Raw genomic sequence first — 63,106 nt, forward strand, 5'->3', positions numbered from 1 at the left:
CAGAGGGCGACAATGCAATATAACGATAGTACGATGGCGACAATGCGATAGTACGATGGCGACAATGTGACAACGCGAAAGTGCGAAGGCGACAATGCGATAGTACGATGACGACAATGCGACAATGCGATAGTGCGATAATACGATGACGACAGTGCGACAATACGATGGCGACAGTGCGATTGTACGATGGCGACAATGCGACAATTCGATCGTGCGAAAGTACGATGGCGACAATGCGATAATACGATGACGACAGTGCGACAATACGATGGCGACAGTGCGATAGTACGATGGCGACAATACGATAATACGATTACGACAGTACGATGGCGCGATAGTTCTCTGGCGACAATGCGATGATACGATGGCGACAGTACGATATGACTATCGCATTGTCGCCATCGAACTATCGCGTTGTCGCATTATCGCCATCGTACTATCGCATTGTCGCCATCATACTATCGTTGTCGCATTGTCGCCATCGTACTATCGAAGTGTCGCCATTGTACTATCGCATTGTTGAAATCGTACTATCACATTGTCGCTCTCTGGATTTTAATGTGTAACCACGATGGCCCTAAAGGTACTCCGTACGATACACTAGTTAAGTGTGACTGCTATGCACGAATTGCATAATATGAAAATCTTATTAATTCGTACGGTTCAGTGACAATCATCAAATGTGAAATAGATTTGTCCGATCCCCACAGTTTCGAGAAGTATTTGAACCGATATTTAATTAAACGCAAATGCTTGTTTGAAGTAGTTTTTGTATACTTATATATGTGGAATGTCGCCCAAACATATTTTTTTTTAAAGAAAGACAGGTTACCTGATGTTCCTTTGCTTTTGTACCTTCAGAATTATCTAATAATGCAAATGTTTGTGAAACGTGTATGCAAATATCGCTCTTTAAATTGGCATCCCGTACAATAATGAAAGGGCGACAATGCTGAATCAAAATAAAAAAAGTTTAATTTTCACACTTTGGTAAGTAACACCTTTGATTTTGACCAATTTCATCCAATATCTTAATGTATGCAAGCTCAGGTTGAATTCCCTAAACTTGGAAAAAGAGTCTTGTGTGTCGAACAAAATGTGATATGTCCACCATGATGGCGAGTAAATTGTTGGAAGGTCAACAGAAATGTGAAAGACCTCAATGTTAAATCAGTTGCACGGGTCCGCAATCATTATGGCTCACTAAGTGCTGGTTAAAACTATGTAGGAATCACATGGTAACATATTAGCCGCGCTCTGTGAAAAGAGGGTTTAATGCAATTGCACAGGCCGCACAGGCTAATCAGGGACGACACTTTCCGCCTTCACTTGAATTTGCTCAAACGAGACTTTCTGTAAACAAAAAAAAACATACAAGCAGAAAGTGTCGTCCGTGATTAGCCTGTGCGAACTGCACAAGCTAATCTCGGACGACACTTTACGCACATGAATTAAACCCCTTTTTCACCGTGTACGGCACATATGCTGCTATGGCCGAAGCAGTTCAGTTATGTCAAAGGGATATCACGTGTTCGAACCGAACAGGATTTATTTGATATTAAGGTTAACTTAGTTTTATATACTGGTTAATTACGATTCAAATATTTGGGACATCCTGCTGACGAACATACATTCCACGAACAGTGAAATCAACTTTATCCGACCATTACGTATTTTAAGGAATAATAAAGCGAAACTGATTCCATACATTATTAAGTCGCTTTTCGTAGAAAGAGGATATACAAAGAAACATATTTTTTCACGATGTGATGAAACGTATTGCGCAGGTAAATTTTTTTATCGTTCTACCGTAGATGGAATGTGTTTTGCACAATATCATATTTACAATTAATGACGTTTTAATTTTCCTATCGTGGATGGGAATGGAGTGGGTTTGTTGAATAGTGATGGGCAGATCATTTTGTTACTTTTGACGTGCACAATCCGTTCATCTTTCTTATGTGTATTCGAAGTTTCATGATCATTCCTATCTTTTTTTAAATTGCGAGTTAATGTTTTGCAATGGGCAGACAAACAGAGAATTAGATTGACAGACAAACACAAAGCCCCATGCTTAATAGGGAATGCATGGTCATATCCCGTATGTACTTTTTAGTGTAGTTATATTAATTTTGTAATATGCTAAGTAATTGTTACATGACCTTTGGCATCTGGTAGAGTTGAAAGGTCGAGCTTAATACCCATGATGTCGTGTATAAGTTTTAACCATTCAGGCAAGTGTTTAAGTGCCTTTTGAATTATCACGAGATCCAGGTTTGCAAACGGACGGATTGACGAGTATGTAGGACGGACAAACATATATTCCCCTCTGTTAAACACGAAAGGAAGATTAATAAAGGAAGACTTTTTTAAAATTCTATGAGAACGAAATATATTAAATTGGATTTATGGTTAGTCAGAATATCAACATCCAGGGGTGTTTCTACCATCTCACTCTAGCAACGTGGCGGCGGATACGGTCGGAAGGTCTCCCGATGCAATGCGGTGGAGAAGGGGACATTCGACAGCTCAATTGAAGATGTGTGTGCCATTAAAGGGGCCTTTTCACACATTTTGGCACGTACTAAAGTTTGTCATTAAATGCTTTATATTGCTAAATGTAGGCATTGCATATTAAAGGCTTCAGTACAAAAACAATAATAACATTAAAGAAAGAAAAAAGTAACCCTCAACTTGGCTTAATCCACTGAACCCTCGAGTAAAGGTATATCGCTTAGACCACTCGGCCATTCGTGAGTGCAATGAGTAATGAATGTTATAAGTTATATCTTAAATATAAGTTATTTCTTATATATATGTTATAAGTATCACAAAATGAAACCAAATTTAAGCAATCTTCGTAGTTTCACAAATTTAAACGACAACAACAGAACTATCCAAATTATTCAATCGTTTCGCGTTGCAACGCTTTATAATTTTCAGGTTTTTAAATCGTCATAAGATGCATATAATGGATATTTAAGAGCACGGTTAATGTTCAAAATTACTGTTTCCACACAAATATCATCACTACAACAATCTTTTCAATTTACCAAAACGTGAAAATGCCCCTTTAAAACTGTACGGCAACCCTGATGATCGTGTCATCACACCTTCACTGTTAACCTTGAAATCCAGTTTGTTTTACAACCAGCTTATCAGCTTATGAACAACGTTATTACGTCTATGTACGTTGTTCGCATCCACTAGTATTTATGAATTATTGTTTTGTTAAACTATTGAAATCACAGATATTCAAAACATAAACCAAACATACTATTGTAATTTTTAAACTGTTTTTTTTATATTATATTAGTCATTTATTTGTATTTAAGTATCAAATCATTGTTTTGTACATAAAAACATTTTATCCCCATTTAAGATCCCGATTCTTTTTTTATTTTAATAATAATGTACAGTTTACTTATTAAAAATGAATTGAAAATTGTATTGGTCTTGCCATTCTCAAGACTCGCCATAGTCAGATAGTGTCCACTCGTAACCTCATGATTCTTAAAGACTTCCACACTATCTGGCTAGTTTCTACTCGTCGATTAATTAGTCATACAGACTATATGGCTAGTTTCTACTTGTAGATTAATGAGTCGTAAAGACTATCTAGCTTGTTTCTACTCGTAGATTAATGGGTCGTACAGACCCCCGACGGTCTGATTCTTGTGTGCTCGTAACCTAATAACTAATAACTTATTACTTTTAAAGAATCACAAATAGTTTGGTTAGTGTGAAAAATGAAATAAAGTTTAATCTGATTCATGAGAAGGACTGCTTAATATTAAACATGTATCAACAACACTTAAAAATATTAACCACGATAAAAGTCCATGTTCCGATGGATTTATAGCAGAATATTTTAAAGGTATTTTGGATAAAGTTAGGTCATTTCATGCTTGTATAAGGAACTCCTTGTTCAAAACACAAAACATGGAATTATAGCCTTCAATCCAAAAGACAACAAAAAAAGGGGTTATTTAAATATATATATATATATATATATATATATATATATATATATATATATATATATATATATATATATATATATATATATATATATGACCATTAACAGTATTTAATGGCGTGTTCACATTGGCATTAAGTTCGATTGTTAATAGATTAAAACAATACTTGATACTTTAATCTCCAAAGATCCAACAGCTTATATTAAAGGCCGATTTATTCGTGAAACACTAGAAAACTTTAAGATAAATTGAAATATGATGAAGACAATAATCTTCCTGGATAACGAATACCAATCAATTTAGAAAAACAGATACTTCATCTTTCCTCCTGTTTATAGAAGCAGCTATGAAGGTGTTTTTTTATTTGCGACCAATTATTGAAAGAAAGAGAAAAATATGTTAATACTATCGCCTCTATACAAATAGATTGCTTATTGTCAAACACTGTCTGTATAGAGAGGCGTTTTCGACAAGGAGACCCAATTAGTTGTTACATTTTTATTACATGTGCATACATTCTTGCTAATACAGTAAGGGAAATCAAAGATATAAAATATATAACAATAAAGTACAAAGAACATATAATATCTCAATTTGCTGATGATACATATTCACTAATTGAAGAATCATAATTAACCCTAAATTGTACCCTTCGCGTGCTTCGTAAATTTTCAAGATACGCCTACCCCAACCCTGGATCGGCCCCATGTAAATAATCAATAAAAACTAAATAAGAATACTGAAGAATATTGAAACAAAATCGAACGTATTAAAAGATTAATAATTAATTGAAATATTATCAATATTACACCGATAAGAAAAAATAACTATTATTAAATCACTTCTTCTACCTCTATTACTTATATTACACCTCAGAGATATTGGTCCTTCAATATCTATATGACCGGTTTCAGTCTGTAAAATGCCATAGATGAACCTAATAGTATATGGACCGGTCACTATTTTTTGTATATGGACCGTTCGGGGTTTCACACCACTAAATTTGCAATGTTTTACTGTAAAATGACGACATTTATTTAACGAAATGACGTCATTATTCCTGCGAAATTTTTAAACCATAAACAATCGTACAACACTGTACAATAGTAAATAGTGTAGCAAACAGGCCCAGATTACTAGCTTATTTTAGGGGGTAACTGGTCTACGATTTTCAACAGCAAGTGTTATATGTCAAAATATTCGTATAGGTTTGTAGTTTTTGAAAACGACTTTCGTTTTCTCCAAATAGGTCGGAGATGGTAAAAAAACAAGATGGCGTACAACATGGCCGACACTAATATGTAAAGGCGAAATTAAATCAACCATATTAGTTTAAATAAAATTTATTTTGAATAACAACACCATAATGTATTAAAAATACATATTTAATATTGTATATTTATACAATACATTATTAACAACTCAGTTCATAAATAAAAAATGTCAAGGTCAAAACGAAGGTCAAAGGTCAAAATAGTGTCTATTATAACACTTGTTTTACACTTAAATGCAAGAAAATAATAAATAATACAAAAAGAGTGTCATTTATATTACCATAATCATTTACTGAGTATTATCATAGATTTTACATTACATAACAATCATGAAATATATCAGTTATGCAGTTTAGAACAAGCTAACATGTGTTTTGTGACACATATATAAAACATACTGTTAGATACAATATTATATTTAAGATGCACATGTCATGGTTATGGTTATGGTGAAATGACACACACAATCAATTGCTTCAAATAATATAAACAATCATTTAAACCAATAATAAACTTTTTATCAACTAGATGTTTAATTTAAAACAGGTGACACACTATTACAATGTTAAAGGTTACACACCACTTATATCTTGTACATGTTCTTAGGTCATTATTATTCTATCAATTTGTAGATAAGTATTTAAGAAAATAATGATTAATACAAAAAAACTGTCACTTAGATTGACAAATCCATTCACTGACTATAATAAAGGGATGTAACATCACAAAACATTCATTTATTTATTTCAGAAATGCCTTTTCGAACCACCTAACATGTGTTTTGTGACACATACATGTATATAAATCATACTGTTTTATACATTATTTTCAAATAAGATGAACATGTCAAAATTATTGTGCAATGACATACAATCACAGTTATGAACAATATAACAATCTTTGAACATACTTCTTAACAATGTTTTACCAACTGGATGAAAATAAAAAACCGAAAGATTGCATTCTACTAAAATGTTTAAGGTTACAAACCACTTGTGTCATTCGATTTTTTTTCTTCATTTTTAAAACTCGAATAAATCAATATTAACATAAATACTATTGTTTAGTATGTAATACAGAAATACAAGCAAATCTCAATAGATACTCAATATTGCATCTCTGAAGATAATACATTATATTTCATAATCGAGTAGTGTGAAGTCAACAAGTAACATATACTAGAGCAGTACATCGGTTAACTTTAAGTTCAGTCTTTCTATGGAAAAAACAATATCATGTCACAACAATACAGACAATGAACAAATGGCATTGAGAAGTGTACCTAGTACTTACAATACCGACTTTTCTAACGTGTTGACAATAATAACAAGATTTAGTGAACTGTGTTTGACCTATAAAATGACAAAAAATTTGGAAAACACTTGACCATATGTTATTATTTTATTAATTGTTTGGGTTATATCAAGGTAATACATGGAAAATATGTTTTCTGATTTATGTGAAATAAGTTATTCTTATCAATTATGCTATTTTATAATTTATTTTAAATCCTAATGCAACTGTCAAACCGTCTTTTTACTGCTGTTTGAACACACATCAAGCTTAAGTATCAGAAATGTCACTATCTTGATCAAACACTAATGTCAAGGTATGCAAATTGGCACAAAGCATATCTTGTGTGTGCATATTTGCAGTACGCTTGCAGGCTGCTGTGCATGGCTGTTTGTCTATAAAACAGCGACATGTAAAGTCCTCACATATTTCACAGTCTCACGTCAGATCATTGAGAAGCTCTGGAGCAGCAATTGGTTGATTCATCATTGTTGGAACTAAATTGTTGCTGCTATCAAAATGATAACCAAACAATGTTGGTGATGGCAAGTCATGTTTTGCAACCAGGGAATGGTGCCATATCCAGAGCTGTAGAAGACATCTGAGACAGTGTAGATAAAAACTGTCTCTGGTTGGAGGCAAGGCTTTGTGATGTGCTGATGTTGCAGCTCGAATGCGTCTGATTTCATTCAATGTAAGGTTTTCATTTCCATATAGGAGAGCAACAAACTTTTCACAGGCATCCTTTTGTAACTTCTGAAGGTTCAATTGTTCACCTATATCATGCAAATTCTGGAAAGTCTTGGCATATTTCATGAACAAATTGAATACTTTTTTCTTCCCTTTCCCATTAAACCCACTGGTTGTATCACATCTTGTGATACAATAAACTGTCAGCAGGATTTTCATATGATCTTCAGTCAGCTTGTGAACAACATCATGGATTGGAATGAAACGTTTTGACGATGCTGCGAAGCATCGTCTAAGTTATCATATCATAAAAAAAATTCTTCACAATGGCAACCTATGTAAAAGACCGAGCCAGTCCAAGAACATCTGTGTCAGGTGAATGTACAACAATGCAGGTTCCTCCTATATCTGCTGCATATCTGGCATGTAGCATCATAAGCGTGTCAGCTTCTTCTTGATTTGATTGAAGAACCTTTATTTTTCGGCAACCATCTGTTGTAATTTCAAGGCACTGTGTCTGCTCCGACATTAATGAAGATCGTTTCATGAGTTTTCAGATTTGAGTTTTCCTTAAGAAAACCGGTGTAATATTGTGTTAAACTTACTTTGTTTGCTGATGAACTTAAAAATTTCTTCCAGGTTGTGGGAATTTTCAAAATGCTGTGAACATGCACCTTGCTAGATGACTCATAGTCTCCTCTACGTCGTCTTGTTTCTTCTTTCAGGCTATTTTCACTATATGTGTCAAAAATGATATGGATTTGTTGTACAGATTTGTATTTGCGGGATGTTGACACAATGTATTTTTCAAACAATGTTGTCATATCTTTGAATGTGCTTTGTTCAGACTGTATAACAATTGACTGTATAATTGCCGTTCCGTCAAAAATAATGGTGTCTGGTTTTTCTATATCATGCAGGACATCAGTCAAAAGACCTTCAATCTTATGCATGAATGCTGATTTTTTGGCTATTATCATTTTTCCTTCCTCGGAAAACATGCTGACTGGTACAGTTGCATTTTCATAGGAAAATAATCTCTCTGCCAGAACTTTCTTGTTTGCATTTATGGCTAAACGTCTTTGAAACATGTTTTCTCCACACACTTGTGATTTCTGTGTCTTCTGCTTCTTTAATGCGCTTTGTGACATAGTTTTAACACAACTTCTTGCCATAGGTGTATAAAAGTCTTTTTCTGTGGTATCATTTATCAATATAAGCCTATCTTTAACAAATTTTGTGAACATTTTTTTGGCCGGTTTCAATACAATCTGTAAAAGATGTTTCCACATCATCCTCTGCATGTGCTCCTGCAGCAAAATTTATGAGACAGTCAGGCGTTGTTTTGTGTCGAAAGGATCTAACAAAGTCCCTTCAAACATTTTAGACAGTAAGCAAATCATTTTTTCATGGCTATTCATCCCATGCTCAGCAGCAGATGTAAGGAACTTACGTAGCTCTGGATAGGAGATGGAATATCCTAAGTTAAACATGTCTTCAATGAGATGTCTACTTCCGAAATCATTATAAAGATGAACGGCAAGTCCGAGGTGTTTTGGTGAAGGAACTGATGTAACAAGGGTTGAAATGTCACTTGCAATAGCAAGACATTTTGCATTTAGTATGTGCTCTGTATCACCAGCTTCTTGAAATGCATTTTCATTTGTCAACCAATACACAGCTTGAAGAAGAAGTGGGTCAAGAAAGTCTTTCTGAGCATTTAGTGTCATTTCATCAGGAGAATAATATTGATGTTCAAGCTTCTTAACAGATGAAGATATGTTTTCTCAATATTCCTATAGCTCTATGTACAATTAAGCTGTCGGTTTTATCTTCGATATCATATGATACCTCATTGTCAGCCTGGGCTAGTTCTTCAAAGTGGTTTGCTTCCCTAATTGCATCCTGGAATGTTTTTGTCGAATCACGCACAAGATCTGTTTTTCCCCTCTTATGAATAAACGATATTTCGGGCCAAATTTCACTCAAAAGTTTTTTAAGGTAAGATGTTTTGCAATTTTCAGCTTCATAGCATCCCTGATCAATACAGAGCTGTATAAATCTTTGTCGTAATGTGGTAAATTTAACAACTTTTTTTTAAACAATGACTGTGTGTTCAAATTCTACTTTCAAAGTTTTGGCAACTTTCTTGTAAGTGATGTGTAGAATACAGATACTACTGCACAAACCACTGACTCATCAGCTGGGAACTGCCTATCATCAAGTGTTTCTATCCTTTAATCCCAGGACACTCTCCGGGCAGTGGATCCGTAGTGTTGGCCAAACACTACGGGTCAGTGGTTTAGCGTCCAGCTCTTCTCCTCTCGCATCATCCACAGCCAGTTAGATGCTTTTTCTGCAGCTTGTCCAAGTCTGCCTACAGCCCTCTTCTTGTCACCTCCCTTGATCCCAATGTTGCTGAGCATTCTCCATACTGATTGGGCTGGAAATCCTCTGCACCCTATTTCAACGGGGAACAGCCAGGCACTCCAACCGCGACTTTTACACTGTTCTTGTAGCTCAGTGTACTTTCCCATTTTCCGCTCGTAGGCCTCATCACACCTAGTCTCCCAGGGTACAGTGAGTTCTATCATCACCAGTTTCTTGTCCTTGGGAGACCATATAACTATGTCTGGTCTCTGTGTGGTATGGACTATGTCTGGGAATACCAGCTGTTTTCCTAGGTCGACCTTCATCTCCCAACGCTCTGATTCATCAAGGATAGATGTTGCTGCGGTTCTTGCCTTCTTGGCAGTTTGTCCTTCCTTGACGAATTTGATTGTTGGTACTGCCTTCTTGTTGGTAGGTCTTGTCTTCCTTCTCTCCCGCTCTAGTATGTCTGCTAGCTCCTTGAGGACTGTGTTGTGCCTCCATCTGTAGCGGCCTTGTGTTAGCGCTGTCTGGCAAGATGAGAGGGTGTGCTGCATGGCTCCTGGTTTGTCGCACAGCTGACACTTTGGGTCTTCCACTAACCCCCATCTGTGTAGATTGACTGGAGATGGCAGCAGATCATATACGGATCTCAGTAGGAATTTGAGTCGTAGTGGTTCGTAGTGCCAAATGTCTACCCATGTAAGGTGTCTTTCTGTGGTCTGCCATTGTGTCCATGCGCACTGCCCTCCCATCCCGACTGCTCTGGCGCGCCTGTCTTCCTCTTCTGAAAGCCTGATCTCATACTGGACCATTTGGCTTCTTTCTTTCTTACCGGCAGTGCTCCAGCGTTGTGGTTTTGAACTGCCCAGGCCTTGTCTTCCTATAGCTGTGGTGCCTACCATGTCTTTGTGTCGTAGCCTGCTTTCTGCCTGGGCAACTGCTGGATGGAATGTCTTCCCCTTGCACCTGTAGAGTGAATCTTTTGGTGACCTTTCCCTTCTTGATAATCAGGCTCCTTGACTTCTTGGGTTTGAACTTCATTCGTGACCATGTGACCGTGTCCTGTAGGGCTGTTAGTACCCAGCGGGCCTGTACATGGGTGGTGGTAGTGATGGTCAGGTCATCCATGAACCCCCTGCTGGATGGGAGGTGTATACCTGACGCTGTTTTTAAGTGATATTGTATATGTCACCCTTTTCAATGTTTAAATCAGCAGTATTGTAATAGCTTGCAAGTCAACCCTTTTTTCGGTGGTATTTAGCCTTAACAGCAACAAGATCACCATTTGGAAGACGATTAATAACACGCTCATCATGACGTTTATATGCAAAATCTAAGACCTTTGAGTATATTGTTTTAGGATCTATTGAATCAGATTGTTCAACAAATGACCAACTTCTAGAATAACCTTTTGAATTACTGTCCCTTTTTGGATCACATTTTTCTCCACAAATGAAACATTGCAGTTCCCAGTTGAAATTTTCTAAAGAAGACCTTGTTCTTAAAGGAGTTGTTTGATTATTGGGATCCTCCATTCTGCCATCAGTGATTTACCCGGACTGGTCTGCTGTTGCACCCGTCACAGCTGGAAGATTAAGGTTTAACCCATTTATGCCTAGTGGACTCTCCCATCCTTCTAAATTGGATCAATTTATTTCAAAAATAAGGGATGTCTTGTATATTTATTTCTATATTTAGAATATTTGTTGCAGAAATTCCTTTAAACAAACAGCGTAGATCCTGATGAGACGCCGCATTATGCGGCGTCTCATCAGGGTCTACGCTGTTTGTCAAGGCCTTTTTTCTAGACGCTAGGCATAAATGGGTTAAGAATGTTTTCTCTAGGAAAGTGTCTTGCATTGGTTTGGTTCATGATCATCATAATCATCATCATTATCATCACCACCACCACCATCATCATCACCACCACCACCATCATAATCATCATCATCATCATCATCATCATCATCAAATTGTATCACCATCATATGCATCATCATCATCCATCAACTTCCTCCATTATCACCATCCATCCTCCTCCATCTCTTTCCATTATCATCAATAGTTTGTGTAGTGTGATCACCAAAAGATATTGTTATACATTGTACTTAACAGTGAACTATGTTGAGCTTAATCAGTATTATTTTATTACTGCAGGGATTGGTCCTTCTTCCCATGGTAAGCAGTAATCAAATACAACTTATGCATGCACACAAATATAAGATGTAATTATTTAAGTCTTAATCTTGTTAAGTTGGTAAATTTGCCCTTAACTGGTATACCTCTACACAAGTTCCACTGCCTGCATACAGTTCTCTATTTGCATCACTTCGAAGTATGATTAAACGCTTTGTGTTGAGGTGATCCTTAAACAAATTTTCACACTTTAAACATGCAGCAAACAAAATGTTAAATCATAAGGTTAAATTTTAACAAATTATGTTAATTTCATTTTTTACACATCTTATGCTTGTAAAAAGTGTATTATTATAAAAGTCAATTTTGAGTAAATGTGCATGCATTGTAAACAATTATTTGTTATTAACTAATGTCAAACATTTACATTATGTGGAATGATATCTTAGAGCCAATAACTATACTTTTAAATAGCCCAAACATACCTTTTGTCAACATCTAAAAAGCTATAGATCCATCTTTAGATGTGTTTCTCTAAATGTTAACTGAAAAACAGAAAAAATATAATATATCAAAATTAAACTTTAATAACGTTTTATTTACTAAAATCCGCTTATGTGTATCAATTCGGATACTACTAAAGTTTAAAAAAAAAACAGAGATAGGGTGTACTATAAGCTAATTATTTGATAATTTCCCATTCATACACATTGAAAAACACAATTACTTTTATATTTAATTACTTTTATAAACAAAAAGATAACATTAATAGCCTGTTTATGCCTTGAAATAGATTGGGGGCTCTGACCCTCAAACATTAAACCTAGGTTTTTATTCTTAATTCCAAGTAGACTCTAAATTTCTTTCTTTAAAAGTGTTGCATATACTGTATATGTATTAGGCTTAGCACTATACAAATAAACAAATATATACATACCTTTTGTATGACATGTTTGCCAAAATTTGTTTTTGTTTCATCTTCTGCAGACAGAATATCAAGGTCATGTCTTAATAATAACAAAGGGAAGCAATCACACACTTACTGTCTGAGGTGAAAACCAGCTATGTTTGAACTTAGTCCACGAAAACAAAATAGTTTTCAATTGTGTTTTTTTTTAATTTAAAGACTTCTCATCATTTAATAAGATTTCACCATTAATGACATAAAATTTAAACAAAGCAAAGCAAAAAACATGCCTGTGTTAACTAGTCTTGTAGACTTATTCAATAGAATCTACATGTTAATCTTTTGACTAACAGAGCTTCCTGGTAAAAGCTACTATTTAAAAGTAAATTTTAGAAACTGAAATCTAATTATATTTACAATTTTAATATTATAACATTATTTTCTCAATACCGTAATCATATATCAAAGTAATTTATTCCATTTTCTCGCTTGCGTGACCTTATTCAATTATTTGACAAATTAGGGGCGGAACATGGGGTTGAACAAGATCCTGATGTAAATGCATACTTTACATTTTTAAAGGATTATTTGAAAATAAAGTTAAATAATTGAACCAATCATAATTTAAACTGTGTTTTTCTCAATATATTTTATTATATATTAAGATATTATTAAAAACATCCGCATCCGCATGATTGTTTATTATTCATTTTATTTCAAATAAATGGTTTACAAATATGTATTACAAGAATTTTACTGCTATTTTCACTGAAAACATCTATTTGAATGTATAATGTTATGTATTATAGAATAAAATATAGAAATCGTCATGAAAGAATGCTTAATATGGACAACTTTTCAACTTAAGGTGTGTTTTTGTTTTTGGCGGCCATCTTTGACGCCATTTTGTTTCCATGGAAACTCCAACACTTACGGAAAAAATAATAACCATTACAATAAAATTCAGACTTAGACCTACATTTTGATATATAAAACTTGCTGTTGGCTTTCATAGACTACTCTTGTCCCATATTTAGGGTCTCATTTGCTACACTAAAAGGGGAAACTCTTCGGTGTAATAAAAGAAATAGTAAACTCCGCTTCGGTCCCAATGGCATTATAGTGACCAGCCAGGCAGCCACAAACTGTATATGGACCGAAGCCGGGCATTATAGTGCTACTTGTTAAATAGTTAATAGACTTAATATACGTTTATCACTGTTAAAATGCATGCCTAGATAATAATATGCTTGCAATTAAACAATTTTATTTTGACTCGATGTCTTGAAAAACTATATATTGTCTATTAAATAGCTGACAATAATAAATAGCGATGATAATTTAATGATAATCTGGATAATTTAGTCAGCATTTGTTTCTTATCATAAGTTTAAAATTTACAATAATCATATTTACAAGTCTCTATTAAAGATATATTCATTTTGTGAGATATTATGGTAGGAAGATTTTGTTTTTTCCCCAATAATCCTTGGATTTACATGTCGGAACAAACGTATATTTCCTATTGTATCAGGGATTAATTAACATAATAAGTAAATATATTGAAAATTTACAAGAAATGTTAAAATTTAACAATATAACGAGTAAACCTATACTTCCAACTTGCATAAGGAAAGTAGTAAAAAACTCTTAGGAGGAAAACATATGTATACATTATTAAACTAAAACATATATATTCTTACGAGTAAAACTAATGGAATTCATAATTTTTTAATATTTACTGGAAAAAAACTTACATGCACTTCATTATTACAATAATGCATAATAATAATGCAGGAGCGGAAATTATGACGTAGGTCTTACAATATGCATCGTTTAACTCAAGTTAAAAAAAAATCCCCGCTGGTCTAATTTCTGATAAGAACTCCTTCATTTATTATCTGTAGAATAGCCTTGAAAAATGTCCACCAACACTGAATTGTCTATTGCTGTTCCAAATTGATCCAGGACTCGCCATATCTTTTGCCAACTTTACACGTTCGATAGTTTCGCTGTTTAAAGCACGCGAAACTGACAACAAGCAACATAATGGTTTGCATCACAAGAATGGCGATATGTAGGCCAGGATGGTCCTGATGGTTTTCTGTGGTCACTGCACCGTCTATCAGTGCATCTTCATTGTTTGCTGGAAGGCAAATAATCCGATGTACTGGCTTGGTACAGGTTGATGTTTCAGCTAATACAGATCGATTTTAATAATGTGGTTTTTAACTTTTTTTGTCACGTGTTTTAATTTTATTTGCTTTAAGTGTACTGGCTTATTTGTTGATTTGCTCATTTGCTATTTAATTTCGTTGTGCAGATCGTTTTCTGCAATATATTTTTCAGCAACAACTTTGCTCAAAATACTGCGTTTTGTCTCGAGCACATTTTTAAGCATTTCAACACATCTTTTTTAAAGGAAACATTTTGAAGCTGCAAGTAAACCGGATTAAGTCGCATTGGGCTGTTCTACTGGCGTTGCCGGCTGTGTCGTGATGTTCGATGTTGCTACCTGAAAAGCAAGAGACGACGCCGTTGAAGTCATCGGTGCAGCATCAGGATAAAATGGAAGGACACCGAATCGTCGGAAACAGACCTGTAAATTGGCTGGTGTTCGGTGGAAAACATACGCTTCACAAGCCAGTCTATATACATCAAAACGTGACACATTTACCCCTGACTCACGAATGAAATGGTGACAAGCAGACGTGTATGCCATTTCAAAGGGACCGTAGCAGCTAACGTCCGTCGGTTGTGGAATGTGACTGCAGTGTTGTGTACGAATAAAAACTTGATTTTTCTTATGCCCTCTCTAGAAGACCCTAAAATACATAACTAGACTAAAACCTAATTACCGTGCGACTGTGAAGATAAGTTATGTGCAAGATGTTCTTTCATATACTGCGTAAAATGGCTGTGTTTGACTTATTCGAGTCGGGAACTGTTTCATTAGTACCAGGACTAGCACCCTTAAGCAACGTTTGGAGCGTTCGTTTTCCCGGAAAAACAAAAAATGGCAGTGTTCGTTGATTTTTATAATCAGTGCTTGAAAATAGATACTGATGCCAGAGCGTTTAGCTGATCGAACCATTGCTTTTTCTAGAGCGAGAGGCTTTTTTAGCTTAAGCTCAGGCCAACTCTCTAAGAGGTTGTAAAACCCTGTTTGCTGAGAGGTTTGTGTAAGTCTCTGAGACCAACATGATGGTCATATTCATTGACTAAATTTATAGTCTCTTGACGGGAATAGCCAAATCCTATCGCTGCCATCGTGTGTAAAGGGCTCGACAAACAGCTTCATACTCCACACTAAAAAGAGGAGATGTGCCGGATTTCAAAACAGCTGTGTCAACTTTTACGCGACTCTTAAATGCAGTTGTGGGAATGTTCAACGTTAAACGTTGTTGTGGTAAAAAAAGTTCATTTACAAGTCTGTAGGCATCTGCTATATCCAGTGGTTGGCTTGCTATTCTGCATTTCTTTATATCAGGGACGTGACGCTGTAAAAACAATTGTTGATCTATAACGCATATAAAGGAAAAAAACGAGAAGGAACTTGTTTTAACCATGTACCGAACAGCTTACATTACACCACGCGTAATTAAAAGTGAATGACATTGATAAGTGGACTGAACTGAAAAGCACACAAGAAATACGAAACAATTTACATAAGAAAATGTACATATAAAAATAGTTTTTTTGTGAGTTTCTATTGTTGGTATATTTTGCCTTTTTGATCTCCATAATATGGAGAAAATGCAACAGACGCTGTAACTCACCCCTGAAACCGATATAGTTATGTCAGATATAATACTCGTTCTGAACAGAGACGTCCATATTTAAAATACCTATGACTTTTTCAGTTTGTAAACTGAAACAGCAGAACACTAACATAACGCATCGTGTGTTTAAGACAAGTCAAACCGCTTTTATTTAGCGACAAATGTGTCTACAGGAGAGTCAAGGTTCCCTTAGGCGCAAAAGAAGCGTTGGGTTTGTAGGCCAATCTCTTTCTGGCTATTTGGGAAGGAAAATTTCAAATTCGGACGTTGACAAGAGAGGTGTAAGAATGACTGCTTATTTCCAGATATGCAGGGATGCATGCATTCAAGAGCATAGTAGGTGCAGCGCTACGTTATCGAAAACTCGTTACAAAGAATGCACCGATATAACCAATAGCGGCATGTAACACTGTATATGCCACGGATCGAATATGTTACTCTTGTGAAATATTCGACCGACTGTTTCACACATATGCTATATTCGTTTAAACAAAGCGCGTCAAACGAATATGGTAGGAATCGCGTGGTTTAAGATGTGATACATGCACACGGAATCGTTTGCTTATAACACTAAGCAGAATGTTATTTTATTTCCCGGGAAAAGTCTGGTAATCCTTTTTCAATGTTAATAAAACCATTTCGGCAAACTGCAAATGCAGGTCATAACAGATGAAAATGAAAACTTATGAAGTTTTCTCTTCTGAAGCAGCGCTGCTCGAAGGTTTAATTTTAGATATGCAATATTCAGAAGTGCTCAAAACTGACTCCCGTATCCAAAAGCAAACTCGTGCGTTAACCTTAAAGCTTAATTTGTTTTGTCAAGAGAGATAAAAAATAATCGGGATACAAACAAACTAAAAAAACATATAAACATATGTCCTGAAATAATGATTCTAACACATCTATATTTTTCATTATTACAAGTAGGATAACAGGCATTAATATGTAGTTGTAGGTCATATGGTTTCCTAAATAAAATTATCTAAAACAAAACTTTACTGAATAAAATACATTCTTACCGGTAATGATGTGGCTTTTCAAATAAACGCATTATCCATTGAGAACGCAACACAAAAAATGTAGGGTTAGTGCGTGTATAGAGATTGTTGCTTGAATGAAATACTTGTACGCACACAATGGCGCGTTTCTAAGGAGTGCGAAATATAATGTATTTTAACAATCTATATATAAGGTGTTAAATATTAAACGCTATAGAAAGAAAATAGATATAAAAGTTATGTTATGGCTTAAAATATAAATATCGTGTGTTAAAATGAAATATATATGGAAATACCATACATTATAGAACGGCCAGTGTGTTTAACAACAAGCGAGACAACTGCAGTTAAGTAATGAAGATAGGATTTTATTCTAGATTTGTAGTAGCTTCCCTTTAATTTATCTTTCTTCAACATTTATATAATCAAAATGTTACCTCCTCAATCAACTAGATATTTCTAAAAACATTTAAATGTCGTCCTTTAAAATGGGATTTTCATTGTAAACACGAGACAAATGAAAACGTTTTATTGAACGATAATGATTATGGTAACAAACATCAAACGGAAATCATATATAATTAATGACTAGTGTATCGAAAAGACATGGGATTGGAATGGTATAAAATAATCATCAAACTTTTTACAAACGTACATGTACAATACATATACAACAAGCCAAATCTAATAAACAAAAAGTTTAATTATGTGTATTAAAATAGCAACGTTCTAGCAAATGCTTGCAACAATGAGATTGTTCAAAGGCGCAGAAGTGTAATATTTTGTAAAGATAGTGAAATTCTGCCCAATAGTTTGCCAATTTTGGCTGAAACTAAAATAATATTTATAAAAAACGGTGCTTCGACATATCTGTTGAGGTAATACCGCATTTATAAACGCTGCAGAAATGCCATTGTTTGTGTGTTTTCCTTCTAGTAAAATATCGAATGATTAGCTTTGATTAAATTAATATACGTTAAATAGATCGTTCATAAACACTTTTCATATTGGACTTCTTTAGGAAATCAAAAGATACAAATCAGAGCAAATCTCATTCATTCGGAGCCACAATGAAGACACAATAACATAAAATATAATTATATAAATGCACGTATATATATCAACAATCTACGCTCTTAATACAAAAATAAAAACATACTTTTTAAGCAGATAATTTTTTTACATATGGGTAAAAATGACATCAGGTGTTAGATCTTTTAATCACATTGAAAGGGCTCGTGGCTCTCGATTTAAAGGAAAAATGTCGAAAATCATAAAAATTATTTTTTGACCTGACGTTATTTTAGTTGAAAAGATCACTTCAGCAAAAAAAACGTATTTTTTTGGTAAGACAAACAGCCAATTAAAACGTTAATATTTGATTTGACACAGGTTTAAAATAAAATATAAACTCTTTGTAAATGTTATATTAAAAGGAAAACAATACACATCATGTAATCAATAAATAAACACAACTGAATGTAACATACGTGTTAAGTTTGATGTAGCAAATGTGCATTTAAATGGCGTTCTTCTTTTAAACCAAAATTATTTAAAGGGATCTTTTCACGGTTTGGTAAATTGACAAAATTGAAAAAAGTTATTTCAGATTTGCAAATTTTCGGTTTAGTTATGATATTTGTGAGGAAACAGTATTACTGAACATTTGCCATGGTCTAATATAGCCATTATATGCATCTTTTGAAGATTTAAAAACCTAAAAAGTATAAAGCGTTGCAACGCGAAACGATTGAATAATTTGGAGAGTTCTGTTGTTGTTTAAATTTGTGAAACTACGAAGATTGCTTATATAAGGTATAAAATACGCATTATGTGTATGCTTGGCAGGATAGCTCAGTTGGCTTATGCGTTTTTACTTCAGGATTCCGGGGGTCACTGGTTCGAGCCCTGCTGCGAGCTAATTTTTTTTTCCCTTTTTTAAATTTTATTTTTGATTTTTTACTGGAGCTTTTAAAATGTAATGTTTACATTTTTTATATAAAGCATTTAATGACAAACTTCAAAACATGCCAAAATCTTTGAAAAGGCCCCTTTAATGCATTTGAAGCATTACGCATGCTTATTTAAGGTCATGTTTTTTGTAAATTGTTCAATTATTGTGTGTTCAGTTGTTGTTGTTGTTTTTTCAAAACAGCGCGATACGGGTTTGTCTTAAACGAAGTTGTAATTTAAAGTCTCTAATATTATGCTTCAAATAATGATCTGATTTTACTACCTTCTTTACCTTATAAATGGCAATGAGGCCTTCAAAAAATGTTAACCACTTTTTTTAAAGAATCAGGCAATTTTATGTGATGCATTAGTATTGTGCAACTAATCTCCGCGCAGAGATTTGACTGGAACCAGCATAGCTGGATCAAATCCATGCCTTCATAACCGACTATGTGATGATAGCCGACACCCTTGGTACAATAATTTTCCCGTTGTTATTTTTACTTTTTTAATTAAATTAATTGATGTTTTAAAAACCGAAAAATATACACTTTTTCAAAATACTAAAGAAAATGATACTACTTTTCATAATATGATACTTATAAAAAAAATCCTACCAAACCTGGTAGAATTTTCTTGTGATCGCAGTGATTATATGTGAGAGCATGGAACGAAAACCCTGCGTGGAGATTATTGTTCAACTGAGCAGAGCGTTGACCAATATTCGTTGGTCACTTTGAAGTGTTCAGTTTTGATCTGACTATTGGTTACATGACAATAAATGCCAACCACACGGACGGACTTTACCCAAAATTATCCTCACATATAAATGAGCCTTCCTCAGGGAAAACGGGGCGTAATGCATGTGAGTAGAGGGTCGTCCCAGATTAGCATGTGCAGTCCTTACATGCTAATCAGGGACGACACTTTCCGCATAAACTGGATTTTTGCTCAGATGTCGCGTCCCTATAACGAAAAAATAAATAAAGCGTAGTGTCTTTAAAGTGTTACTTTACGCACATTTTTAAGTCCCGATTACACAGAGGGCGACTCATGTATGTTACTGTCATATCACATACGCATCTTTCACAACAGCGATAAGTACGTCTTCATCTTTTCCCCTGTGGTCTTGTTCTCGTACACGAATTTCAGTTCAGTTTCCTTTGCTAAGACAGTCATTTCGTACAACATACGTATCGGCCAACCATTGGTGGGTGGGGTATGCACGAACTCGCAGATCGCCTCACAGTCCTCTTCCCGCATACCGTTTCGCTCCTTTCCGGCGGGATGCTCGCAGCTCGACTTCACAAGGCGCGTGTGCCGCTGCGCGAACAGCTTGTTCGGGTTGCTCACTACCTCCTGTCCCTGAATAACCAGTTTTGTGTTGTTCTTGAGGCACTGGTCGCGTTCCACTAAAGTCCGGAATAAAAGTCGCCGCGTTTTACCTGTCCCATTTAACGCTTTCCCCTCGACGAACGACATCGCCTGGCTGTAGCCATACGAGAACATCGAACGGCGTTCCGAGATCTCAACGGGATCGTTCCCCATCATTGCTGCACCCTTGAGCACCGCCAGTTCTTTCTCTTCCGGTATGATCACACGGACGTCTAGTTCGTCGAATTCAAATTCGAGTCTCTCAAGAAGATACGGCGACTGCGCAAAGCCGCCCGTTAACACGAGACCCATGATGCCAAAGTCAAAACAAACAGTTATGGCTTTTAAGACGCGACCAACGATATGAGCGATTGCATCGGCGAAAAAGTCTTCCATCATGTCAATACTAAAGAAGACGAACGTGCTCCCGTCGACATCTTTACTCTGTACCCTTCCTGTATACATCGGTTTTCTTTTCAGAACAGCGTCGAATGACGCCCATTTCCGTAGCTTCAGTAACTGGTCAAGTTCCGGTGGGAGAAGTACATCTGTTCGTTCTCCACGATTTCTCGAAAATCCAATCTTTTTCTTCTCAAAAGTAACAAGCATTTTCAGATAAGCGTTGGTGTGCCTCCTCAGAAACTCGTCCCATAATTCCTCTCCCACGACATCAACCCAAAACCGGATGTACGCCTTATTAACGGCTTCCCCGGCCAATCCATGGTGCGTGTCTCTGTACAGTTCGCGGATCTTTGAGCCCTTTAAGATCTCGTGCACGTAAATACTGACCGTCCCGCCCCCTATGTCGGCGAAGGCGTATTTGATGCCCGGCGTTAACTTCTCGTTGCTCATAGCGACGTACATATCTCTGCAGAAATATGATGCGGCCTCAGGCTCAAGATAAATGTCCAGTCGAACATCCGGTATGCCGACCCTCAGCGCGGCGCTGCGCATAAATCTCCGCAGGTCTGCGGCCCAAACAGCCGGTATGGTCAGTACCCAATGGACAGTGGCCTCGTCGTACGCCACGTTTGCCGTTGCCCGCTCCTTCAACCACCGTATTGCCAGAGAAAATGTGTGGAATGCGTTCACTGCACGCCCCAAACTGTCAAACACGGTTAGTCTTTGAGTTATTCGTTTCGCGGCAAATATGCAAGACTTAAACTGTACTATATAAAAGTACTCCTGGCGTTTGTCCTCCGGTATCTCAGAGTAGTTCTTCATTGCATCGTGCCCGAACGAATTAAGGCTCGAATCAGGATTCAGCAAAATAACGGACGGCATTTTTCTCTCTGGTACGGAAATGGTGTTGCGGGAATTGTACCAGTATGCGTACCCACAGGAACTGGTACCGATTTCAATAGCAATAACACTGGGCGGAATTCGGTCCTCCTTTCCCCGAGACAGAGTTTCCCTGTCGCCGCCAGGTTTTCCGGTCTGGACTTTTTGACCGCGGCTGCGCGCCGTCTGCAGCGGGGTGGAGTCGGAAGGTTCACGTAACGACTGCGATCGCGTCGCTGGAGTGCTGTACCGGATGTTGGCTCTCGGTACGTCGGCACTCTGTGAATCTTTCTCTGATATGTTTTCCAGCTCAATGCGACTTGTGTTGGTAACAGAGAAAGTATCCAGGGTCGCTCGGCTCGTGTTCGTCGTGGAACGAAGCCCCTGCTCAGAGGTCACCTTTGAGAGATCAATAGACTCGAGAGTGTCAGCGCTCATCGGATGTTCCGTTTTAGAACGCTTCGGCTGATATTCGGGCGTTCCACCTTCGCGGGAAACGTGACGCCTACGTAGCGACAACCCTCCTTCCGGTCCTGGAATATCCCTTTCCGGTTCATCTGAATCATTGTGGCGTTCGCTCATTGATGTCAAACCATTTCTGCCTTTAGACACATTACCGTTTACATGACGCGACTTTGCATGATTTTCGAGTCGCGGCAGATAACCGGATGGTGAACGGGCGTCCCGAAAGAAGTCTCCATTTCCGGCCGCTACTGTCAGCTGATGGACCCGACTTTTAGACGAGTAACAATTTCCCATTCCGAAAGAAATTACGTTCACTTTAGATCAGTTGTGTCTTAGATCATTGCTCTCAAGTAGTTCACATATGTCAGAAATTTGTTCCACACATTTAAGTTCGTGACACTTCTAACTTTTACACACGTTCGCAAAACAATTTATTGACATTTCATTGTTAACCTATTGATACATCAACACACAAGTAAAATTAAAGCGAAAATTTCTTTTATAAGTCACTTAACTAGAGAAGAAGTCATTATTCGAAATGATTCTTCTTTCACAATTGTTCTAGCTAATTCGGTCTTATATTAAATCATTAACAATCCTTTAAATTCTTTGTCCGAGGTTTGATATATATGTAAAAACAACAATAGAGACTTGGCATCAACTTCAAATTTTCGGCGATGACACTTTGGCGTAATCAACGGATAAACAAATGGTGCGATTTAACACTGCTTTGATGTTAATAAAGATAATATTCATTCGATCGTCGGCTTGTTGAGGTGTGATGGTATGAACATGTGTAAGACGAGGAATGAATTATGTATATATATTAATTGTACAGATCGTAGGTTGCATATTCTGAATGGCAAGGGGTTTTATGATTAAAGGCGCATACTTAGGCTGTATGCTTAAAGGCGCATACTTTGGTTGTATGCTTAAAGGCGCATTCTTAGGCTTTATGCTTAAAGACGCATACTTGGGTTGTATGCTTAAAGGCGCATTCTTAGGCTGTATGCTTAAAGGCGCATACTTAGGTTGTATGCTTAAAGACGCATACTTGGGTTGTATGCTTAAAGGCGCATTCTTAGGCTGTATGCTTAAAGGCGCATACTTAGGTTGTATGCTTAAAGACGCATACTTGGGTTGTATGCTTAAAGGCGCATTCTTAGGCTGTATGCTTAAAGGCGCATACTTGGGTTGTATGCTTAAAGACGCATACTTGGGTTGTATGCTTAAAGACGCATACTTGGGTTGTATGCTTAAAGGCGCATTCTTAGGCTGTATGCTTAAAGACGCATACTTGGGTTGTATGCTTAAAGGCGCATTCTTAGGTTGTATGCTTAAAGGCGAATACTTAGATTGTATGTTTAAATGCGCATACTTAGGCTGTATGCTTAAAGGCGCATACTTAGGCTGTATGCTTAAAGGCGCATACTTGGGTTGTATGCTTAAAGGCGCATACTTAGGCTGTATGTTTAAATGCGCATACTTAGGTTGTATGCTTAAAGGCGCATTCTTAGGTTGTATGCTTAAAGGCGAATACTAAGATTGTATGTTTAAATGCGCATACTTAGGCTGTATGCTTAAAGGCGCATACTTAGGCTGTATGCTTAAAGGCGCATACTTGGGTTGTATGCTTAAAGGCGCATACTTAGGCTGTATGTTTAAATGCGCATACTTAGGCTGTATGCTTAAAGGCGCATACTTGGGTTGTATGCTTAAAGGCGCATACTTAGGTTGCATGCTTAAAGGCGCATTCTTAGGCTGTATGCTTAAAGGCGCATACTAAGGTTGTATGCTTAAAGGCGCATACTTATGCTGTATGCTTAAAGGCGCACACTTGGGTTGTTTGCTTAAAGGCGCATACTTAGGTTGCATGCTTAAAGGCGCATTCTTAGGCTGTATGCTTAAAGGCGCATAATTAGGTTGTATGCTTAAAGGCGCATACTTATGCTGTATGCTTAAAGGTGCATACTTGGGTTGTATGCTTAAAGGCGCATTCTTAGGCTGTATGCTTAAAGGCGAATACTTGGGTTGAATGCTTAAAGGTGCATACAAAGATTGTATGCTTAAAGGTGCATACTTAGGTTGTAAACTTTAAGGCGCATACTTAGGTTGTATGCTTAAAGGTGCATACAAAGGTTGTATGCTTTAAGGCGCATACTTAGGTTGTATGCTTAAAGGTGCATACACAGGTTGTATGCTTAAAAGTTCATACAAAGGTTGTATGCTTGAAGGCGCATACTTAGGTTGTATGCTTAAAGGCGCATACTTAGATTGTATGTTTAAATGCGCATACTTAGGCTGTATGCTTAAAGGCGCATACTTAGATTGTATGTTTAAATGCGCATAATAATGATGTATGCTTAAAGGCGCATACTAAGGTTGCATGCTTAAAGGAGCATTCTTAGGTTTTATGTTTTAAGGCGCATACTTGGGTTGTATGCTTAAAGGCGCATTCTTAGGTTGTATGCTTAAAGGTGAATAATTAAGTTGTATGCTTAAGCATACTAAGGTTGTTTGCTTAAAGGTGCATGCTTTAGTTTTATGCTTAAAGGTACATACTTAGGTTGTATGCTTAAAGCTGCATACTAAGGTTGTATGCTGAAAGGTGCATACTTAGGCTGTTTGCTTAAAGGTGCATACAAAGGTTGTATACTTAAAGGTGCACACTAAGGTTGTGTGCTTAAAGGTGTATACTTAAGTTGTATGCTTAAAGTTGCATACTAAGGTTGTATGCTTAAAGGGTCATACTTAAGTTTTATGCTTCAATGCGCATACTTAGTTTGTTTGCTTACAGGTTCATACTTAGGCTGTATTCTTAATGGTGCATACGTAACAGTCAAATAAATAAAACGTAAAGTAATAGGCAGATATACTTCAAACAAAGAATGACTTTGAAGAACAGATTTGAAAGAGATATAGGCCGTTCTAATCATATAAAACGTACTCCGCGTTAAGAATGTGCATACACTATACAATATCAAAAACTCGGCCAGACTTTGTTGTATTTTAATGTATTTACCTGTAATTTAATTTTTCATATGAAAACATATTCATAAAATTTAATAATATAATTACTAATGTTATTACTTATATAAAACATAAAATATATACACGATTGGAGATGTGGTGTACACAAAAACAAAGCTGTATACTATTAAATACATTTTTATGTTCGAATAGCGCGAGCTTTTAAAAAGTAATGTATTTCTGTGTAGATAATTCGCATTTGTATGTAAGGTGCACATAATACATGTATATATCAAATGAATGTAAGCTTCGTCTCGTCTTCGCACTGGTTTCTTCTTTTTTTAAAGATCAATTGCATAAAGAACTTAATTAAATGTAAACAGCGATTTCATGTAAAACCCAGACACAAATTATATTAGTGCAAACTGTACACAAAGACTGATTAACATTGAACTGGTTTCCAAGTCATCTGTGTAAAGATGCGTAGTCAATATTATAGGTTATTTCTCTCAAATCAACCATTTTAATGTAAGGATTAATTCTAGGCCACCACTGGGAATCGCTAAAGCATTCCATCGGTTATTAAGAGAGGTTAAAACCTAAGATTGACTTCTAAACCGGAAAAATTGTGTCAATACTACATCGCTAAGAGCGTAAAATACTGCCAATAATAACATTCGTTAGACGTGTTCATGTCTTTGTTCATCTTTCGCTGCTCCTTAATTAATTTTCCACGTGTAGCACGAGGTATACACAGAATGCTCGAGCGCGATGATGAAGATAACAGCTTAACAATGTAGCCTTTGTAGGACGCTTGTAATGTCGAGGTCAACCCCTTTACCGCTGCCTCTCAATATTAATCTCTTTATTATTTATTTATAGTTTCCTGTGAACGCAAACAAGCACACACTCTCATATAATTGATGTGTGCCCATGAGCGCTAACAACATAAACCTTCATGTAATTCATACGAGGTCATTAAGGTACGTAAATAAGTTTCATATATGAATGCTCAAGATATAGTTAACGTGTACAAATAACGCGTGTCTACAGTAAGAACCGATCCGTTCTTATGTATCGTTCGTATTTAACCCATTTATGCCTAGCGTCTAGCAAAAAAGGCCTTGGCAAACAGCGTAGACCCTGATGAGACGCCGCATGATGCGGCGTCTCATCAGGGTCTGCGCTGTTTGCTTAAAGGAATTTCCGTAAGAAATATTCTAAATATAGAAATAAATATACTAGACATCCCTAATTTTAGAAATAAATTGATCCAATGTAGAAGGATGGGAGAGTCCACTAGGCATAAATGGGTTAAACATATGACTGTCATTGTGTATGTTACACTCCAATTGAAAGTTAAATTGTCGCGGTAGATACGCAGATATCTATGCAAAATACCAAACGAACCGGTCCATTGAAGATCATATAAGCATTTAAAAAAAAAAATCAGTTCGACAGTGTATTACGCGTATTTTAATTTTGTCAATAAGAAATGCATTTGATAATGTAAAAAATAGTGTGTTTTGTTCGAAAGCGCTTGGTGCAAATTGAATTTATACATATGCTCCTGTTTAGGCTGTGTACGAACGTATATTCTTTTATAGGCTCTGTGCTGGATCGAGCACCGTAGGGCAGTGAAACTTTGGGGCCCAGTCACCCAGTCAGGCTTTTAATACGGCAATTGAACATTTTAACCACCAAAGAACACATTTTGTTTACTGCTTTTATGGGAGCAGTCATCAGGGGGGATAACCCAGAGTGAAAGAGCACTGTGGTGAATTCTACTCTTACCAGAGCCTTCTAATGAACATCTTAAAAACGAAATCATAAGCAAATAACAGTATTGCAAAAAATAAATGATTGCCATTTTGTGAGACAAGGCCAAGCCTTAAATCGGAACATAATAATGATATAAAAGATTGTCAAGTCATTAGATAAAGGCAACTTAAGTAAGTAAACATTCGTTCGTCAGGGTCCCATGGGGCCCCTAAAAGTCGCGGGGCCCATAGGCAGTTGCCTACTTTGCGTAATGGGTGATCTTGGACTGCAATCGGGAATCCTCGGACAATTCCGCCATAACGGCGACGTTGTGGTGTGGCCCACTGTCCGAAGCGTTCAAATTGCTTGGACTGTATAGGCTAGTATGTACAAACGTTGTATGCTTAATTGATTAACTCTAGTGTCGTTTATCGACAAATAATAAGATCTCAAGAAAATAAACACGAAGTTTTCGTCAATATTGAACTTTAAGTTTATTACTGACATGACTTTTGAAATACGCTGTTTTTTATGCAAGGTTTTCCTAATGAAGTGACTTTGTTTCAAGGCCCCCGTTCAAATCCAATGCATTTTTTTCTTGCTGTAATAATCATTTTTTTTAATATCCCATACATTTTAGTATTGTTAAATACAACATATTGGCATTATTCAAAAATACAAATACAGTAATCTGTGATTATGTTTATTTAGGTTACGATAGATTTTTTATCTTATAGCAAATGAACATTTTTACTGTGTCTGTTCCAAAAATATAGGTTGTCTGAAACAATGAAAGCACATTGGCATACTTACTGACATACACTAGTGATTAACTCTTTCAGTGCTGGAACCGAATTTTGAAGGCCTTTGCAAACAGTTTGGATCCAGATGAGACGCCACAGAACGTGGCGTCTCATCAGGATCCAAACTGTTTGTTATTCTGATTGTATTCTTTGAAAAAAATCGAAGAAAATGCAAATTTTAGAAATTCAGCAGACGACATTTTATTAGACGACAAATTTCCCAGCATGCAAAGGGTTAAGGCTCGTGGTTTGCAGATTTTCGTACATCGCAACTTGCCTGTGTAGAACGATGTTGAATTAGACTTGACGCATAAACTATAACCAAGAGGTCGTTCGATCATGTTTGTTATGCTCACCTCGGTTCGCGCTCAGGACACAGGCTTATCAGGAAGGACTATTTCCGCAATGACTGGATTTTCATTTCAAATTGACTTGAGCATAAGCTTATCTTGCATAACTTTTCGCGTATGCATTAACCCATTTATGCCTAGTGGACTCTCCCATCCTTCTAAATTGGATCAGTTTATTTCCAAAATTAGGGATGTCTAGTATATGTATTTCTATATTTAGAATATTTCTTACAGAAATTCCTTTAATCAAACAGCGCAGACCCTACGCTGTTTGCCAAGGCCTTTATTCAAGACGCTAGGTATAAATGGGTTAAGCTCGTTTTTACCATAGCGTTGCTTAATTGCGTTTCTTATAGGTAGCCGAAGTGACGGTATTTGTCTAAATGAAAATCTGCGAATATATCATCTTAGAATAAATCCTCATTTCATCAAAGATTCCAGTGATTGTGGGGGCGCTGAAACGTCAGCGACGAATCAATTTACGAATGACTCGCATGTGGTTTCAATCAGCTGGTTGCATTTTGTAACCGCCGCGGAAAGCACGCAAACTGCCGTAGTCTCGTGCGATCTCGTGCGCGCTGATGACTTCTTTAAACATGCTGACTAGCAAAATCCGTAACTACCAGCTCTCTGCTAATGCCGTTGCTATAAGTGCTGTATAAACCGTTTAAAAGATTTCATAAATTAAGAACCAAGTGGAATTTTCGGGATATCGTACGCAATTATTTATTTTCGATAAACATTGTTTTGTATTATTGTCAAGAGTTTATACTGATTTCATAATGTTTCATCCGAAGTTTATTTACTACATTGTTAGCAGAAGTAGTGGAAGTAGAAGCCGTAGTAATAGTCTTAGTAGAAGTAGAAGTAGAAGAAGTAGTAGTAGTAGTAGTAGTAGTAGTAGTAGTAGTAGTAGTAGTAGTAGTAGTAGTAGTAGAAGTAGTAGTAGTAGTAGAAGCAGTAGTAGTAGTAGAAGTGGTGGTGGTGGTGGTGGTGGTGGTGGTGGTGGTGGTGGTGGTGGTGGTGGCCGTGGCTGGTGGCGGGTGTGGTAATAGTAGTAGTAGTAGTGGTAGTAGTAGTATAGTAGTCGGTAGTAGTAGTCGTAGTAGTAGTGGTAGTAGTAGTAGTAGTAGTCGTTAGTAGTAGTAGTAGTAATAGTAGTAGTAGTAGTTAGTGTAGTAGTAGTAGTAGTAGTCGTAGTAGTAGTCAGTTAGTAGTAGTTCAGTACTAGTCGTAGTAGTGGTAGGTAGTCGTAGTCGTCGTGTAGTAGTAGTAGTTAGTTAGTGTAGTAGTAGTAGTAGTAGATAGTAGTTTAGTTAGTAGTAGTAGTAGTTCGTAGTACGTAGTAGATTTAGTTGTTGTTAGAAGTAGTTAATAGTAGTAGTAGTAGTAGTAGATACGTAGTCATGTCGTAGTAGTAGTAGTAGTAGTCAGTAGTAGTAGTAGTAGTCGTGTTGTTGTTGTTGTTGTTGTTGTTATTGTTGCTGTTGTTGTTGTTGCTGCTGAGCAGAAGAAGTTGTTGCTGTAGTAGTCATGGGGATGTTGTGAGACATATGTTGTTGTTGCTGTTGTCGTTTTGCAATAGCTGTGTACGTTTTGATGATGAATTATACGGTTCTGAGGTATGTGAATTATTTAAGGGGCCGTCCAACAGATAAAGCGTCGTATCGACGCGATTCGATATTTTGGGAAACTACGAGGATTGCTTATATAGCTAAACAATACATCCGCTCTGAATATGAACGCAGATGGTCGAGTGTTCTAGGCGGGAGGCTTTTTACTCCAGGACTCCAGAAATCCAGGGGTCAGTGGTTAGAGCCCTGTTGAGGGTTACTTTTTTCCTTTTTTTCGGCATAGCTGTTTAACGTCACTTTTGACCTTAGATGACCTTCATTCATAATAGGTCCGAAATGAATAAACCCGAATTGTGCATTGGCTAAAATACAAAAATCACCGTAAACATTGGTAGTCTGGTTCCCAGACTAAAACATTGGATGCATATCATTTGAACTGAAATATGAATATATTGTAAATTACATGTAAATTACAATAAATTAAAAACTGGCATGATAAAAAACATCCTCTAAACATTACATCGAAACATTTCTCCTTAGTTTACGAAGCAGTATAGCATTAATCACATATCTCTACAATTAAAAGAATCTAATGTTTACATGCCGTAGCGGCCAGACTAAACACTACAAAAACAGGCTAGATTGCACTTTACCGGTACGCAGTTGTTTACCACTATCGACAAAGCGGGGGTTTGGGGGCGGTAGCCCGCGATACTAAGGAAATATATAGGTGTTGGAAATATATCTGTCTTTGATTTATTATAATCCATATTTGCGTTTATTAGTGTAAATATGTTTCTTTGTACTGTGTTTTGTTCATTTTTTATATAAAGTTCTGTTTTTCTGAAAAAAAATCATATCACTATGATGCTTGCAATATTGATTCTTTTATGTTTACATTCTACTAACATCTGTACACATTATAACACATTATCTTTTATTTCATTCCAACATTATGTTCATAGTATTTCAGTGGCGAATATGTTTTCTTTTCCTATTGAAACTTATGTATTACTCGTTCAATTATGAAAACGTAGTCATTACAATACATATAGACAATAAAACATACAATTTCACCTCTTCTTGTTCTTCATTTTTATTTGTTAATACATTACAATACATTATCTTATTATCACTCACTACCTTCATTAAAATACACGGTCGCTTCATTCCATCTCCTTTCACTTGTCGCAAACATTACAACATCAACGCCGTATATCTTTTTAAAGATATTTCTTGTTTAAATTGTATTCTTGTTTTTTTTACTGGAGATTTTTAGTTCAAATGTTTATTTATCAATATAAAGCATTTTAAGCCTTTAATGACAAGCTTCAATACATGCCAAAATCTGTTGGACGGCCCCTTTGAGAAACAGGTTTCTAAGCCATTAGGTACACACACATTTTCGTATTGAGAGGCTAGAGCGGTGTGTTATTCTGTATTTAGCACGACAATCGTTGTTTAAGGTAAACAAAAATAACCGTTAACACCCGCAGTAGTTCGTATGAAATCAACCCATGTGCAGATAAGGTAATTATTCTATTTTCAGATTGATCTTTGTGATTGAGACTCCCAGAGTGTATCGCGGTTTATCGCCAATAAACAGCCGATATAATAATTAAACACAAACAATATTGCTGCATGCAACGGCTTTGTCGGTAGCATGATGTTGTGCGTTTGTCACGTGATCACTGATCAAAGTGATCTATCTTGTTGTGCTCGGAGCCTTCGTTATATGAACCGCGCTCCGGGAAAACAGGTCTTAATGCATATGCGAAAAGTGTCCGCACAGGCTAACCAGGGACGATATATTACACCAAAACTGGATTTTCTCTAAGAAGACACGACAAGAAACAACTACACATACAACAACAAACTAAAATACCAGTGTCGTCAAGCCATAAGCCCCGTTTTCCCAGAGCGAGGCTTATTTGTATTTAGTGAATATTTGGTATGCTCAAGTTTACGTGTTATCTCTTAGCATTTCATCAACTTCGAAATCATGTTTGGTAAGAACAAATGTGGAGTATGAACTATGTCTATAACAACAAATAAATTATGACGTCATATTGTGACATGTAAATAATAAGTTTTTATTTCAAAATGCGTTTACTCTTATTTTGTGTGGTTATGCATAGCCATTAAGTCATTATTCTGACTCCCAGAAATCGCGGAATAGAGGGTGACCCCTATATTAATTATGCAGACTTTCCTTTGCTTTCTTACATTAGACACTGTGTAAATGTGTGTTTCTTTCGCAAGCGCGTTCTTTTCTAAATTATAGTCATACATCAATCCTAGTTTATTGACGACAACGGCCCTTTAGTGATGGAATGTACAGAATCTAATGTTACTAAGGTTATCTAAGGATTCACTACATGTATATACATGCATGTATAATGTTTGCGTACAGCAAACAAGATTTTGCACAACCTTGCATAAAGTTACAGTCCCGGTTTTAAAATTTCAGATATTTTTTTAAGTCTGAAAATACTTAAAAACTTTAAAACAAGACTTAAATATTTATCATTCGTTTTTGTCTGCAGACTCTTTTTGGAAACTACACTTAACACGAAACGCACCGTTGAAAAAGATGTGTTACGTTGGAGAAACATTTGTTTACACAATCAAATAAATAAATCTTGTCTCAGACATCATAAAGCTTAAACGAATCGTAACTGAGACTAAACAGAATTCTGTATATGACTCATTTTAGTCCCAGAAAAAATATGGCTTAATCTGTATGAAATTGAATGGTACATTAATACTTATTCACATTTAAAAAGTACTTGAGAGCACAGAATGTCAACGACTGTATGCAATAAGCTGTGTTGCAAAAAATAATATCTAAAGTATACATTCATTATTTCACACAGGTATACATACCGTGGCTTCATGATGTTTCTGTTATCAGTGCGTTAGCACATTGCCTGAATATGTTATACAATAGGATACAGTCCGTGGACGAACGTAATGATTTATACAAAAAAATAAAAAATAAACACCCATGTTTACATATTGTATGAACATCCAACACTATAAACAGTGTTTGTATTCATGTATTATTAATAAAATATGTGTACATGCTGCGTCTGTTTCACTTGCGAATACGTACAGAAATACGTATACAAGCCTGTACATTGTAGTTGCAAATGCATCTTTATTTACCAAAATCCAGTGATAAGCATTTTAAAATTGATTTAAATTATGCAACGAGTGAGTGTTTGAATAAAGTAACGTCTAACCAGTATACGGTATGATGATATTTGAATATAGTAACGTCCAACCAGTATACGGTATGATGATATATAGTAACGTCCAACCAGTATACGGTATGCTGATATTGTGTGTGTAGTTGATGCACCTCATGAACACGTTTGCGCAAAATTAAAATATTACTTCAGATATCCGATCATACAACGCGCATTAGCACACAGTTATTTCAATATTTATAAATTGAATATCCCCGAAAGCACACGCAAGATATATTTAGGTTACATTATACTAAATGCTCAAGTCGTGTCGTACTCTATAATGTTATAAACATGTTTTACTTACTCGAAATCATGTTTTACAGTTTAGAAAGTTGTTCTGTTTTTTAGATACTAATATGATCAGCAAAGGCGTTTACTGCTAAATAAAAGAAATATAATAAAGTGAGAGACTGTTGTAAAATGTTTCGCTGAAACGGAGTATATTCCACTAGAAAACGGTAGACACAAATTAATTGCAAAATCAGTCGATTTCGATTTGTGTGATGTTCTTTCTTGGTTTCAATATCGATTCAGCAGAAAATTTCCTTTGAGAAGGATATGTTTACGAGGCTTCTATGTGCGAATTGTCGCAACAAATTTCTTTTCGCCATTACATTGAATTATATAAGGGTAATATTTAGTATGTGCTGACATATGTGCAATAAATCGTCTGTTAATCCAGAGCGACAGATAATTGGGAAGCGCCACCTGTTGGCGCAATTATTGTTGACATCAACGGCTCTGCCAGTCTAAAGCATTATTATATATTAACACAGATTGAAAACAATTTGTTTTGACTAATGAATGTTGTAATTGTGTAGTTTTAGCACAGAAAGCCATAAACATGTCGTATAAATTTACTCAGTTTTAATTTGGGCATCTTGGAATTAAAGAAATTAATAGGCGCAAATGTCGGTTATTAAATTATGCTGATTTGTACGCATGTAAAAAAGGACAAATGATTTTGTCAAAGGTTAGATTGTGCAGACAATCTCTATATAATTATGTAACACTGAATCATAGTAAATATGACCAAAAACAAAGTTGGATAGATAATCAATGATAAATTGACATATGCACACAAAGTAAGTTCCGACAAAGACAAAGCACACGGTCAGGTTGTTGCTTTATTTGCTAACATGGCTGTGGTTTTGCGATTAATACTATAGTGATAGATATGGTTTATGATATTCAGACAATCGCATATGGCGGTACTGGGCCGGACGTCTATAATCGATATATGCCCACGGGCTTTTAACCTTACGAATAACATTAATTTGCTATTATTTTTAGAAACGATATGTAATACATAGGTAAATACAATTATCGAAAATGGAGTTATATATGTGCGATTTTAACAGAGATACTATTATTTTATTAAATATAAAAAAGCATATACCCTTAATCGGTCGAATTCGCATAAATAAATATGCAACAGTTATTGTTATTCCCGTTGTTTAAAAAATGCTGTGTGTTTTTTAATAACTGCAAGAAATCTGTTTCAAGCTTGAGAATTCTTAATAAGCTATTCCAAAAACCGAGTTACGGTTGGAATAAAATTAATGTTTACATCGAATGTCAAATTGCCATACAAACATCAACTTTTTGTTGACGCTGTCACAGTCGGATATCATTTGATATCATGTAACAGAAGTACAAACAATGACATGTTATCATTTGGGGAAACACATTTTTAGTAATCATTTCTTCCTCCTTTTTTTCGCTCCTTCGTTCCTTTTTTCCTTCCTTAACCTCTTCCTTCCTTCGTTGCTTTATTCCTTCCAGACGTCACGCCCTCCTTTCTTTATTTATTATATAATTAAAGCATTAATTCATGCATTTACAATATCTTTATTTGATTGGTTATTTTTATATTTTGCTACTTAAATTTATTTTTCTAAACAACAATGGGTTATTATTTGCATGATAAGCAAATAACATTAAATGTAAATCTATTTAATGTACTAATGTCATCGCCCAGTTACGAACATAATTATAAAATATACATATTATGTAAAAAAAAACATAATGTAAGAAAAGGTCTCATATAAAAGCTATCGCATGTAATGCTCTTGAACATTCGGTTTGAACGTATGTTTCATTTCAGCAACTCACAATCACCTCCTTAGCAATTCATAATTACCCGAGACAGAAGTAATAACACATCTTGCGCACTTGATTGTTCGGTATGATTAACGACAAAGAGAACCTTAATTGCTTATCATATCTCCGAAAACTCCTGAAACAACAAGCAAATATTAAAACCATATGTTCTTCGTCCTTTGGTGATTTTGCAGCACAGGTAAATCACCAAGCACGTGGCTTAGATCCAACGTCTCGCGTTTCTGATCACCTATTAGAAAAAATCAGTTTCCTTAAACAGAAAAGCAGCGTTATACTTCCCGAATGTTACCTGAAGTTTAATTGGCCGTGGGGTCGCTTTCAGCCAATCGTTTCAGAGTTTACATCTTTGTTACTGGCTGAGTTGAAACTCGAGGATTTCGTGGAATATAAAACGCGAGTATCTACGTCCGCCCTAAGACTACAACTAGCTCTTTCAGGTAGGGACGTTTGTAGAATTAATTAAACCTACGTGTTTGCGCGAAAATTAATAATCAGTGTCTTAGTGTATGGAGTCGGATAGGAGTCTCTTTAACTATTGTTTAATTGTACTTCTTAATTTTTATTGGTGTTTAAGTGTGATTTTGTGGAAAATTGTAAGTAGAAATTACATGTATGGTCTGCATTATATTATAAGTGTCCGTTTATGCTGTTATTAACCCATTTATGCATCTACAAACAAGGCCTTGGCAAACAGCGTAGACCCTGATGAGACGCCGCATGGTGCGGCGTCTCATCAGGGTCTGCGCTGTTTGCTTTAAGGAATTTCTGTAAGAAATATTCTAAATATAAAAATAAATACTAGACATCCCTAATATTGGAAAAGGAGGACTAGTTGGAAACATTTTATTTCATTTTTTTAATACTATTTAATGTTATTGAAGGTACATTGATATGTATATTAATATAAATAGTTGAACGCATGACTTGCATTAAATTGATTTTTTATTATATGTTTTATTAAATTACTTTAATTGGTCGCTATGATGCGAAGTCGCGATTGATGTATAAACGTTTGTCCGTGTTGTCTTATGGCATAGGTTTACACAGTATGTATTAATTGATTAATACATTAAGTTCATTAATTGCTTTATCACTCGCTATTCAAACATGTAATGCCTTTCAACAGTTTTACTATCGACACATGTAACTAAAAGTCTGACAGAAAGGAAATGCTTGTTTATGCTTTATATATGTGATTATTGTTACGTAATAGTAATACAATCACCAAAATTCGTATTTGGCCATTATATCCATCGTCGTATGATTACTAGAGTCGTGCTCTGAGAAAACTGGGCATAATGCATGTGCGTAAAGTGTCGTCCCAGATTAGCCTGTGCAGTCCGCACAGGCTAATCAGAGACGACACTTTCCGCCTTCGAAATTGGATTTTCGCTAAGAAGAGACTTCATTTAAACGAACTATTATATAAAAGCGGAAAGTGTCGTCCCTGATTAACCTGTGCGGATTGCACAGGCTAATCTAGGACGACACTTTACGCACATCTATTATGCCCAGTTTTCTCAGAACGCGACTCATAGAATACAAATAAGTCGCGCTCGGGGGAAAACCGGGCGTTATGCATTTGGGTAAAACTAAAGGGTCGTTCCTGAATAGACTGTTCAGTGTAATCTGGATTTTTTTGTTAAGAAGAGACGTCATTTAAACGAAGCGGGATGTGTGATCCCTGTTTAGAGTGTGCGGGCTGAACAGGCTAATCTGGGAAGACACTTTCTGCACATTTATTAAGCCACGTTTTCCTACAGTACGGCTCGTATTGGCAAATATACATACTGTTATAGCCCAATGTCGAACAGCTACTAATAATGACTTAAACAAATAAGTCTCGACATTGGCAATATTTATTTGCCAAAACTCCAATATGTTTCTTGTTCTGAGAAAATTGGGCTGAATGGATGTGCGTAAAGTGTCATCCCAGATTAGCCTAAGCTATCCGCACAGGCTCATCAGGGACGACACTTTCCGCTTTAATGGTATTTTTCGTGTAAAGGAAGTCCCTTTTACCGAAAATCTAGTTTAAGCGGAAAGTGTCGTCCCTGATTAGCCTGTGCGGACTGCACAGGCTAATCTGGGACGACACTTTACTCACATGTATTATGCCCAGTTTTCTCATAACGCGGCTCATATATTTGCAGCGGAAGGAGCAGTCAGAGTCTTGGCACAGGCGCACACACACTCGGTCTTCCACTGACGGCTCTACGTTTCTCATTTCGCTTTGAGACGCTAAAACTCCGCTAAAACGCAGTAACGTCATGTCGGACTTTTCCGCCGACCCGGATTTCCAGTACTTGTACGTGGACCGGAAGAAGCTTCTCAAGGAGCAGACTGGCACGTTCGACGGCAAGAAGGCATGCTGGGTACCGGATGAGAAGGATGGTTACGCCCAGGGTGAGATCGTGTCCTCGAAAGGGGAGGAAATCACCGTCAAGCTCCTGAAGAATAACGAGGTAACACCGCCGTTTGATGCTATTTTAGGAAATACTGCTGTTTATTATTGCGAGAATAATTGATAACGAAACCAAATAAACGTTAGTGATTTTACTGATTTTTATTATGCAATGTTTAGAGGTCAAAGCATTAGATCGAATATTTAATACTGAAAAGCGGGTTCCAGCTATCCTACTTGATAATACCCTATGTATGTAAATAAGAACTATACACAGGTTAAAGAAATCAATATAGCACCGTTGCATATGACAGTAAAATATAACTTATTCACGCAGCGATTAATTTCTGATTTACCACCATGCTTCAATTTTGATGTATTCGGATACTGAAACATTTCGGACGTTTACATTTGTACATTATTCGGATGCATACTGACTTCGCATAAATAAATTATTTCTCAGAGCAAGGCCTTCAAGAAGGATGACCTTCAGCAGGTCAACCCGCCCAAGTACGACATGTGCGATGACATGGCCAACATGACCTACTTGAACGAGGGCTCTGTGCTCAACAACCTTCGCCAGCGCTACTACAAGGGTTTTATCTACGTAAGTCTTTCAAGCTGTTTCAAAACATCTTAGAGGGCCGTGTTCACAATTGGCGAAATGGCGATTTTCGAATAATTACCACAGATAAGAAAAGAATCAAACACTATGTTTAAAAAACAATCCATCCTAAAAGAAGCTTAGAATATTGATTTATTAATGAACAAACGTCATTCGTAGTCGGTTAAATAATAAAGCCTGTGTAACGCTTTTCCTCTAAAATTTGAAAGCAAAACGTATTGTACTAACAGGTGGCGCAATAGTAATTCAACAGCATTTTCTGACCGCGATCCCGGATTTGAAGACGGCATTTTTTGTTCATTGTTTAGCTTTTAGAAAAAGTCATGTCTATTTAAAACAATAAAGGAATTTGTGAGGTAGTATATTACATAACTTTTTTAATTCGAAAATTTGTGAACAAGTTCCTTGCTTGAAAAATATCAGCCTAATATTTTGATCATGTAATAAATATAACTTGCAAGAACGTTACATTGGTTGTTAATTAATAAGTAAAATATAGCAGATAACAATACAATACGTCGCCGTGGCGTCCTGGATATGTCGCCTATAGACCAGGAGGTTACTGGTTCGATAGCAACCATGAGAGCGTTCTTTAGGTCTCCTTCAAATACACACCAAGTACTGGTTCTACCCAGTTAACGGACTCAAGAGCGTTTCAATTAGCTTAGGCTTTGTATGCAATCGAGCTAAAATAAATAGGTTTACACTTAAACAATACGTTTATTTTTAGTGCACAAGGCTTCGCTAAAACTTTATCCTTTAGTTTCGAATCTTACTAACAAAAAATGTCGAGGCAAATGTTTCCAGGCCTACCGACTTACTCTCGTCTCTTCAGCGTGGCTTTTAGTCCTCTGCATATCTACAAGGACTCCACTTCCTCGTTATGTATTCCAATAATAATGCCCCTTGCTTATCATGCAGACGTACTCGGGTCTCTTCTGCGTGGCCGTGAACCCCTACCGTCGTCTGCCAATTTACCTGGATTCGATCATTGCCAAGTACCGCGGCAAGAGGAAGATGGAGATGCCGCCCCACTTGTTCTCTGTGGCCGATACCGCCTTCCAGAACATGTTGCAGGGTAAGTAACTCGTAACATTTTTTTCGCGGCATTGCTCAGTTAATAATCTCCCATTTCACATGTATGGTCAATATTGCTACGGAAGATGATTGTACTATTTGTAGGACTTATCTTTTCATCTAATTAATGCAAACAGACTATATAAGCAATTTATTAAAAATAAATCGAGTTAGGAAATTAGTTCAAATTTACCAAATATTCACAGTTTTTGGCTTTGAATTTACTTTTCAATTTACACTTGACATTTGTATCGAGGGCATTAAACATTAATCACAAGAGGGTTTAAAAGAAATATTGTACACATTCTATTTGACAAATTCAAATATAATACCTTAAGTAATAGCCAGCACTTCAGTTAATGATGTATTCTTGTTTATAAATTTTCACAAACCGCCCTACCTACACTGAATGACACCTACAACATAAGCCAAGAAACTTGTCTCTTGGCATCACGTTCGCTGAACACTTCTTTGTTTATTTATTCCCCATGCTTTCTCCGCACATGGTTTTCAGAGACTTCTATAATTAATCTCACCTGTGTAATTTTACCAGCCATCTACTGAATGCGCTAATTGCCTTTCTTTTATGTCTATGGCGGATAACCTTGGATTCTTGGAGCAAGGTCATTAACATTTTGACAGGAAACTCATAAACTCAGGCGTTTGTTTTATTATGTGTAACAGAACCTTATTCATTCAGTATTAACATTTGTCGACTTCTACTGCTACTACAAATAAAAATAATAATAATAATACTCATAATAATAAAAATAATTACAATATTATTATTATTATTATTATTATTATTATTATTATTATTATTATTATTATTATTATTATTGTTCTTCTTCTTCTTATTATTATTATTATTTTTATTATTTTTATTATTATTATTATTATTATTATTATTATTATTATTATTATTATTATTATTACTATTATTATTATTATTATTATTTATTTATTTTTATTTTTTTTAATTATAATTAGTATTATAATTTATTTATTATTATTATTTATTTTTTACTATTATTATTTTCTTATTCTCTTATGATGTATATATAAATAAATATATAAAAAACAATAAATATATATATATATTATATATTTCAGATCGTGAGAATCAGTCCTGTCTTATTACGTAAGTATCACCTTGTTGAAGTGTATTATTGTTTTTACGTAAATTATTATCATCGTAATAGTAATTGAAATAAATTGCATATGTTGTGGTACATAACAAGCAGTGTATACTATATATACATGTTTATTTGGGTCTACAATTCTTTTGTATAAATCTAACAGAGATTAACACACATTTCATTGCAGATAATCTTGAATGTAATATGTCCTAAAGTGTTTGCCACTTAACTTCAAGCTGTTTGCTTAAATAAAACAAATATTATCGTATAAGAACAATTTATATCTATCTTACAACTGTTATTCACAAATAAACAAAATATAAATAATGACAATTGTTAATGCTCAAAAACATTGTTGTTTTTACAACAATAATGGTCATGTTGTTTTTGTACGTACAAATGTGTATATCATTTGTCGAGAATGGCTTAATGTTCAGACTCTTGCTTGCTTTGCTTATGCTTTTAGAACAGCAAAACTGCTTATGTCGTAGTGCAAGTAAATGTGGTTTGCGTTTGTTATTTGCACATACTAGCTCGTGTATATGACAACCATGAGTAGACATCCGCCGTCAAGGTCATCCCTTGCCCCCGGAGAAAAGCTGTGGGATGATTGGCAAATGAGTAAGACAGCACGAGTCCCATACGTCCTAAATGCTCCCTTGCCTTCCTTAAGTTCTCCTATATATCCTATGGAACATCGGCCCCCATGACAGGGTCCCTGGGAGTGCAGCGTGACCGGTCTTAATGCGAATCTGTTGTTTGAAACCTTACCTAGGACATATGAAAATAAATATGTTCGACGCACGTCGAACTTACGGTATAAACCGAACTGTTACGATCTCGACATATGTGTATAAACGGAACTTAACTCTATTGTTATTGCATGTAATTCTGTTGTTAGATCTGTCGAACTATCCGTAGCATATCTGGAATGAAGTCCATATCAATCGAAAATGTCATCGATTCTTTTATTTCATAATTATTTAAATTACCGCTTAGTTCTGTTGTATAAAATAATTCATTTCGTGTTCATACCCACAATCCAAAATCAGCCCATATATTATAAATTCTCAACTTCATTCAACCTTTTTAAAGCACCATATTTTTTGGGTTATCTATTTGCAAATTTGTTTTGTATGAGCTTGACGTTTACCTATTATTTAAAGTTTATTATACACCGTCGTGCATGCAGTTTTTGTGTATTATATTTAAAGATATAAACAGATATAATATCAACATGTCGTAATCTCACGTCATAATTGTGTTGTATGAAATGTTGCAATGTGTTTTTTTAATTCATATTCTTAAATAATATTGAATTGCGTGTAAGCATGACGGCGGCACGTCTAAAGCTTAATTATTTGCCTCATACTTCATCGATTTCACGTATATATTACTACTGCTATGGTACTACCCAAGATTGTCTTGTTGAGTGCTCATTTATGTGTACGTCATTTCTGAAATATTATGTTTAACTTCAGGCACTAGACAGTGCCTTTGTTCATGCTTACTAACTACCTTTCATGGTCTTATAACCAGAGGGGGTAATCACGTGACAAACAAGATGGCGACGTCCATGCCGAGACAGGTATTTTTCGTCGATTTATACCCTTTATTAAGTGTATTATGTTGTTTTTTTCCGCTCACTTTCCAGCCATATTAAGAAGAAAGTTACTGGCTTTTATTTCATAGTAATATTCGCTCTATATCTCGACTTTACTCGGTGCGAAATTTCTTAGCGGGATGACCTAATTAGGGCTCCACCAAGAAAATTTGCCCTGAGTAAAGTCGAGATATAAAGCGAATTTAAATACGAAATAAACGCTTATCACCGTTTTACTGATATGGCTGGAAAGTGAGCGTCATTTAAAAAATAAACATAAGTAATAAAGGGTATAAAACGGTCAAAAATGACTGTCTCGGCATGGACGTCGCCAACGACTATCACATGATTACCCCTCTGATAACCAACCGTAGCGAGTCATTTGAATCTATATTCCACATTTTGACTAACATTCTAATAACGCGCTTCATTCCAATAGTGAAAAGTCTTGTGCTTATACAACACTTTTCAAGATCAACTGTGACCAAATATTTCAATGGCTGAATACTTCGTGTTCACGCTTGTCTCTCAGTTATGTAAATAACGCCGCAGTGTCTGTATAACCCGACATTTGCGAGTCCGAAGCAAAGCACCAACGTGCGATATTATACTGACCTATTGCCTGTATTACCCGACAGTGGCGAGTCTGGTGCCGGTAAGACTGAGAACACCAAGAAGGTCATCATGTACTTCGCCAAGGTCGCCGCCGCCCAGTCAAAACAGGCCGGCGAGGAGCAACCGGATTCAAAGAAGGTAACGCCCGAACCTCATGTTGACAACGATTTGGCGGTGATCTTGAAATGTTGACAACAATATGGCGGTGATCTTGAAATGTTGACAACGATATGGCGGTGATCTTGAAATGTTGACAACGATATGGCGGTGATCTTGAAATGTTGACAACAATATGGCGGTGATCTTGAAATGTTGACAACGATTTGGCGGTGATCTTGAAATGTTGACAACAATATGGCGGTGATCTTGAAATATAACTTACAAATTGCAACTTGTTCATAGAGGATTTAGTTTAACGATATCGGCAAATAAATACCACGAGAATGTTTATCAAATTAATTGCCTTTAATTATTAGACCAACAACATTAAACAGAAAGAAAGGCATCTAGTCAATTGTTGCAGGCAGTTTTGAGGTATAACGCGGTAGCGATGTTCAAATACGTTGATTTAGTTTACTGCTCCTTTCATGGCGTTGTGTTAAATCTGATATTGTGCCTATATAGTTTCTTTTTCAACATTATTGTGAAGAAACATTATTGTTTATAAGCCTTCGAAATGGGATATGTCATGTGTCAGCCGCCAAGGTAGCTGCTTATATGATGTTCCTTCATGAGCACATGTCCGTTTTTTGTTGTGATCCTAGGGCTCGCTGGAGGATCAGATTGTGCAGGCAAACCCCGTCCTCGAGGCGTACGGTAACGCCAAGACCACCCGTAACAACAACTCCTCGAGATTCGTAAGTGTCACGTGTTGTCTTGATATGAATTGGCCCTTCCCATACCACTACCTAACAACACTCCGATAAACCATTTAAAATATTGGGTATTGTAATAAAATTCTCGCATATATGAAATGGCATATACTTATATTTGAAAATTATATTCAATTTATGACACAAAATATGGTTGTTATATTAAGGGGAGTTGTAAAAAATACTATAACGAACATTTTTATTTAATTTGAACTAGTGCCAATAAATATATTATTCGACAAAAATTGAATACATCAAATTTGAACTTTTATATTGATATTTTATAATTATTCAGAATGGTCTGAAAAATGTCAAGCGATTGGGACTTGCATTTATTCTGATGCAATATTGCTATACTAGGCATAATTATTACATATGGTTTAATGAAATAACCGTCGTGTGTTCCATTCCTAGCAAACTGCGTGCCCTACCAAGAGTGATCCAAACCTTTTTCAGATCCTCCAAAACATGGCTGTTCTGTTATTTGGTTTACCTGGTCCCCATTGAAAACCTCCTTTCGCCCGTCTTGTTTTAATACCAGAACCAATCACGTTTGAAATATTGTAATTTTCAACTCTAACCACCCCTTGTTGTGTTGCAAAGCATCCTGAATATCAGATGCGCACTTTGATGACTAATTAAACACATCACTTTCACACATTAAGTCGTAATTTATCATCCGGTGAGTAAATATTGATAAATTAAAATATGCTATGAATGTAAACACTAAAATATTTTAATACATGATAGATACGGTAACACTATTGCCGATTTATTTAAAAACATATTTGTATGCTTGGTTTCGGGATTTAATACAGCCATATTACGTTTGGCTTAAAATAATGTTAATTAATCTTTTTATAGTTATTCTATCATTAGACTTATCAAGTTAAGCGTGTTTGATCGGACGATGCTTTGTAACATGAATAGTAATTGAACCAGAATGTGACCTTGTCTAACCACACACCCAACCTGTTACTTCTAGCATATCGCTGCTCGAATCTTCGAGTGTGGTGATTGCAAGTGATTCCATCTTGAACTTTAGTCGGTAATGTAAGTATGATCACGTAGATAGAGGCTATTTGATGATTTCGGTAGATCATCGATTTTAATGCATGAGTGATCGTCGAAATTAATATTTTAATGAGTGGCGCAGTCACGATTTAGAATATGTATTTTCACAAGTCAATACAAATCGATAATCTACGCAAATCACCCGTTTTTAAATGCTTCGTCAAACGTTTATTTTCATATACAAATAATTCAGGAGAAGGGGTAAATTCGCTGTTATAATAACATACTGACTTAAATAATGATTTATTTCAGAGTAAGTCATTAAAACATTTCGATAATTTTATTTGGTTCAAACAGTAAATTATCACTATTATTTGTTGATTAACAGCCGAAAAGAGTTAAAATAACAACCCTCTTCCATGGTACGGTCGTTCTCATTAACATATGCTGTATTACGTTGGATAAGACACTCTTTTAACTTTATTATGTGTTTGGCTTGCTTCTCTCTCAACACTAACGTGCGCACATCTACATTTAATTGTTATATCGAATGCTATCGTCTGTCTTAATAATATATTCTTTGAAGATTTCGTAGCGATATAGACATGCATAATATTTTGTTCGCTTGTGTTAGTCACTAACTAAGTTGATACACGTAATAATGAACTTTTTTTTAATTTACTTGTTTAAACAATGATAGTGTACATTTTTTAATTTACTCGTTTTAACTGTGTTATACCTTTTCTGCTATTAAGTTCTTTTCTATGTAACTTATGACTGTCAAACTTAAAAGTGTTCTAGCATAATCAAAATGACATATATTGGCTAGTAAACCCTGCCGTGGAAGAGATAGCAGAAAAAATATAACAACTTCATACTTGTTTTTACAATGAACATGTCACTAAAGTGAAGACGCACCAAATGAGAATTCTTTCATTTGTATTATGCAAATCCGTCTTCTTTCGTATTGCCAGCTTTTATATTATTGAGTTTTGTACAAAACTATTCATACCAAAATGAAAGGAAAAAAACAACAACAGCCATTTCCAGTGTACCATGGAGCAGATAAAATGCATACACTTAAATAAGAAAACATAAACATCTATTAAAGTACTATAAATTATTGATTATTATTGTAGATGCAAATTATAATTTCCAATATTTACTTTTTAAGACATAGAACAAATAATACATTTATTTATATAACTTTATATAAATCCTTAGACCCATGGGTCTTGTGTTTAGTAATTTATCCGAAACGTTTTAGTTTTCTTTTGTATCAATATAGGATGAAACGGTAAACATCAAATTCGTGTATACGGGTTAACAGCTTTTGTTTCGATTGGCAGTTCCGAAACAAGAGAACACACTGACAATACACTTAAGTCTGTAATGAAACATATACCATTTTTAATAGTTAACAATTGTCTGAGAATTGACAGCCTTTTTCAAAATCAGAAATTAACGATTGGCAATTAGTGAAAGTCAAGTAAAACATGGGCATGGTATTTTCAGGGTAAATTCATCCGTATCCACTTCGGACCTTCGGGCAAGATCGCCGGTGCTGACATTGAGCACTGTGAGTTACCAACATATATAGTGTGTGTAAACATAAAATTATATAAAAGTAAAATATAAAATATATTAGTTTGTTCTGTAATGTACTATAGTGTGATGTAATATAATAGAATATATTACTGCAATATACACGCTATATAACAGCTAATATTATAATGTTCAAGTAGATAGATTGAACAATAAAATGTATTTGTTTGAAAAAAAAGTAATGTTATTAAGATGCATAAAATTGTTTTCTTATATATTTGGTATCCTTTAGATTGGCATTCGTAGTGGCAGCCAACACACGATTTGAACGATTAGTAATTGAATAAATTTGCCCTGATAAAATTGAAAAAAAAACTGTTGTCATATTTAATCTGTGTAAATTTAGCCCTTTAATAAGAAGCACTTTGGATCATTTAACGATGATATATTTTTGCTAATGTGCTTACACTTTCTTATATTCGGATTATTTAAAACAAAGTTAAGAAAAGTAAAAATTCTAATAGGCAAATAAGATTGTCAATAAGGTAAACATTTACAAAAGAGAACGTTGCCCCACTACAAACAAGAAATGAATAAATGCCATTAATATATTTTATTTCTGTTGTTTACGTCTTTCTTACGAGACCAGTGTACATTTTACAGACCTCCTGGAAAAGTCACGCGTGACTTACCAACAGTCGGCAGAGAGAAACTATCACATTTTCTATCAGATGCTCACCAATGTCTTCCCCAAGTACCATGGTAAAACACTCCCGGTTTTGTCCTGAGTGCTCCGTACCGTCGGCACGCTAAAGAATAGCCCCCGTGGCGATGTCTTTAGACACGGCGGTACGGCAACGTGTCGTTTGTATTGTACGTAAATCCCCTTTGTTTTAAGACTTGCTGGAAAAGTCCAGAGTAACCTACCAGCAGCCAGCTGAACGCAATTACCACATTTTCTACCAGATATTGACACCCGTTTTCCCAAAAATGCACGGTAAATTGTCATACTAATACTATTGTGCAGTAACATTTAGTAAATCAGTATGAAACTACACGAATGTTGTTTCATTGATATAGAATAGATGTTTGTGAATTCCTACAGTTATTGTCCCCTACCGGTGAAACCGGGGGGACTTATGGTTTGCGCTCTGTCTGTCAGTCTGTCAATCAGTCTGTCACACTTTTCTGGATCCTGCAATAACTTTAAAAGTTCTTCATATTTTTCCATGAAACTTTAAACATGGATAGATGGAGATTATGCACGCCATTTCATTTGGTCCCTACGTCAAGAATTTTGGTTGCTATGGTAACAAATATAAAAATATAAAAAAATATATAAAAATCTGACAATAGTGGAGTTTCACTGGCAGGGGACCATATTGCTTGGCAATCTCTTGTTTTTTATTATATTTCTTTTTTAACTAACCATGGTGTAAATTGCAAAAAGTAAATCGAGTGCATGATGCCTATTGCTGGCGATGGCGTTCTCTTAAGTGGTTGCAAAACTAAATTAAGATGTTTCGTGCAATCACAATTTAATTTCGGTTTTAAGTATTTGACAGCCGAAATTGTTAGATGATAAGTAAGATTGTCTGAATGGTATTTTGAGTTTTTTGGTCATGCTGTGCACACAACAAATTAACCCTTAACCACATAGATACTTATTTTTAGGCATTTGTTGTCCCTTAGAAAGTAAAATTTAAGTTAAGACCTTTCATACTAACTTCAATTTTAAAGGCTTCATTTTCAACCTGTAGTTACTGACGAGCAACAAACAGCATACAATCTGAAGAGACTGCGAGTTACTCGCAGGCTGTATTGGTTTTATGCTGGTTGCAAAAGCCATTTTAACTTTGCTTCTTATGGGGGAAGGGTCTTGAAGTCTTGCGAGGATCATACCTGTAGAAGTAATTTGGTGATTTAGCTTAATGGAAGTGTACATTGTCCTTAAAAAGTATCACGTTTGATTTTCCGCTAGTTGCAATCATTTTGCTGAAGTTATTATCTATCAGGCTATGTATCAAACGCGCGAATATGTAAATAAGTTGAAATTGACTCTTACGTAACATGTTCTTGTATTCGATCTGGTACAATATATGGATATGATCTTTCTTTAATTTGGTAAAACAAGTAATGGAACAAAACACTGAACAATTTAATCAAATTAGCCTAAACAGCTTTACGATTTATTGTCGTCCTGTATTTCCAGTTGTTGAAATGTGTATTGAACATGCTTATGCAACTCTTAAACACAAGGTTCCAAATGTTCTTTTTTTATGCCGTACATGAATCAGTATAAAGGCCCCATGGGCACATATTTCAATTCGACGCATCAGAAGTACATAGTTGAGTTGTCACCGTTTGTAACTTTTTTATAACAACATCACTATGTGCATATATACGTAAAGCGTTTAATTTAATAAAATTCTGTCAAAGTTTTCATTTATCGATTTTTGCACACTCCAATGTTCATGGTCATTCCTAAACATGTGGAACCCCTATTCGGCAAGATCTCATAATATGATTCGTTCAAAAGACCGTTTCTAACTTTTTTGATATGTTGTTCTCACATATAGAAATGTGTCTGGTCCAGCCGGATCCGGGTCTCTACTCCTTCATCAACCAGGGTGTGCTTACGGTCGACGGTATCGATGACGTCGCGGAAATGAAAATCACTGACGTAAGAAGTCTGGATTTCACTTTTTTTTCAGAAACAAATATCACGTTAACCCATTTATGCCTTAGCGTCTAGAAAAAAAGGCCTTGGCAAACAGCGTAGACCCAGATGAGACGCCGCATGATGCGGCGTGTCATCAGGGTCTGCGCTGTTTGCTTAAATTTCTCTAATATCTAAATATAGAAATAAATATACTGGATATCCCTAATTTTGGAAATAAATTGATCCAAGTTAGAAGGATGGGAGAGTCCACTAGGCTTAAATGGGTTAAACATATTAACGCGTTCTTCTGATGGTTAATGTGATAGATCGATGGTGAGTTGAAGCAATATACGATTATATTTGCTTAACGCTATTGTGCAATTTTTTGTTCAGGATGCGTTCGACGTCCTTGGTTTTACCCAGGACGAAAAGAACAGCCTCTACAAGTGCACCGCCGCCATCTTGCACTTCGGTGAGATGAAGTGGAAACAGAACCCCAGAGAGGAACAGGCCGAGGCCGACGGAACCTCTGGTAGGTGACTTCCGGCTCATAATATATGTCTAACTTATGCTTTATACCAAACGGTTTACAAACAAATAACAAATAAATAACAGCCGACCACTGTTTTCTTTTTTTTTTTGCATTTTAGAGGCCGAAAAGGTTGCTTTCCTTCTGGGCGTCAACAGCGGTGACTTGCTCAAGGGTCTTCTGAAACCTAAGATCAAGGTCGGTACCGAGTTCGTCACACAAGGCAGAAACAAAGATCAAGTGACCTACTCAATCAGCGCCCTGGCCAAGGCTGTGTTCGACCGCATGTTCACCTGGCTCGTGAAGAGAGTCAATCTGACCCTTGACACCAAAGCCAAGAGAAACTTCTACATCGGTGTGCTCGATATTGCCGGTTTCGAAATCTTCGACGTAAGTGACAATAATGTCCATCAAGATCACAAAACTTGCTATGATCACTTTGTACTGAGTTGCATAGGCACTTTGTCATATGTCTAAAAATACGAACTGTTGAGAGTGAAGTGCCTGAAACTTCTGTTGTATCATTTATCTTACACACATATGGCGCGTGTTTGTTTAAATTACATAGATTTACCATTAAGTAAAAACGTCTATCCAAATATGTTGTATAAAATTATGTCATTATACTACGTTTTGTAGTTATACTTACAATCTTTAAATTATGAAAGATTATTAAAAGTATTGTTATAGCAAAAAAACATATATGGTATTCTTATTTTACACGTTGCAGTTCAACAGCTTTGAGCAGCTGTGCATCAACTACACGAACGAGCGTCTACAGCAGTTCTTCAACCATCACATGTTCGTCCTCGAGCAGGAGGAGTACAAGAAGGAAGGCATCCAGTGGGAATTCATTGACTTTGGTATGGACCTGCAGGCCTGTATCGAACTCATCGAAAAGGTAAGCTGGCAATCAACTTACAATCCGACTCATTTGTGCAGATACTCTTTGTTTTAATAATGATTTAGACCCGTTCAATATATATATAATTTTATATAATATTTGACATTTTCTAACGTCTAAGTGTTCATGTCACCTCAAGTATGCGTTTTGGTAAATATTTAACCAACTTACCTTTGTACATTTTTACATCAGTTCTTTGATTTTCGTTCTAGCCCATGGGTATCTTGTCCATTCTTGAGGAAGAATGCATGTTCCCGAAGGCCTCCGACAAGACGTTCGAGGAAAAATTAATGACAAACCATCTCGGCAAATCGAAGGCATTCGGCAAGGTCAACAAGTCACGCAAGGGGGGTGGCAATGCTCATTTCGAGCTGGGTCACTACGCCGGAGCCGTAAGTATATGTACTTTAATGCCCATATTTATATATGCTCAAAACGTTTTTTCATGAAAATGTTTCTGTTTAATATACACACGAAGCATATTATCGCGATTTTGATAGTGTTCTTTAATTGTATTCAAGAAATGTAATTATACGAATTATAACATTATAAAACTTTACCGCTTACTACAAGTTATGATTCATTTCTAAAAGGTTCTGTACAATTTATCACCCTGGTTTGAAAAGAACATTGCTCTTTTCCATGAGATCTAGTTTTTGTTCTAGCCATGACTATATTAATTTTTGTATCAATAGATCTAATTATTTTTGTTTAACCACTAAATGCCAGATACGATTCCTTTCGTAAAGGTGCCGTACAATATCTCGAACTGGCTTGAGAAGAATAAGGACCCTCTCAACGAGACCGTTGTTGGTATTCTGAGCGAATCTAAGGAACCTCTCGTTGGTCAGCTCTTCGAACTGCCTAAGGGTACGACCAAGTTGTTATAGGTTTCTTCTCCTTGTGGTTATACTTGCTGTTTGTGACACCCTTAATATATTTTGTTTCCCAATATTAGTGAATGCATTATCATGAAACCCAATCTTCTTATATTTTACAGTCGACTTAGTGTCAACACAATTATTGCTATTGTCTGTTCCCTTAGCTAAACTTAATTTTGATAAAAGGAACGCGATTATTGGAATAATATTAAAACATATTTTACTTCAAAGTTAAAAATCTCGTTTACGGTTTTTCCATTAATAATACATTTCATATTGATCAGTACCAAAAAAATAAATCTTTATAAAGTAGCAAAAATCAACATGGTGGTTGTCGAAAAAAAGGCAATTTGTCAATAAGCTCAACGAAGACACATACCGGTACTCGTATTTAATGTTCATTTAGAGCCCGAAGGTGGTGGCGGTGGCAAGAAGAAGGGAAAGTCCTCTGCTTTCCAGACAATCTCTGCCCTTCACAGAGAATCCCTGAACAAGCTCATGAAAAACTTGTACAACACCCACCCTCACTTCGTGCGTTGCATCATCCCCAACGAGGTGAAGACTCCTGGATTGATCGATGCCGCTCTTGTTCTCAACCAGCTCCAGTGCAACGGTGTACTTGAGGGTATCCGTATCTGCAGAAAGGGATTCCCAAGCAGGGTCCTCTACGCTGAGTTCAAACAGAGGTACATAAACATTTACCCCAAATCATACTGAACATCCTTATTATACAGAACGCGCATTTTTGTTTTTCAGTGTATTTAGTTTAATGTTTCTTTATTAAATGGTATGTTTCTCTTTCAGATATTCAATTTTGGCTCCAAACGCTATCCCATCAGGCTTCGTTGATGGTAAGGTTGTGACTGAGAAGATTTTAACCGCCATTCAAATTGATCCGAACGAGTACAAGATCGGTAACACAAAGGTTTTCTTCAAGGCCGGTGTTCTGGGTAACCTTGAAGATATACGTGACGAGCGCCTTTCCAAAACCGTGTCGTTGTTCCAGGCCTGGATCAGAGGTTATCTGATGCGTAAACAGTATAAGAGACTCAACGATCAGAGGACTGCATTGTCCATGATCCAGAGGAATATCAGGAAATGGATGGTGCTCAAGAACTGGCAATGGTGGAAACTGTACACCAAGGTCAAGCCTCTTCTCAACGCTGCCCGCGCTGAAGATGAAATCAAAAAGATGGAAGAAGCGTTTGCGAAGACAAAGGAAGAATTGGCTAAGATTGAAAAAATCAAGAAAGAACTCGAAGAGAGATGTGTTGTTCTGCAAAGAGAAAAGGATGACGCTTTGCTTCAGCTATCAGCTGAAGGGGACACTCTGGGTGAAATGGAAGAAAAGATTGAAAACCTTATACAGCAAAAGGTAGATTACGAAGCTCAAATCAAGGAGATGGAAGAAAGACTGTTGGACGAAGAGGACGCCGCTGCCCATCTTGACGCAGTCAAAAAAGACCTCGAAGCAAAGCAAGCTGTAATGAAAGAACAAATCGAAGGACTCGAAGCAACTCTTAAAAAGGCTGAGCATGACAAACAGGTACCGACATACATAATAAAATCGAACAGTTTCGGTAGTTCTGTCTGTTTTTAAATGACTTTTTTTGTTTAAATATTCCATCTTTGTGAAACCAGTCCTTTGTTTTTCTTCGGCAATTAGTATTTTCATTAAAGATTACCAAATTGAAGTTAGTACATAATCGTTTGGCAATTACGTAACAACAAATTATATTGGACGAGTTATTGTTGCAATAGAAACCAGCGGGACATATGTTTTTACAAAATATTTTACAAATCAATACATTGTCTGTTTTATATCTAATAATAATAGTTACGTTCTAATAAACGAACAATATTGAAACAATTTATAAATTAGAACGACTTACATGTTTCAACTTAACCATATTGAAAGTGTGATACACATGTTTTAAGTTGTCAAATTAAATTTCAATACCAAAAAAAAAAGAAAAAATCGCTTGATCATGTTTACTTCTCTAAGCAATATCGGGTCATTATGGCCTCTTGTTAATGTTAATAGACAAATAAAAAATACAGTTGCTGTTTTTGTTTTAGACTAAGGATGCACAAATAAAGACACTTGAAGGCGAGATGGCTCAGCAAGATGAGCAGATCGGAAAACTAAACAAGGACAAGAAAAACCTTGAAGACACCGTTAAGAAAACCCAAGATTCACTGAAGGCAGAAGAGGAAAAAGTTAACAATCTGAACAAGCTCAAGCAAAAACTTGAAGCAACCCTTGATGAGGTAACTTGTTTGTGAATGTGTAGTTGTACGTTAACCAAATGATTCGCCATTTAAGTTATATTATTTTATAAAGTTTGCTTCAAATGTGTGTGAATTTATTACAGATGGAAGACAATCTTGAGCGTGAGAAGAAGGTTCGTGCAGATGTAGAGAAGGCTAAAAAGAAGCTCGAAGCCGACCTGAAGGCAACACAGGAAAGTGTTGAGGAGTTAGAACGTGTCAAGGCTGAAATGGACGGAAACATTAAAAAGTGAGACTAATAAACATAATACATTTTTTCAATTGAACAATGTATTTTCTCCTTATACTTTGGAATTTCTCGTCATGTAATTTTTTAAAGATCCTATATGCTTAATGTGTGTATTTTATAGGAAGGATCAAGATATCAAGAACCTCAGCCAGAAATTGGAAGAAGAGCAAGGTCTTGTTGCCCAGCTCCAGAAAAAGATCCGAGAACTTCAGGCTCGCATTGAAGAACTAGAAGAAGAATTAGAAGCCGAAAGGGCAAATCGGTCAAAGATTGAAAAGCAGAAGAATGATATTGCCCGCGAGCTTGATGATCTTGCCGAAGCTCTCGATGAACAGGGTGGTCAGACAGCAGCACAGGTGGAACTAAACAAGAAGCGAGAGGCAGAATTGCAAAAACTGCGTCGCGATCTGGAAGAACAGAGCATGCAGAATGAGTCTACGATCGCCGGTCTCCGCAAAAAGGCCCAGGATGCCACCAATGAGATGGCCGACCAGATCGACCAGCTGCAGAAGGTCAAACAAAAGTAAGACACTCGTATATACTCGTTCAGCCCAATATAATTCGTATTGTTGTTGTTTACAAATTATTATGGTATACTTTACAACGAATCAAAATGTGTTTAATCTGTCTGTCAACAGAGTAGAAAAGGAGAAGGCTCAACTGAAGAACGATATTGCCGACCTTCAAGATCAGCTTGCAAATTCATCTAAGAAAGGAGTAAGCTCTTTTACCAGAATTAATAACTAAATATAAATACGTTGGCAGTACTTAATCGTTTTAATTGTTGTTCTTTATCGCAAATTTAGATGTGTATCGTTTGTCATATAATTAATTACCTTATACGATGTCTATGATTAATTCTGAAATTATATTTGAATTGTGTAAATAATTGTAAAACATTTTAGGTGGAGAATATCGCATAGTTTACATGTTCTTCTTCTGCGTTTTTAAGGGAATGTCTGAGAAGATGAGCAAGCAGGTTGAGGCTCAAATCGCAGATCTAAACGCTCAACTGGAGGAGAGTCTGCGCACAATCAATGACCTGAATGCAGCTAAGGCCAAGCTACAGTCGGATAATGCTGAACTAGCACGTCAGGTGGAGGACTCCGAAGGCAGGGTTAACCAACTGAACAGAGAACGTGCAAACCTTCTGTCTCAGCTTGACGAGACAAAACGCAGCCTTGAAGAAGAAACTAGGGTATACACGTTTGGAATTAAAAACACATAATACATTGTTCTTTATAAATACAGCAATATACTTTTACGGGTATAAACTGGAAGTACAGTATGATGAGCGGTGTTGTAAATTATGTCGTTATATTTTTGTTAAAAAATATCTAAAGCATCAAGTTAATTTATGTGCAGGCACGCCAGAAGTTGGCAAATGAGCTGAGAAACCTTCAGGCTGAGCTGGACGCCCTCCGCGAACAGCTCGAGGAAGAAACCGATGCTAAGGCTGACCTGCAGAGGCAGCTGTCTAGAGCCAACGCTGAGGCCCAGAGCTGGCGCGCTAAGTATGAAAACGAGGGCATGGCGCGTGCCGATGAACTTGAGGAGACAAGGCGTAAACTCGCTGCTAAACTGTCAGAGCTGGAGGCGGCTCTTGATGCTGCTAACAACAAGGCGAACACTCTTGAAAAGACAAGGAACCGTTTACAGATGGAGTTGGAAGATGCCGTTATCAGCGCTGACAAAGCCAATTCCAACGCAAATGCTCTGGAGAAGAGAAACAGATCGTTTGACAAGACCGTTGCTGAATGGCAACAAAAGGTGAAGGCCATTCAGTCTGAGTTTGAAAACTCACAGAAGGAATCTCGTAGCTACTCTGCAGAGCTCTTCCGAACAAAGACACAATATGAGGAGCTACAGTCTACTGTCGATTCTCTGAGAAGGGAAAATGGAAACTTGTCAGGTATGTTCGAATTCCTTTATTAACACCTTGTGTTAGTTAATGCGTACATGTAAGTTAGTTCAATGATGGTTGGATTTTAATTGCACACACATTTATTCACGAACGAACACTCTTTTTAGCTGAAATCCATGATTTGACCGAGCAACTCAGCGACGGCTCAAGAAGCGTGCATGAGATCGACAAGATCCGCCGCCGCCTTGAGATGGAGAAACAGGAACTGCAGACCGCATTGGAAGAGGCAGAATCCACTCTGGAGCAGGAAGAGGCGAAGGTAGCACGCGCTCAGCTTGAGATCAGCGCTGTCCGCTCGGACATCGATAGACGCATCGCCGAGAAAGAAGAGGAATTCGAAAACACTCGGTACTTAAAATAAAATATCGATTGAAACATACTAATTTCACAACGATTATTGTGTTTATTTTATGGATGGCAACGAATTTTCCGATGTTCGAAGATCCAATAATGATTAGTATTTGAATATATTATTTCTATTCGCATAGCTGTTTTTATAAACATTCTTTTTGCCTTGAAGCTATTTTCTTTTATCACATTCTTTTGTGTTTCCAAAAGTTTTCGGGATTTCATTTCTGATGATTTTTGCAGACGAAACAGTGCACGCGCTATTGAGTCAATGCAGGCATCCCTAGAAGCAGAAAGCAAAGCCAAGGCTGAGGCTCAGAGAGTTCGTAAGAAGTTGGAATCTGACATTAATGAACTTGAAGCTGCCCTCGACGTTTCTAACCGCAGTAGAGCCGACATGGAGAAGAATGCTAAGCGCTTCCAGGATACGTTGAGAGAGCTGCAAGCCGTTATCGATGATGAACGCCGCAAGACTACAGAAGCCTTTGAGGCTGCACAGATAGCTGAACGTCGAGTCAACGTCATCCAAGTTGAATGCGAAGAGGTGCGCAACGCTCTTGAGAGTGCTGAAAGGGCAAGAAAAGCCGCTGAAGGCGAACTTTTGGATGCTGGCGATCGTGTCAACGAGCTGTCATCCCAGCTTCAGGGTTCAGCAAGCCAGAAGAGGAAGCTGGAAGCCGATATTAGCGCAATGAGTGCCGACCTTGAAGAAATGAGCAACGAGGTGCGCCGCGCTGACGATCAGTGCAAGAAGCTCTCTCTTGACATGAATCGCCTGGTTGACGAGCTGAGGTCTGAAAAGGATCACTCTTCACAGCTGCAGAAGATCCAAAAATCACTCGAGCTTCAGCTCAAGGACGTCACGCTCCGATGCGATGAAGCCGAGGCTAAAGCTCTTAAGGGAGGAAGAGCCCAGATTTCCAAACTGGAGTCCAGGGTGAGTATGGTCCTGCAACTGAACAGTATTTTTACTTATAAAACGTGTCATTGAAATATGTTCAAAGTGTGATTAAATAGCATTAAGAAATTACACGTAAATTGCAAATAAAACACAAACTTTAAGTATATATCTTGAATACAAATTATTTGAATATTTGATATGTACACGAAAAGTAATTTTATGATTAAAGTGTTTTTTTAATAAGCTTCTTTATTGCAGAGGACAAATTACGTAATTTTATTTTAAAATACATTAAAAACCATCATTATCTGAAGTAATTCCAATAAAACAAAACACATGGAAACCATTATAATGTTAAGTAGAATGTAATTATATATTCAAAAATATATACAATCATAATAATGTCCACTGTTTAATAAACATAGCAGTCTTTATGATACAAGCGGTTAGTAGATATTTTACTCGAGTCATGTATTCAGGTCACGGAGCTTGAGACCGAGCTGGATAGCGAGCAGAGGCGCCACGCTGAGACTCAGAAGAACGCCCGCAAGGCCGATCGCCGTCTGAAGGAGCTCGCCTTCCAGGTGGACGAGGACAGGAAGAACCAGGAGCGCCTTCAGGAGCTGATTGACAAACTCCAGAACAAGATCAAGACCTACAAGCGCATGGCAGAGGAAGCCGTAAGTAGCCTTGATATCATGTGAATAGATTGGTTCAGAACATGTTTAATGCGTATATGCTTGAATATTTACACTGTATAGAAAATATTTTAAAGTCATTTACGGAAAAATCTTTATTCAGTTAAAGCTAGAAGAAACAGTGCAATATAAAACTTGTTCGTGCATTTTTACTGTAACTTTGTCAGCGTTATAAAACCTGTCCGAACTAATATTTTCTTCAAACGCAACACTCGAAACCCATCATATTCAAGTTCGTGATATTAGTGGAAAAATAAAACGAATTTTGATTAATAATCATTTCTTAGTTTCTTTGTTATACCAACTTGAGTCCCTCATTTGTCGCAAACACAATACGCTCCCGACAAAGTACTCAATCTAAATATGCGATATCCGGCGGTTACAGGAGGAGGTCGCCGCCATCAACCTGGCCAAATACCGGAAGGTCGCCGACGAGCTTGAGGGCGCCGAGGAGCGGGCCGACTCCGCCGAGAACACGCTGCAGAAGGCGCGTCTGGCGAACCGCAGCATGTCCACCAGCGCCACCACCAGCTCCAGCACCGTGGTACGTGACGTCAATACAGCCTTTTTGCCTGAAAACCTGGCGTAATGCAAGTTTGTTAAGTGTTGTCCCATATAAGCCTGTGTAGTCCGCTCAGGCTTCTAAGGGACTACACTTACCGCTTGTGTGGATTTTTGTTCGTGTAAAGACAGTCTCTTCGAACAAAAAATCGACTTCAGGCGAAACGTGTCGTCCCTTATAAGAATGTGTAGACTGCACATGCTTATCTGGGACATGACACTTTCCGTACATGCATAACGTTAGCCAGAACCTGGCTTAATTTACAAACTCCTTTCACAGGTTTTCTCACCGAGTTATCGTTAGCCACTGTATTCACAAGTCTAAGCATTGTGTTGGACATTCTTGACTTGTTTTCATGTATATTTTTCGGTCGAAATGCTTTTTTAATATTGGAAACAGTTACATAATTTAAATCATTTAATAACCATAACACTAATATTTAAATTATTTAAATAACATATCATAACGATGTGTGAAATTGCGGCATTAATGTGATTCGTTTATGCTCGCAACCAGTTAAATATCTGCGCGGAAGATGGTAAAAAGTAGGCGTCCTCAGTCATTTTAAAATGGTAGACGCGTTTTCATATTGCTTTTAAATTCAGTTTTCTCTTTCAATATATTTGTATGCACCAGAAAGTAAGTCAATGTCAAACTGGAATGATACTTCAGAAACATGAAGATCTGGAGAAAACATAATATTACTGCCAAATATAATAAAATGTGCACAGAGGTTCTTTTTGTTTGAAATGCAATGTAATGTGTATTTATACCATGCTCATTCATGGTTCTAGATGTTCATTTTTACAATGTTTTAAATAATAAGTGTGATTATTTCAGGTGCGCAAGAAGACAGTCGTCTCTTCGGAGGCTTAAATCGCAAACACTGACGACGGTTTGTTTATTAATCACTTCGTTCTCTATATAATCATGGCATTAAAGACACTTCTCGTCTTCTATATACTCGTGACGATTTAAGACACTTTGTCCTCTACATAATCATGTCGATTAAAGACACTTTGCCTCTATATAATCTCTTGAAGATCATTGACACTTCGTCCTTTATATTATCATGAATATTAGAGACCCCTTGTCTTTTCTAACATTATGAAGATTATAGACACTGTGCCATCGATGAAGATTTAACATACATCGTCATCTATGTAATCATGTCGATTAAAGACACTGTGCCATCGATGAAGATTTAACATACATCGTCATCTATGTAATCATGTCGATTAAAGACACTTCATCCTTTATATAATCGTAACGATACAAGGCAGCCCGTCCTCTGAAAGACTCATCATCCCCTATATAATCATGTCGATTAAAGACACTTCATCCTTTATGTAATCGTAACGATACCAGACAGCCCGTCCTCTGAAAGACTCATCATCCCCTATATAATCATGTCGATTAAAGACACTTCATCCTTTATGTAATCGTAACGATACCAGACAGCCCGTCCTCTAAAAGACTCCTCATCCCCTATATAATCATGGCGATTAAAGACACATACGTGTGTACGTAAAACATGTTGCTTTTTGCAAAATACATGAATGAATATGTAAAAACACGCACACAACATAATTTATAAGCCTACAACTAGGCATAATTTCAAACGATTAAAGTGTATACCACCCTATAGTCGATAATTATTGTTTACACTACACTTACTAGGCACCCGATTTTCAGATATAAAAGTAATCAAATTGAACGAATGTCTGCTTTCAGGTGTGTGTAGCGACCCCCGCCCCTCTTACTTCCGGTCTCTATTTACCCCCAGCCGCTGTGGAGGATTTTTACGGCACGTGTGGAGGTCGTTCATTGCAGTGAGGTCACAGCCCATTCATCTTGACATCGTCTTCCGCAAAAAAAACTTTTGATATTTATCAATCTACGTGTGATTTTATTTTGCTATTTTCTCGTAAGCTTGGAGACATTCAGACCTGAAGACCCCGAGACAGTGTCCATGACAACCGGCTTTGTATTGGCCGCTTAAAAACGCGAGACACTACAGTATAGTTAATGAGGATGTGCCAAGACTCAACTAAAAACAGCGGACGATGCGACGTCGCTTCTCATTGGACACGCGTTTCTGGGATATAGCACGTGACAATTAGTATGCCACATGACAATCTTTTACACCACGTTAACATTTATTTTTGATCTGAAAGTGTTTTCAATTTGTGCGAAGTTTGAAATGACATTCGTCAAGAAAATATTAACATCAGTTGAGATTATAAATCAATATAGCGTAACATGTTTGTTCAGGTCAAACCATTACTGAATGTGTAACCATTGTACATGTTATGGCCTCCGCACTGCTTACATTAGGTATTGTCCCGGTATACCTAATGCAGGCCCGTGTATGAGACCTCAACGGCTGTTACTGTACTAGTTTATGTATTTATTTCAATATTATTATATATTTACGGAAGCCATTTTGACTGCATACATACGGTAGCAAATGTTTTAACGTTTTGATTGCTGTTGTTTTTGTGTCAAGTATGGGTTTTCTCTTTAACAAATTATTCGATTGTTTAACCCTTAATAAAGTCGAGAAGTAGATTTATATGTGTGTTCGTTCGATATTTAAACATTTTTCCTTGTTCTTTATCACGGTATTCTTACATTTTCGTTTGGACAAAATCAGTCTATTGTGCTTATGATAGCGATCAGTTGAGAACGTTATGATTCAATACTGGTAGAAATGTGTTCAAACTGGTTCATTGCAAAGTAATGCTAGCTAATTGCAGCGTCAGCTCGATTGAATAAAACTGCAGGGTAATTTTATCATTTGAAGCCGCATTTATTCGATGTTTTAATATAAACCAAATTGTTGGTGGCGACACCTGTTAATATACGTTGAGATAAAAAAAATACACAGGCCCTCTTAAAAGAGTGGTTTGGCTCATATTATATCGCCAAAAGTGTGTGTTTTACTGATGCAATAAGAGTGCAAGATGGCGATTCCGGCAAAATACGTTGAAATAAATGTTTGAAATCAATCAGTTTCTCTTGGAAGAGTGGGGTTGCTGATATAATATCTCTAATACACATAGTAACGATGTGACGTAGCGAGCTGGCCATTATTTGTATCTGGCGGGAAAAACGATCATATGATCATATCGGCAATGTTCCATTTATTCATATCTGAAAAGGTTCAGATCTCGTGGCTCAAACAAAATAAAATGGCATCCAAAAATCATTGTAAGCCAACGTTGATAAAATTAAGCCATAAATCATCGAAATAATAAAAGGTTATGGTATTTAAACATAACATACATTTGAGATGATGAAAATATTATTTGCAACATATACTTATTGCGAACAGTAGATTTGATTGATGACACGTATTGAGCTTTAACAGGAGTCATAAAAATACAAAATTTAGTAAACGACAAGTTTACCTCGATGACTTCTTAACTCGAACGCGTATTACAATACAATTACAACGATATGCACTTTCATTTTCTCAAATGCTTACCATTCTGACCAAAGAATGCGATTTACGAAATCGAATAACTGGTCGGAGAGATTAATTTTACTCATATCGAAAATTTCAAATCATGAATTACAAAGAAACAGTGAGAAATATGTATTGAATTATGCCGTTGTATAAAGCACGTTCGAATTGTTGTTCCTAAAATGATTAGAGTCTATATTAAACTAATGTGTTTTGTCACCGAAATTACGTCACACGAGATACGTGTTCAATGGGAAAAAAATAAACGGAAAGCTGGTTCTGTAATAATTTCTAATAAACGAACATTTAAGGATTATATTTAATGTAAACAATAACACGCGACCCTGTTTGGCAGGAAGTCTTTATAGATTTTGGAATGTATTGAAATTTGTCATTAAATGCATATTGATCAATGTAAACATTGGATCTAAAAAGCTCCAGTACAAAAAAATAGAAAAGTAAGAAAGTAAAAAAACTAACCCTCATCTGGGCTCGAACCACTGACCGCTAAAGTAAACTGTGATCGCTCAGACCACTCCGTGCTGATACGATGATTGTCGTATTTTTTACTTTATATAATCAATCCTCGTAGTATCACAAAATAGAACAACAACAACAGAGCTCTATAAATTATTCAATCGTCTCGCGTTGCAACGCTTTATAATTTTCAAGGTTTTCAATCGTTGAGATGCAAATAATGGATATTTTAAAGCATGGTAAATGTTCAGTATTACTGTTTCCTCACAAATATCAAAACAACAATGAACATATGCGAATCTGAATCTTTTTCTTTTAATTGTAATTATTTACCAAAACGTGAAACGGCCCCTTTAATGCGCTCGAATCGTATGTAATGGCGGCGGTCCGACTATAAACGTCCGGCCCAGCTGTGTTAATGTTTATTGTTTTAGCAAACGCATTTTGACCGCTTTATCATTCTTATTCGATGCATTATATACTGATATCTGTTGTTGTTTCATGTGCTATGCAGCTTTTATTTGAAATATTTTTCTTTCTTTTTTGGAAAATGCTTTTGTAATGCTACGAAACAAATATATCCCGCCGAGGCATCAATAGTTATACCATGCAATCATTAACGGTAATACGATATAAAAAATTACGGATCGATTTCAGTAAAAAAAAATCGTTCAGCATTTTGTAACTGCATATTCATCCTAACTATTTAATTAAAATTCACCACACCACTAATCAAAATACAGCCTTGTCGCCAATAACACCACACCACTCATCAAAATACAGCATTGTCGCCAATAACACCACACCACTCATCAAAATACAGCATTGTCGCCAATAACACCACACCACTCATCAAAATACAGCCTTGTCGCCAATAACACCACACCACTCATCAAAATACAGCCTTGTCGCCAATAACACCACACCACTCATCAAAATACAGCATTGTCGCCAATAACACCACACCACTCATCAAAATACAGCCTTGTCG

General features: G+C 36.4%; 2 protein-coding genes and 1 long non-coding RNA gene across 3 annotated transcripts; 1 reads left to right on the forward strand and 2 right to left on the reverse strand.

Moving 5' to 3' along the window:
* Nucleotides 1–10,777: 10,777 nt before the first annotated feature.
* LOC127848403 (uncharacterized) lies at nt 10,778–12,953 on the reverse strand. The gene is made up of 4 exons (XR_008034485.1): nt 12,687–12,953; nt 12,235–12,294; nt 11,896–11,979; nt 10,778–11,198 (listed from the first exon to the last, which is right to left on the reverse strand). It is a non-coding gene; the product is annotated as an uncharacterized LOC127848403 (long non-coding RNA).
* A 7,522-nt stretch (nt 12,954–20,475) lies between these two features.
* Nucleotides 20,476–22,803, reverse strand: LOC127848051 (heat shock 70 kDa protein 12A-like). Its single transcript, XM_052380335.1, has one exon. It carries the CDS (start codon nt 22,801–22,803, stop codon nt 20,476–20,478), a length of 2,328 nt encoding a protein of 775 aa, XP_052236295.1.
* A 12,875-nt stretch (nt 22,804–35,678) lies between these two features.
* On the forward strand, nt 35,679–60,740 carry LOC127848373 (myosin heavy chain, striated muscle-like). The gene is made up of 29 exons (XM_052380796.1): nt 35,679–35,782; nt 37,499–37,810; nt 38,213–38,356; nt 39,296–39,452; nt 40,565–40,592; nt 42,832–42,946; nt 43,573–43,665; nt 46,210–46,273; nt 47,138–47,236; nt 48,819–48,922; nt 49,295–49,433; nt 49,552–49,820; nt 50,161–50,331; nt 50,547–50,726; nt 51,084–51,204; nt 51,622–51,901; nt 52,020–52,761; nt 53,295–53,486; nt 53,591–53,736; nt 53,858–54,259; nt 54,375–54,453; nt 54,689–54,934; nt 55,102–55,648; nt 55,768–56,008; nt 56,252–56,945; nt 57,389–57,589; nt 57,993–58,151; nt 59,010–59,064; nt 59,904–60,740. The coding sequence occupies exons 2-28, from the start codon at nt 37,616–37,618 to the stop codon at nt 59,043–59,045; spliced, it is 5,844 nt and encodes a 1,947-aa protein (XP_052236756.1). The 5' UTR covers nt 35,679–35,782; nt 37,499–37,615; the 3' UTR covers nt 59,046–59,064; nt 59,904–60,740.
* Nucleotides 60,741–63,106: the final 2,366 nt, after the last annotated feature.

The sequence above is a fragment of the Dreissena polymorpha genome, chromosome 10 (assembly GCF_020536995.1).
Source record: "Dreissena polymorpha isolate Duluth1 chromosome 10, UMN_Dpol_1.0, whole genome shotgun sequence".
Taxonomy (NCBI): Eukaryota; Metazoa; Mollusca; class Bivalvia; order Myida; family Dreissenidae; genus Dreissena; species Dreissena polymorpha.

What these genes read in the sequence shown, in the direction of transcription:
- LOC127848051 (XM_052380335.1), bottom strand. Translation starts at nt 22,803, where the DNA reads ATGGGAAATTGTTACTCGTCTAAAAGTCGGGTCCATCAGCTGACAGTA.
- LOC127848373 (XM_052380796.1), top strand. Translation starts at nt 37,616, where the DNA reads ATGTCGGACTTTTCCGCCGACCCGGATTTCCAGTACTTGTACGTGGAC. An exon ending in CGTTTTCCCAAAAATGCACG is followed by an intron (nt 47,237 to 48,818) that starts GTAAATTGTCAT and finishes TCTCACATATAG; the next exon opens with AAATGTGTCTGGTCCAGCCG. An exon ending in CGGAAATGAAAATCACTGAC is followed by an intron (nt 48,923 to 49,294) that starts GTAAGAAGTCTG and finishes TTTTTTGTTCAG; the next exon opens with GATGCGTTCGACGTCCTTGG.